We start from the raw sequence: 51906 nt of genomic DNA, 5'->3' as shown, positions 1-51906 counted from the left end.
ACATTAAAGGGTACTGCAAGAACATATTTTTTAAAGTCACTTTTTTTTTTTTAATTGGGAAACATTGCAAGCCCAGTCGCAGTTTTCAATCTTAGTTGCAGGGCCCGCAGCCCACTATCCCATGCGGGAATCGAACCGGCAACCTTGCTGAGAGCTCACGCTCTAACCGACTGAGCCATCCAGCCACGCCTAAAGTCACTTTTTTCATTAAATATTTTTTATTTGGGAAAATATTGTTATTTTCACAAAAAAGATTATTTATACTAACATCTAATGGGTTTGTTATAGTATTTTTAATGAATGCATCTTTTTAATTGTCTGAATTTTAACTTCTCATATCTTAAATATCAAAAATATTGCAGTAGTGTGCTGGAGTCAGCTTGCACTGGCTTGGGAGAGTTCACTGCACACATCTCTTGGCACTTCACATTCTCTTACGTCTGGTTAGCATCTTGAAATTGGCCATGATGGAAGTATTTATACCACAGGAATTGGCAAATGCTACAAATCAGTATTTCCCCCCCGCAGAAAACCAGTTATTAGACATCACACCATCAGGTATAATCCACAGAAACAAAAGTTCTCTGGGATCCTCAAAAATCTTTAAAAGTAAGCCAAAAAGTTTGAGAACCACTGAGTTCATACTTATAAAATGCTTAAATCAGCGTCTGATACATGGTGGGTCCTCAGTGATTAACTATCCGCAGTTAATCTCCACCAGATTTCAAAGTTTAAAGATTTTAACTGCTAATCGACGGCCTTACTTTTTGTTGTTTTCTCATTTTCCAAGCTCCCAGGTGATCCTTTGGTGCCTACAGCTCTGTTTGCCTCCACCCCCAACCAACATCACCCCTCCATTGGCCCCTGTCCCCTCTGATGTCCCACCAGGAAGGTTCTCTTCCCCAGAGCCCTGAAGCAACACACACCCTCCGATCACAGCTGACAAGCACAGCTTCAGACTTCCTACTATCTACTTGGCATAAAAAACACATATATGAAAAGCACTCGTTTCCATTTGCAACCACCAAGCTAATTGTTTGTGTCTTTAGCTAACAAGCTGTGGGCCCACTGGTGATTGTGGGGATTGGTCAGAAGGTTCTGGCTTTGAAATCTCCTTGAAGGCCTACTGGGGTTTGGTTGTGTCATCATGTTATATTTTAAGAGCTTTATTGAGCAAGCCTCAGCCAGATTGTGAAAATTTGACTAAGGGTGCTATGTGAACGCCCCTGGCAGAGGTGTCTCAGAATATCTCCAGAACCATCAATGACAAAGAGGCCGGGGCATCTGGGGAATTCAAGAGAAAGAGATTTTCTGAAAGAATGTTCTCTAATTGATAACAGCTCATTAAAACAACAACAACCAAAAAAAAAAACTTTCATGACTGAACTCAGTGAAGTCTATGCATCAGAATTACCAAGTGAATAACAAACAAATAAGCTGCCTAGGAAGAAATATGGAGGCAAGACCATTTCATCACCAAAGATGAGTGAGGATACAAAATTAAACGTCAACTACAGTTTATATCAGTGACTTCCTAACCTCAATCATTTAAATATCACCTTCATGAGTTTTTTTCCACCTCTGAATTTTACCTGTTATTATTTGCTTAACATTCTTTAAATTGACTCACCTTTTTTTAACTTAAATTATTTTGAAAGGTATCTTCATGCTTTGAAAGGAACCTTCATATTTTGACTCTAGATGAAAAATCAATATCATTTGCTATATAAAAATAAATCCAATAAACACCAAACATTATTCAACTCTAGCTAGGCTTTCTGGCCCACCAAAGGCTCTGATCCTGAGACCGCTCTCTATCTTAAAGAGTTGGAGAGGAATTAAAGACCTTTGGCACTAAAGTGAGACTTTCTCACCAAAGTGATATATTCTTCACTTCATTAGAAGGATTAAAGGAAAGGTGGCTGCTTCTAGGGATTTATCCTATGGCGGCGTGGTGACGCAAAGTCTGTTGTGTTCACTGACCTACCCCTGTGCCTAGAGCTGGCCTGGTACAGACCGTGTTTCCCTGAAAATAAGACCTAGCCGGACAATCAGCTCTAACGCGTCTTTTGGAGCTAAAATTACTATAAGACCCAGTCTTATTTTACTATAATATAGGACCAGGTCTTATATAATTATAATATGATATGATATGATATGATATGATATATGATACAATAATATAATATAACATAATATAGTACCGGTCTTATAGTAATTTTTGCTCCAAAAGATGCTGATTGTCCAGCTAGGTCTTATTTTCAATTCAACATGGTGGTAGGTGCTCAGTAAATATTTGTTGAATGCATGGATTAATTAATATGCAAAATGGAACAGGTACAAAGACATTTACGACAACAATTCTTATAATAGGAAATGGTTGGAATCAGGTAGGTCCATCAATAGGGAACCAGGTAAATTATGTACCAGCCACACAATGGAGTCGGATGAGGCAGCTCTAAATGTACTATATGACGTCACTGATACATAAAGTGAAATAAACAATGTACACAGCAGTTGTGTGTAGTATTTAAAAAGAGGGTCTGTGAATTTATGTGTTTGTAAATGCATAAAACATATCTGCAAAAATACACAAGAGACTGGTAAGAATGGTTGCCTCAAAAGAGGGGAAACTGGGGCCAGAGGTGGGAGAAGCACACTTTTTTGAAATGCATACAAAGCACACACATGAACTATTCCAGGAAGAGACACTGTAAAAAGAAAAGAATTGAAAAGAGAGCAACTTTCTCAGAGGAGATCCAATGTTACTTGGAGCTGTGGACCACCACACGTCATCTAGTGTACTACTGGGGAACCATGTGCCCCACTCGGGGAAGCCGTGTTTTATAGGAAAGCTCTGTCAGGACGCCCCACTCGGGGAAGCCGTGTTTTATAGGAAAGCTCTGTCAGGACGGCAGACTCTGAACGCACACACTGACATCTGTTCTAATCTCTGAATCTTAACGCCTGGGTTTTCCCTCCACCTAATTTGAGCATCTTTTATCTTTACTGGGTAAAATACATCTTGGTCATGATCACCTATCAGCACAGCAGTCACGTAATCCTGACTGACATTCCTGGCATCTTTCTCCAGCCCATTAAGTCATTCATCTCCTTCCACAGCTTTTTCCAGGTGAGGTTCCCTTTCTCGGAAAACAGGAGTGGCACTCTCAGCTGACCTGGGCTACAGACCTATCTTTCGTTACTGTTTCCACGTGTTACACAATCCCTCATAAGCATACACTTATTACATATTAAGGCTTGATACAGTGTGATTTCATTCTGGGGCCATGTTTCATTGTTGGGAATTCTCAAGTGGGTACATTTTACAAATCTCACCATACTGGTCAGTACTGCATGTAACAGAAACCCAACTGCAGTGGCTTCATCATGTGGCCAGAAGCTGGAGGTCGGCAGTCCCTGGGGGATGATAGGCAGTCCCTGGTTGTATGACAGTTTCAAAAGACCATCGGGGACTCAGAGCCCATCTAGCTTTCTGCTCTGCCATCAGAGAATGAGATTATCATTCTTACGCTCAAATACTGGCTGTTACACCTCCTGGCAGTGGGTCCGCATTTCACACTGAAAAAGGATGGCAAGACAAAGGACAAAAGACAAAAGGGCATGTGCCAGCTGGGTTGGCCCTCTTTAGCAAGTGTTCCCTGAAGCCCTACCCAGGGACTTCCATGTACATCCTACTGGCCAGAATTTTGTCACATGGCCATCCTAGCTGCAAGGGAGCCTGGGGAAGCATTTAAAACTGGGCAGTTCACCACTATGAACAAAATTAAAATTCTGATCTTAAAGGATAGGCAGGATAATCCATGAGCAAAAGATATTGCAGTATTTTAAACTAGCATTATCTTAGCTACTGGTATGCATAGTTTATCCACCCTGGTAGTGAGAGAAGGGAAGATGTATTTTATTCCTTTTTATATCTTTCACACTTCTAGCATAGAGTTGAAATTGAACGTGGGACATATTTGGGAAAACAGCGGGGCAGTAAGGTCACCTAAGATGAAATCTGGGAAGCCACAGTGCAGTGGTTGACAATAAGGAGCCACAACAGGTTTTTGATCTGAGGAAGGGACTTTTAAGACAACTCAGCTCAACACACATTTACTGAATACCAACTCACCACATGGTGATTATAAGCTGCCCTCAAGGTCCTTACTATCCATTGAGAGAAAGGAGGCAGGCAGTTAACTGGGAAATGTGATGCTTGGAGAGGAAACATTTCATCCCAGCCCTGAGGGATAGGTGTATTTGACAGGCAGAGGTGGAGGGGTGAATTTCAGTCTGCAGGACAGCCTCACAACATGCAGGGTGGTTTGGGGCAACGGTAAGAAGTACAGAAGGGCGTCTGCAGGGAAGTTGTGAAAACAGCAAAAAAGGTAAGTTGGGGCTGGACTGTGAGGACCTTGAGAGCCAGATAACAAGCTTGTACTTATCAGGAGGCAATGGGGAGCCACGGAAAGTTTTGACCCACGGGGTGACATAACAGACAATAGGAAGGATTGGAATGGAAATAGGAATGGAAATGGCAGGAAGCAAGAGGAGATGATGAGATCTCATGAGGGCAATGGCAGAAAGGTGAGGCTCAGGAGACCACAGACACACAGGGCATTACAGAGATAGAAATCAACATGGCTTAGGGTAAGTCGCAAGACGTGATGGAGACCCCTGGGCTTGGTGGTGACGTCATTAACAGAGAGGTGGGCGAGTACCAGCTTTGGAGCACCATAGAGAGCTGGAAATGCCTGGTGGCTAGAAGTAGAAATGCTTTATGGGCCCCTGGAAATTCCAGTTCAGAGCTCAGGATCAAGGTCAGAGCTAAAGGTGTTAATTTGGAAGTCAACAGCCAAAAAAGATACATTATGTCCAAAGCTGACCTTCTTCTTCCCAGACCTCATGGTCCTGACCTTAGCAGCAGCGTCCTGGACTCACCCCTCCCATCTTCCATCCATGCCCTTCTCAATTCTGCATCTCTCTGTATTTTGCTAATATATTCTGGTTCCCCACCCCCTTTCACTGCCCTAGTGCAGCCCCCATCACTTCTCACCTCGTTTACTGCAAAGCCCCCCAACTGGCCTCCTAGTCTGCAGCCTGCACCCCCTCAACACACAACCCTTTCACATTAAACAGAGAAATGTCTAAAATTCCATTCAAAAAAAAAATTTTTTTTTTCCTGCTGCAGCTTAAGTATGGTCTACAAGGCCTTCCGCAATCCAGATCACAGCCCGCAGGACCAGCCTGAGGATCTCTCTTTCCTCATCCTTTACATCCCATACTCAATTCCCCAAATGTGCCTTGATATGTCCCTTGTCTCCATGCATTTGCTCTTCCTGCCTCATTCACCTGGCTTACTGCTAGTGGACCTGGCAGTAATCAGCTCCAGCATCACCTCCTCCAGGAAGTCTTCTTTGATCTCCTCTATGTGTTCATACCTCATCCAGAGCTTCCTTCTACCCTTAACATTGTATTGCAACCTTGTCTGTCTCCCCCTTGAAAGCAGGCCTATGATTCGTTCATCTTTCTCTATCACAGGGCTGAATTAAGTCCCCTGGCACATAACAGGTTCTCAATTCATGTTTGTTGAATGAGAAAATGAAGTCAGGAGTAATGAGAACTCCCAAGGAGAAAATGTAGAGAAGTGGGAGGCTCAGGACTGAAACTTGGGGAGTCCCTCAATCTTTCAGGAGAAGAAAACACACAGAAAGTACAGTATCTCCGAAGCCTCAGGAAGAGGATGGGCCCAAAATACCAGTGATTGTTTTACTGTCTCCACAGTTTTGCCTTTTCCAGAATGTCATATAGTTGGAATCAGAGTACACAGCCTTTTCAGATTGGCTTCTTCACTTAGAAATATGTATTTAAGTTTCCTCCATGTCTTTTCATGGCTTAATTGTTCTTTTCTTTTTAGCACTGAATAATATGTCATTGTCTGGATGGATCAAAATTTATTTATTTATTAATATGAAGACAAAAGTAAAAAGATCAGTGGTTGCCAGGGGTTGAGAGGGGAGAAAGGAATGGATAGGAAGGAAGGAAAGAAGGAAGGAAGGAAGGAAGGAAGGAAGGAAGGAAGGAAGGAAGGAAGGAAGGAAGGAAGGAAGGAAGGAATACTTTGTATGATGCTATAATGGTGGGTATGTGTCATTATACATTTGTCCAAACCCATAGAATGTACAACACCAAGAGTGAACCTTTGTGTAAACTATGGACTTTGGGTGATAATGATGTGTCAATGCAGGTTCATCAGTTGTAACAAAGGTACCACTCTGGTGGGGGATGTTGACAGTGGGAAGGCTGGGCACGTGAGGGGGGAGGGGGTACATGAGAAATCTCTGCACCTTCTGCTCAATTTTGTTGTGAGCTATTACTGCTCTAAAAAAAAAAAAAAAAAAAAAAAAGCCTTTAAAAAATGCCAGTGACTGCTGGGAATATTTTCCCCTCTAACACCCCTTCACCTTTCAGGCCTTCTCTGAGCCCCCTCCACTAAGTTAGTCCCCCATTATCCTCTCCCACCCCATATTTGTGTTAGTCCTGGACTGTGTGCCCTCCCATCGGTCCTCACCTTCTCTGTTCTGCACCGTAGGCGACTGACCCCTGCAGCCCCACCTACCTCTCGACCCCCCACCTCTCCCCAATGAGAAGCTCTGGCAGGAGACCAGACAGTGGAAGGAAATAAGAATCTTCACCCTCTCAGTCTTGAGTGGTGTCCATGGATCTGATTGTGTCTCCTCCGTGGTTTCCAATTCTTCCAGTGATCCTGGCCCCCAGCCACTGATTACACTGCTCCTCTGTGAAGTCCCGCCAACCCAGGCATTGGAGAGGATTCCTGGTTACCTCGCCATCTCCTGCTGGGCTCCTCAGCCCTTCCATCCTCTCTGTGACCAATCCTTGCACTCAACTCCATGTCTAAAAACTCAGAGTGACGCCCTGCCTGATACAGTACATTCTATCCATCCTGTCATCATCCTCATCACCTGGAATGACTCCGTCCTCATCGGCAGCCACCTGTTCAAGGTCTATCCACCCACTGGATGGGAAGCTCCCGAAGGGCAGGGACTGGTCTGGAAGTTCCGCACTCCCTCCCAGGACCTGACACAGTAGGGTCACATTTGTGACTGGAGCGTCACCTCTATGGTTGGCTGCAGATGAGAGCTGCGATAAGGTCATCTGACTAGGTGGCAATCAGTGAGTGTCCATGGAGAGAAGAGGTGGTGGGCAGAAACCCGATTGCAAGGGGTACATGCAAGTGGGAGATGAAGCGGACACCAGGAGTTACCAAGAAGTGTGGGAGTTGAGAGAGTAAAACACGGTTGGGCCAACAGTGTAAGGGAAAGCCAGCCCAGGGGAAGGATTTTTTTCTGTCTGTTTTCAGGCTGCAGAGACTTGATTACATTTGGAGTTGAAAGGAAGAAGCTAAAGGGCGGGGGGGAGTTGAAGTGCAGCAGATGTGGGGACCTTGGGGATAGAACACATGACGTAAGTGGTCTCTTAGGAGGATTAAATCCACCAGAAGGGTTAAGGATGGTATGGACAGAGGACTGGAGGCAGGGAGGTGATTTAAAAGGGGATAACCAATCAGGAAGTGAGAAGAATTTGAGTCAAACTTTAACCCAGGGCGCCCTAAGAAGGCTTCAAAGTTGGGACGGGTCTCAGAAAGGTTATGTCCAGAACCTGCTCTTGGTAAGGTCAATTTTGCCCAGTGCCCCACAGAGACCCCCACCTTGTCATCACCGTGCTTTGCAGAGATTGGCACCTCTTCTCATTATCCACGACACATGGCTCCTCCTCTTCTCTAATAGCTTTGTGGTTCACCGTGCCCCCTTCCATCTCCCCATGGTGGGCAGAATTGGTGCGGGGTAGTCAGGGTCCAGAATCTGCATGCAGTGGTGTGCTGATAAATGTTTAACAACCAGCTGGGGCGTGAGTAGCCCTGGTTTATACTGTTTGCCAATTTCTATGATGTCAATACCCCCATCATGTCTAATTTCAAGCTACGAACATGAAATCGTCACTGACCACGGGGTAGGGAGAGAACTCCAGCACACCACTGCCTGAATCCATTCCCTCTCCTGCCTTCCTCGCCCCTCCATATAACTCTAGACTGTGTGACAGCAATGGGCCAGAGAGGGTAGTGACAGTACCACAGGGGCAGCCTTGGAGAGGCCCCTAATGGAGAAAATAAAACTACCTCTCTTTCAGGAACATCTACTCCCAGCCCCCAGTGATCTTTGATCTCAGCCTCACCTCTGCATTCTTCTCAAGTGTAACTTCAGGATCTCACAGGTATTTGGGGCCTGAGATCGACAGACACTCAGATGATTCACTAGCCACTTTCTCATTAAACCTCACTAAACACCATGAGCTGTCTGGCTAAGCCAATAAAAACCAGAATATAATTTTCTTCTTCCCAAAGCAAACAGAAAAGGAAAAATGATCCAAGGATAACATTCTTTTACTAATGTACAAAATTCACTCATTCTTCATCATTCTTCTACAGAACTGATGAGCAATTGGCTCCTTGAAGCCCAAAGTCCCTTTGTAGAGTCCTATATGCAGGAGAGCAGGGGCCCTAGGGTCATATCTGGTTTGGATTCCAGGTCTTCTATGATAGCAAAGTGACCTTTGGCAAGTTATTTCTCTCTGAGCCTCAGTTTGCTCATCTGTGAAATGGGGATGATAATGGTACATACTCTATGGGGTTAGACTGCAAGAGTTCTCAACTAGGGGCAATTTTTCTCCCTTGGGGATAGTTGGCAATGTCTGGAGACATATTTTGTTATCACAGCTGGGTTTGGGGGCTGATGTTCCCGGCATCTAGCAAGCATAGGTCAGGAATGCTCTGAAATATCCTACAATGTATAGGACAGCCTCCAAAATGTCAATAGTGCCAGGAAACCCTGGGCTAGAGTGAATATTCAAAGAGGTTATGCACACAAAACACTTAGAAATAGCTGGCTTATTTTTTGTAAGCTCTCAAAAAACAGAAGCTGCAATTCTTTTTGGAAGAGCACAGTCTTACCCTTCTATTTCCAGACTTGAACCGTTGAGGTGGGATGTGGAATCCTTGAGTGTTGAGAACCTGGCTCACGGTTCCAGATGTGAGTCACCCTGTGAATGTCGACTTATTTTTATTTAAAGCAGAGCTGAGGCTGCAGAAGTGACTCAGGGCTAGAAGCATTCCCAGGTTGTTGAGACTTAACTAGCTGGGCTGGGAAGAAGTAATTTTGCCCTGAAGCTCTCCTTCCAGAAAGTGCAAGCATTCCACGACTCACAGACTCCACACTCGGTGCTCACTTGGAATGGGTGTTGCACTGTTTCTCACCTCACTCCACACATGGTAGGGCTTGGCAAGGCCCGAGAGAAGTAGCTGAAACCACAAGACCCTGCTTATCCCATATATTTTCCTCACTAGTGTGTAGTGGTTTCTTCCTCCCTGGCAGCCTGATGTGAAATTCCTTCTTGGGAGTTGCAGCTTTGGGTCAACACGTTCACTCTCTCCCACTAACACACATTAATGTTAATGGATAGATTTAAAGGCAGACAATCTCGAACGGGTAGGTGGGGGCAGGCAGGGACTCAGAGAAGTGTTAAAGGAAGCTGGGTAAAGTATATGGGCACTGGGTGTCCTAAAGAAGGTTAGAGAGAGAGAGGGCAAAGACAAGCCAGGGAGCAAGCATCTGCAGACTCTGGGCCTGTGCCCACGTCTTTCCTGAGAAGTCGTGTGCCCAGAGGCAAACAGGTGGTGGGAGAGGCAAGCCCTGCATCCAGGCTTGCTGATACCAACCTGTAACCCATCATCCCGCCAAACTCCGCCTCTCCCTGAGTCACGGAAATGAAAAACTTTGGGGTTGGAAGGAGCTTTAGGGGCTACCAGCTTCTTTCTTGCCCACCATCTTGCAAGCCGGTCAGTGGCAGAGCCAGTTTATGTACCGGAGACTGTCTAGCTCCAAAGCATGGACTCTATCAGGGTCACAACCTCGAATGCTTCAGGGGCCAGTTGATATTTAAGGTTAAATGGTAGAGTGTAAGACAATAGGGGCAGGGGCTGTGAGGAACTGCAGGATCTGTCCTAAGGCATTCAAATTCAAATTTAAAAAACATTGGACTAGCCAAATAAAACACATCTTTGGCCTGAGTAAGTGGGTGAGGCCCTTAGGTTGTGAGTTTTTGACCATTGCCTAAATGAATGGTCTTCCCTACCCCCCAACAACGGAGATGTCTGTTGGTTACAGATCTCTAGAAACAGGCTTTGAACTACCAAGAACTGTCGGAAAAGTGATCCTGAGCAGGCTTTTGCTCCAACACTTCCAGCGATGAGGCGATCCTTACTTCCCAAGACAGCCTTGGATAGGACCTACCTACCCCCACTACTAGAGCCAGTTACCACACCTGGCTGCTGCGGACCATTGATGGGGGTTGGGGTGCCCAGGTAGGGGTATGTCTTTCATTTTGCAAACTTACACAGTTTGGGATTGTTTTTTTCTTTATTACAAATAAAATACAAGCTTGCGGCAGAAACACTGGGAGATACAGATAAGCAAAAATTAGAAAAAATATCCATACCTCCCCTAACCACCTTTCCCCATTCAGGAAGAAGCACTGTTGACACCTTGGTGCATATTTAGACTTCAGATCCTGTTTTGCATAGGGAAAGCACTATTTTCTGGATCTGACCTGTAAACCCACTGCTTCTCCATCTGTGGTTTCAACACACAGGTCTGACCTGTGTAGGCCCTTGGCTGCCCAAGCTTCTCGAAGGCAGACACTAAAACCTGTCTTACTCGTCCTCAGGGACTCTACAGCGCTGGGCACACAGTAAGTGCTCAATAAAAGGATTTCCAATCGTCCCTGGCCCCACTTGCCTCAGCCGCCAAGGCCTCCAATGAAGAGGAAACAGAACTTGGCCTGGGGGACGAGCGCCCCGCTGTCTCCAAGGTAACCGAAGGCCAAGGCTGGAAGTGCTCACGCATGCGCACACTCACTCTTCCTTCCTGTAACCTCCAGAAGAACGCAACCCGTAAAAAAAAAAAAAAAAAAAAAAAAAACTGCCAGAAGCCGAGCGCGCATGTGTGGTTAGACCTAACCCCAGCCGCCTCCGCCTTCTGTCAATCCGTCTGCCCAGCAGTGTCTTCACTATAAACATTGTCCGGAAATAGTGCCCATTTCTGGAAAGGAGGTCTCGCTAACCAATCGTTGCTAGGGGCGGGATACGCCGGCTCATTGGTTAGATTGGAAGAGTGGGCGGGGCCAAGGGTCGAGGGGCGGCCAAAGCTAGGAGGCGCGAAGCGAGGCAAATTTGCAGCCACCGGGGTAGGCGTGGCTCCAGGGCAGCCGGGAAGAGGATAAGGGGGCGGGGTCCGAGGCCGGGGCGTGGCGACCATGGGGCGGGGCGACCGTGGGCCCCAGAACTCAGCGGTCGGCGACCAGCGGCGGGAGATCGTGGGCAAGGGGAGCGCGACAGTCGCTGGTTGAGGAGATCGGCGCTTGGCCGGTAGGTGACTGAGCGGGATCCCGGGGCTCGGAGCAGGGAGCACCAGGGATGGGTCGCCCCTCCGACCCGGGATGGTCTGCGGCCTGGCCCGCAGCCCCGGAATAGTGGTGGTCGGCGGCGCGGCTGGTCCGACCCACTCGCGCGCGGGCCCTCGGCCCTGGCGGCCGGCCGCCGGCGCTCCCTCACTCACGCTGCCAGGGCCACGGTCGCACGCCGTGCTCGCCCCGCACCCCCACAGGTGACACGCTTGCCCGAAGCGCGCGCGGGGGCGCCCTGCTTCCCTTTCCCCAACACCCCGACTCCCCTGCGCTCAGCTGCCCCCACCGCCAGGCCTGCCCCTCCAGTTGCGTTCCCTGGGTTTCCTTAGGATGGGGGCTCGCCTCGGCCCCGGGCAGAAGGTGTCTAATGCATAAATGCGCCCTGTCCGTGCGTCCTCCCACCTGTCCTGGCAGTGAAACCCTCAGGCCTTCCCTGGGAAGTTCTTGGGTCACACACCCGGAGGCGGGGAGAAGGAGCAGAGCCTGCCGGTGGTATTCAGAGGAGCAGTGCTGGCCACTCGCACCATCCTCCTGCTTCCCCTGACTCCTCTGTAATTTTTTTAAAACTTATTTTAAGTGTGTTTTTCTAGGACCCATCAGCTCCAAGTCAAGTAGTTGTTTCAGTCTAGTTGTGGAGGGCACAGCTCACAGTGGCCCATGTGGGGATCCAACCGCAAACCTTGTTGTTAAGAGCATCGTGCTCCAACCAACTGAGCCAAGCGGCCACCCTCCTCTGTAATTCTTGTCTGCTCCACTCCAGGCTTTATCTGTTGGCTCGGATGTAATATTCTCATCTTGGAAGCCGGCAATGGCCCCTGGCAACCTGCAGCCACCGGGCACCAGGCAGAAAGAAGCCACTTGTACAGTGCAGAGTCCCACCTGCCCAGGAACCTCCTTGGGGCTGGATAACTTCAGTAGAAGCTTTTCCTTCCTTATTAAAGTTAAAGTGTTGCTGTCAGTCCTAAAGAATGAACTGGGAAATGAGTATGAGAGAAAGGGGAGAATGAATGGAGAAAAGGTACAGCAATCAGTGGTGTAAATGGCAAAATCACTTTTGCTAACTGGAGACAGTGAATCCCAGTGACTTGATTAAGAACTCTAAAAGCAGGTGAAATGAAAAACGATGAAAGGTGGGGCTTGATACAAAACAGCAGTCTGAAGTTTATTCCAGGAAAAATGTTGAAAACCCCTTGACTAGAAACATGGTCGTTCTGAAACATTAGAGGGAGATAGTATCTTAACATTAGTGAAGTGTGTTTTACTGAGTATCTTAGTATCTTCGTACCTATAACCTCCTTTTTCCTTTAGACCTCTGTGTGATAAGATAGCATTGTCCTGTTTTATAGATTAGGCATCTGAGGCTGGGAGGGAGGAGGGGTATAGATCTTGCCTAAGGCCTCATAGCTAGGACTCAGGATGAACTTGAGCCTGGGCCGCTGGAAGCTTCCTCGGGCTTCTTCCCTTGGACCAGGACCACATTCTGGGCCTTTGATAGAGGAAGGAAGGAGTAGTGTTTGTTGCAGTATTTATGCTCTTAACGTGAGAGGACAGGTGCTTGTCTTACTTACAATGTGTTTGGATTTACTCTTGGTGTTTTTACATTTTAAGTGATGTCAAAGTCAGTTCCTTTGGCGCAGCGATGCCAGACCTCGGAGTTTCTCAGAGACACCTTTAGGACATCCTCATTTATTTTGAAGGGTGTGGTGAATTCAGAAAGTCTCAAATAAAAGTAATAGTCTCTGATTTTCATTTGAGAAATCTGTACCTAGGTATATGTCCCAGTACTTTTGTGAAATCCGACAGCAATAAGTGGCCAACCTTTAAGTCATCTTCTGACTGTTTTCAGATTATAAGGAGCAGTTCTGAAGGGTTTTTTTTGCCCCTGGTATTGTCTGTTAGAGTTTGTGGGAGCAGCACCACAGACAAGCGACCTTGCCAAGTGAGCCTTCATCTATTAAACAAAAACGTCTGGTTGGCCGTTTCGCCTCAACAGATGGAGGTTTGCTTCCTCATTTTGGTTCTCCTGTTGAACACTGACTTCTTTGTGATCTGCTTGGAGTGTTTGTATATCATTTAATGTTGAGAAGCAGGCTGGCCCTGATTGGTTGTCCAACTCCAGGGAACTGTTGTGATTTTTTTGGTGCATGATAACAGTTCATCCTGGCCAGGGTCTGGTGAGAGATCTATAGAGATGTGAATGAGGTAAAGCTTCCTCCAGGGTTGTTTTCTTCGTTGTTGGCACCCTCTTAAGAGTGTCTTATCACTGTGGCCTGTGAAGTCACTCTGAATTTCCTATTTTTTTTCCTGTCTCAATGGACAGCACATGAGCTTTCCTAGCATGTGCTGACATGATGAAGAGCTGGCAGATTCATGTGGGTTGACCTGACAGATGTTCTTTCTGGGAGGATAGTTAGGAAATCTTAAAATCAAATTCAGTCCTAAATTAAAAGTAGAGGTCAGCTTGATATACTTACAGGCAGCATATTTGTACCAATGACTTCCATCATCTCAAAGCTGGTGTGTGTGTGTGTTTTTTTTTTCCTGGCAAAAGGTTAAAATGCAACTAAAATTCTGCTTTCATGATTAATAAGTCACTACCGCAGTTGTGTCTGATGCTTCCTGTTTGCCCCATTTTAGTATTTCAGTTAAACTGGAAACATCTGAGCATTATAGGCACTTTTGACGGCACCGATGTGAAATTGGCGGGAAGGGTGACAATTCCATGTCAGTGGATTTGGGGAACTCTGAGGATCAGTCAGCCCCTCTGGCTCCACACATCGAGATCCCTGGGAAGGGAAAGGAATGGGGGTGAGCATCTTCAGGGGGGAGGAGGGGGAGCACTCATAGTAATGCACGTGTGAAGGCTTTGCATGTCCTTGGTGATGCTGACTGAAATGTCGAAAGCAGTAGAGTAGAAATGGAAGGCCAAACGTAGGGCAAATTATGTAGCAGGACATCATTGCACTTGAGCTCAGCGAGACGTTGAAGTGTGTTGGATATGGGATTCTTCATTGTGGGCTTGTCTTACTATCTGAGTGACAATGCAGAGAAAAGTCATTTTTCCTCAGTGGCCTGTGCACCCTTTTTTGTATTCTGATTTAAAGGATTCTCTTCCTTTCTTGCTGTTTTGTACCCTCTAAATCCCTTGTTCTCCTGATGTAAATCCCTTGAAATTATATGGCATTAAGAGTAATGGTCCTTTGTAGCTATTCTTTTGTATTTTCTCACAATATGCATATAGAGACCGAGACAAAGATCAGGAAATTAAAGCCTTGTAGGAGAAGTAAAATGGATGAGATTACTCAGGAAATCAGTGTCATGCCCAGAACCTAAACCCATAATTCTTGACGTCTAGTTCACTGCTTTTTCTACTAAGTTACTCATGAAAGAATAACTTGTTTATTCCCCCAAAAAAAGTCAGTTTTGAAACCAGTGTAGCTGCTTTATCTATGTTTCTATCTATCTATGTACCTATGTACCTATCTGTCTATCCATCTATCCATCTATCTTCATAAGTATTAATATTAATAAGTGTCGTTAATGATTATTGATATCCATTATTCATAATAATCAGTAATAAAAGGCTGAAACATGAATAGCACATTCTCTATATGGGTCCGCTCATCCCCATTTTACAGATGGTGAAGTGATTTACCCAGAGTAGTAGAGCAAGTCCATGGTGTCTCCATGTCAAACGTGGGGATTCAGGGTGTCAGGTCCCAGGGTGCCATTGTCTGCCGGTGTGACCTCCAGCAAATCACTTCACTTTTCTAAGCATCGGTGCCTCATCTGTAAATGGGATCAAAAATTCATGGGGTTGTTTTGCGTAGAAAATGAGAGGATATCTGTAAAGGGCTTAGCTCAGTGCCTGGCACATAATAAGCCACGGAACACGACAGCTGTAAATGTTGTTGTTTGGCTGTAAATGTTGTTGGTAGTAATAATAGTAGTAAGAACAGTGTAGTAGCTGCCAATTACCACATTGACTCGACCTGTTTTCTGTAAGATGATGTCAGGAGCTCAGACTGCCTGACAGGGCAGAGTCATTTTCTCAGTAGGACCTCCAGGGGGACGTTTCTTCTGTCAAGACATTTTAGCTGTCAAGTTCGCCCTGTCTTACACTAAATACTGGCCTCACCACCCTCCAAATGAGCCTTAAAAGGCCCAGACTCTGCCCAGTGAGAGTTGGTAATCCTAAACCGAGCGCCCCCTTGTCCCTGCCAGGACTCGGCGTCAGAAGCAGAGCTAAGCCTTTCTTGCGTCCTCAGTGTGGTGACGTGGGTCCCAAGTTTCACTCTGGAGGTGAGAACAAGGAAAATACTGTATAGAAGATGAGTCCACAAGGATTTGTTCCTCTTTGTTTAGGGACTAGGAGGGACATTTTGGTTCTATGGGGTAGGGTTCCCACCACCACGTGGCACCCCCAGCTCACCATCCTTTCCTCTGATAAATATGCCTTTGTCAGCTTATCACCAGTACCATGTCTGGGGCCCCTGGATCTGTAGTCAGAGATTTGCAGAGTTCCCTTTAAATCACTGAGGGGGGCTAAGGGGAGAAACGGTTTCACATTACATTCTAAATTCTTTTTTCCCCTTTTTAATACAAAACAAAAATATAGGCTCCCACCAGGCTGATGTTCCCTTTAAATAACATTTTGTTTTCTCTTGGGGAAGCTGTCTCAATAGCCAAAGAGTCATTTCTAAAGTGAACCTAGTTTTTAGAAAAAATAGATCACCGGATGTCAAGCATCATGTTCAGATGAAAATGAAACCACCAGGCCTGGAGTGGCAGCTCCACACTTAATTTCAGGCTGGAGGTGAGAGGTACAGTGTGTCTGGACCCAGCTCAGTAGCTGGTTGGCCCCCACAGTCTTCATTTGATAGGTACCTTCGTCATTTTCCAGGCAGCTTTGCTTAGGTGAGCAGAGCACTTTCTCTGGAAGGTGAGTCACCCATGCAGGGGTGTAGGTGACAGGCAATTTATTCCCCCAACACAATTGCGGCGGAAGTCTTGAGCAGACTTTGTGGAGAAGCCCTCTGCCAAAGCTCGTGTTCATTTCGGCCCAAGAGCTTTGGAGGCAGGGATACGGAAACAAACGGAAGCTCCCAAGGCTTCCTGACTGACAGAGGGATGGATGCCCTGGTGGGGAGGGGTCATGTGGACAGGGCACAGGGCCCAGATCAGCAGTGCCACTACACTCCTGAGTGCAGGCACCGTGAGGGTGGAAAATGGCCTGCTTCCCGTGACAGTCGGCAAAGAAGCAGGAGGGGAGCTTTGGCTCCGGGGAGCTGGGAAACCCCTTGGCAAAGAGCAGAGAGATACAATCCATACCTTGGTGTGAAATACCTTTCAGGGAACGCTTTTCTACCTGCTTCCTTTTTGCCACCTGAGTTGGAGGCTCTGATGAGCTCCAGTGATTGGAAAGGACTACATTAAACCCTGGATTTCCGGAAACTTCGGAATTCAAAACCTGCCACTTGTCTCTGCTTCTAGAGCCACTGTTTGGACTGAGAAAGAAACAGCAGAGGGAACTCCTGAGCCATCCCTTCCACCCAGTTTCTGGTTGCTATGGCTTCTGCTGGCCCTCTTACCACTAAAGCCATGACCGGGTGTTCATCAAGGTAAAGAGTTTGTTCAAACTCTGCAGTTGGTGTTGAGCTTGACTGCTGATGGTCAAGGACATGTGTAATCAATGTCCAGTCACCCACAAGGTGGGCTTGACTTTATGGAAGCCTCAGGGAGAGAACTAGTATCACCTGCAAGGGGTTGCAGTCTACTCCCTAGGTGTCCCCCGCCCCCTCCACACACACCGTCTGTCTGGACTTACCAGGAGTCACTCTGGGCAGGCATGGCTAAGTGACCTGAGGCTTCACCACTCTGTCAAGAAAGAGCTATTAGATTACAGACTACAAATGATCCTTACTGTTTGTGTACTCCTTTGTTTTACAAAGGAAAATAGTGACCGAAGGAAACTGAGTGAGTTGCCCAAAGCCACATGGCTAGTTAGTGACAGAAACTGACTAAAGTCCAGGCTCTTTTCAGGGTGCTGTACTGCCACTGAACAAAGGAACTACTCCTGGAGCAGGAACTGTATTTTTTAACCAGCTCCTCCTTTGTTCTCACCGCCCCCCCCCGCCCCCCCACCGCGACCCCATCACCCTCAGCCTTTCTACAAGCTCTGGCAGACCTGGGAAGGGTGGAGCCAGAGCAGCAGCTGCTCTGAGTCTAAGAAAAGGTAAACAGAAAGCTATTTATTTGGCACTCTCTAGTAGCATGAAGTTCACGTAACAAAAAGAAGGTCATGGTTGATAAAATACAATTCTGGGCAGGGTTAGCCGGAAGTCTCAAAGGTTGCCTACACCTATAGGGCACTTTCCTCCCTGGTAAGCAGTATCTTACCTAAAGTGGGCGTTCAGTTACTATGAATGATTGATTGTAAGGGTACAAACCCACTAGGCACCAAGAAGCTCTTCTGTATCTTTGTCCTGTAAAGAAGAGACTTGTTGCCGGTGGCATGCCAGTGGCCAGAAGAGCCAGAGTGGTCAACGTCATCCCAGCTGGATCCATCCAGCTCCTTTCAGGGAAGAGGTTCTTCCTTGTGGGCAAAGCATGATGTCATATCTGGATGGCGTCCCCTGCAAGTGCAAAAAGCTACTGTATCCAAGATCCACTGCCCACATGCTAACATTGACATTTCCTTTTTACTGGGCCAGAACCAGTCTACTGGTCAATACCAGGGACAGCTGAGGGGCTTGGGAGGAAAGGGCAGCTTAGCCAGACCCAAATGAGGATGTTATTGCCAATTAAGTTTAGAAAGGGACTCCTTTAGCCCAGGAAGTTGGTTGGATGAACCAGACTCCTGGAGACCATGCTCGGCAGTCCAAACTGGCAGATGCTGAACTTTGAGAGGCAGAAATAGATTTACAGAGATAAATATCAAAGGCAGAAATTTGTGTACTATCTCCCTCCTAGCAAGTCTATGAAAATCTGAGCCTAGATGGATATCATCCAGTTCAGAAGGGTCATTTCTCAAGGAATTGGAAATAACTGGCTGTCTAGGTCAGCATTTAGGAACGGGGATGACAAGCGTGGCTCAAGCCAGCTTGCGTGACACCTTGCTGGGTTTCAGTCCGTGCACCATGCTGTGACGCCTTGTGCAGGGAGCTGGTTCATGCCCTCTTCCACAGTCCGGACACTCACATGCCAGGCCAGCCAGGCTCTCAGAGCCCGCGGCACTCATTTATTCCTCAGGAATGTGTCAGTAATTCTTTCATTCAGTGAATACTCATCAAGCGTATCAGTGTGGCAGGCTCTGCTAGGTACTAGAATATAAAAATTAGGAAAATGAGGTGTTATCCTCAAGAAGCTCACCATGGCAGGGGAAAGATAGACACGGAAGCAGACACATTTCAGGTGCTGACTTGTGAACCATGATTGTGGGAGCTGGAGAGGGTTGAGGAAGGCACCACGGCCCAACTTGACCCAGCACTAACTATTACACACAGAGCTCCTCGGAGAGGAAGAGCCACTCCCCCCGCCCCCCATTCTGCAGGTGTCTGGGCAGGAACCCCCTCAGCCTTTCTTTCGTCTTGGGGCCTTGTACTGCTTGTCAGCTTGGAATAGGAGCTTGAGAACAATCTGGAAACTTCAGCACCCCGGGGGAAAGGAGTCATTTGCAGAGGTGTAGGCACTGTGAGTAGAAATGTGCTTCAGCATAGTTCAGCACAGAAGCAGACAGTGAGTAGCCAATTAATAGAGACATGGCTATCTTATCCTAGCCTTCCGGGCTGGAAGAGAGAGGGCAGTCAGCACACTGGCAAATCCCAGGGCTTCGGTGCCGCTCTGAGACAGACTGTAGGTGGCTGATCCAGTGGCCTGACCCCTGATAATGCTTCTTAACTGAGTTCAGCATTCTAGGAAGGCCTTTCCAGGGCTACGATGGTGAAAGCTCTTGAGGGCAAGGACCTTTTCTGTCTTAGTCACCACTGCGTCTGTGCTGATCAGCAAGGCATCTGGAACGTGGTAGCCACTGGCTGAGTATTGGCCGTTGAGTAGCCACTGGCTGAGTATCGGCCATTGAGTGAAAGTACGACACTAGAATCCACACTCCTTTTTCTGGGCCCTGCTAGCCTGAGAGAGGATGAGAGAACCACAGGCTGTTTCATGGTTCCGCCTCCTTTACCAAGGAATTGACGTGAGATCCTCTGCGAATATTCCGTCATACCACAGGTCTCAAGTCCTTTCTCCCTGTCTGGGGGAGGACACGAATGTGACCCTGTATTGTAAAGGGACATGTCAAATGCACGCCTGCTGCTCGTGTCCTCGGGCTGGTCACTCAGGGCAGTCTGTCAAAGGGTGTGTAATATCTGAAACGAAGCCCCAGTCAGGGTTTCACTGCCAAAGGGCCAGAGCTGGACCATGTGCTTCCTTCCATTTGCCCCACACATTGGAAGTCTTCTGTGGAAAGGCGAGGTGTTTGCATTTCTTGTTTATTCTGAAGTTCCTCAAACTAGTTCCTCAATTTCAGAACCAGTCACCAGAGACTATTTACAGCCTCCTCCCTTATAGGAAGGCTGAGCCTGTCTTTCTCCATCTCCTCTGAATACAGGTAGACCCTGCTTGAAGCCAGTCCCACACCTGGGAAAACCAGTTACAAACCGAGAGAGGAAGGGAGTGGTTGTAGTTCAGTGTGTTGACCATAGCCCGAGGCAATGCTGCTTGCTCAGAATTCAATCCAAAAGTTGAAATAAGGAGAGCAAATGTTGCTTGTAATGATGACCTCAGGCTGGCAAGATCCAGAAGTGCATTTGGACTCATCAAAGAAAGCTGGTTGTGTTTCGCCTGCTTTTATGCCCTGTTTAGGGCAGTTTATGGCACTGTAATCTTTGGAAATTGGTCATTATTGACCAAGATACACTGCAGCCCCCACTTAACCAGAATATTCAGTTACACAGAATACCCCAACCTACAGATTTCAGTGACACTTGAACTTTTTTTTACATAACATACATTAAAATTCCTTGCTGCTCTATTGTATAAAATGGAATACGCATGTGGTTGGGGTTTTTCCCTCAATACTACTTTGCCCACCCCATTCTCCTGCATACCAATTCCATAATTGTCTCTGGATTAACGATACCCTGGAGATAGCTATTGGCTGTCTGAGTGCAAAGGATTTGAAAGTTGAATTGAGAATGCCATTGTAACACTTTTCTTGTAAAGCTTATACGATGCCCAAATCAGAGACTGGGAAACAAAATACTGATCGTGTTTATGAAGATGCTCAAGGCTTTGCTATTTAAAACAAAACAAAACAAGACAAAAAACAAAAAAACACACAGTAAAATAGGCTGAAGAGGCCTGGAACCAGCCTTTATAAAATGAATGGCAAATTTGAAGTTTGTCCTAGAATTGGTCCGGGGAGGGGGGGGTCAGCTCTGCTGGGCATGGGTGGGACTAAGGAACACAGTCCTGCCACATGTCCAGCTTGGAATCTTTGCTCTCCGTTGCCATTTTAAAGTTGCTTTTTCCACTACAGGGGCTGGCTGTGTTTATTCTTCCCAATGGAGATGCACCCCCCCGCGTCAGTCCCTGAGTTTCTCAGTAATAAACCTTTGGCTCGTGGCAGTTTCTGCATATGGGTCCTAATGTTTAAAACAGATCATTTGAAAGTGGATACAGTGTCATGGCTAAGAGCATGGGCTTTGACGTAAAAGAGACCCGTGTATAAATCCTGCTTCTGCTACTTCCTGGCCTTGGACAGATTACTTGACCTACTGAGACGCAGTTTTTTCCTCTGTCTAAAGGGAATCATATTAGTGCATTGCCCACAGAGTTATTGTGAGGATTTGAGAAATAATGCATGTATTACCTAATTCACAGCAACCACTAATAGCTGTCAGTATCGTGTTTATTATTACTGACAACCAGCATGTGTATACACACACCAGCAGATTGTTGCAAACACCCAAAGATGTCCACAGGACAAGTAATTTCAGCTCTGGCTGCCAAAGAATTCTGGGTCCTGGTTTATCATGCACTAGTGTGTCTTTCCCCAGTTCAGTCAGAGCTGAGACACTGCCCCCAGAGAGAAGCTGGATAGCATGTGCAAGTGCTGGTCAAAGAACATTCTCCTTCATGGGTTGTCCTTTTCTTCCTGACCGCTTCTGCCTCTCTGCTCTTGGGTTTCTCTCCTCCTTCTTTGATAGTGTTTGTTCCAGACGTTCCTTCTGACACTGAGGCTACTGGCTAGAAGCTGTGGGAAGTGGGTTTCAGCTCTGCATAAGCAAGGACTTTCAAAGGACTGGCGCTTCCAGTTATGGAAAGCACTTCTCCTCTTAAAACAGCTTCCATCTCTCTGGAGATTCTGCTAATGTTTATAGAGCACCTACTGTGTGCCAGGCACCGTATTGCGCATATATACATTGTTTCTTGCATTTATTTATCCTGTAAAGTCCTTTTATGTAGGTTTTAGGATGCCTGTTGAACAGATGAGACATCTGAGAATCAGATTAAGTGACCTGCACATGGTCATACACCAGTGTTGGGAGACTAAGATTCGAACTAGATCTTTTGAATCCAAGCCCATTCTGCTATGTAGCTGATGGCCATCCCTCAAGATTATTAAGTGATATGTTGGAGTAAGTGGCGTCTAGGGCCCTTCTGAGCCCAGGATCATTTTGTGATTCCTTTCTCATTTATTTATCCATCCACCCATTTTTCCCATCTGGATTATATGCACCTTGAGGGTAAGGATAGCATCTTTCTAGCAAATAACCAAGATAATGTTTGAGAACCACCTGTCCTTGACTGATGGATGCTGTCTACTTCCCTGACACAGAAATAGGAGAGAAGAGAGAACTCACTGAGAAAAGGGTCACCCAGAAATTCCAATTCCAGGAGTTTACCACCTAGAATTACTAGTCAAGTGCACATAAAAAAAGTGAATAAAGGGTTTTGTTTTTTGGTTGTTTTCTTTTTGTGTTTTTGGTGTTTTGTGGTTTTGGTTTTTTTTTTTTTTTTTTTTTTTTTACAATATTACTTATAAGAGTGAAAGATTGGAAACAATTTGAAAGTCCAATCGTGGAAGAGTAGGTGGAGAGATGATGGTGAATCTGTACCATCATTAAAAACAATGCGATAGGTCTACATACACTGCAGTGAAGCAGTGTTCATATATATTATTAAGTGAAAGAAGCAGCTTATAGAAAGTTATGTGTGTGTAATCCTGTGTTTATTTTAAAAATAATCCCAAACTGTATGTATATGTGTAGCATCGGATCTAGAAGGATTTGTACCAAACTTAATTGTGTCTTTTGTTTCAGGGAGGAGGGAGTGGTACAGGGATGTTTTCTTCTACCCTGTTTCCCCGAAAATAAGGCCTAGCTGGACAATCAGCTCTAATGCGTCTTTTGGAGCAAAAAATAATATAAGACCCGGTATTATATTATATTATATTATATTATATTATATTATAGCTGGTCTTATAGTAAAATAAGACTGGTCTTTTATTAATTTTTGCTCCAAAAGACACATTAGAGCTGATTGTCCAGCTAGGCTTTATTTTCGGGGAGACACGGTAGATACACTTTTGTATTGTTTAGATTTTTACAATGAACAAGTATTACCTTTGCATTTGAAAACAAAATAAAGATTTTTTTTTTTTTAAGTAGCGTCAGATATTACATAAGGGAGGTAGTAGAGACTAGCCAGAAAAACTTGCCTCTCTCAGGTTTCCTGGGTTGGAACCAGGCCTCAGATCCCACTCTTTGACATAAGCAGCAAAGGAGGAGCTCGTGGTTTTCTTTCAGATCCAGTTCTGTTGTTTCCCACTCTTTGTGGTGCCACGAGTTTTTCTTACACCGAGCGCTAGCCCAGACCTGTAATCACTATATACACTTGTCATTGGATGATTACAAATAACAGCACGGAAGCCATGGTCGTCAGAGTTGAGGGCATCTGACAGAGCCATCTTTGAGCACCTTCCTACTTGAATCATAACTGATAAAACCCACAGTCCCCAGGGGGAACAAGAAAGGGAGTGAAATGAAAACCAAAACCAGGAAGGACGGCTTGCCTATCTCCAGCTTTCTGTTTTAGTGGCCCTGCTGCCCAAACTCACTGACCAGCCACAGAGATTCTGGTGAAGCTTCCCGTGTGAGTGGTGTGTGTACGGGGTGGGGAAGCCCCACTCACAAAGGTGGACCAGATGCCTCCTAAATTCTCGTCCCATACCAAGAGACCCCTTTTGTAGTTATAGCTTGTTTTCACTGTAAAATTAATACTCCACAGAGAGCATCTCTGGAGCGACATAGAAGAAAGCGGTAACGGGGATCCCCTCAGAGGAATGGGGGAAGGGTGGAAGGACTTACACTTTCCATTGTGTATCCTTTCTGTATTTCCTTTTACCACTTGGAAACATTATCTGTTAAAAAATGAACACTGAAAAGAGTAATCATGCTAACTGAAAAAAATGTGGAAACATTACAAAAGTATAAAGAATATTAAACACCACCCAAAGAGCATTGCTGCATGTCTGTGCTAGGTGTCTGCATTTTTATAAATGTTGATATAATATACAGACACATGATAGGTGGGATCACACTTTAGATATAATTCTGTATCCTTTTTCTGTTAACAATGTATCCCATAAACATTGGTCCAAATAGTTAAAAATTATTTGTAAACATTTTTAATGGAGGTACCAGGATTTATTTAATAATTCTCCTCCCCCTATAATTAGATATTTTTTCCAGTCTTCTATTACAAAAATACACTGAACATCTTTGAGCATCTTTTTCCATTTTTCTATTTGCTCCATGCCTAGATTGCAGATCTGAGTTGTGCCCACAGAAATGGCTGCTTTCTCTGGGTTCTTTCATGTCTGGCTTCTCCAGAGGTCTTTCATCTACATTATTTCATCTGATGAGGGTAGGGAGTGAGGGTGTGATTAAGGGCCAGGGTGAGCGTGAGGAGAGGGAGGAGACCTGGTCCAGTAGGTGGTCAGAAAAGCAGGCCGTGCTTTTTTTTCATTTCATTTCGTGCCGTGGAGCTTTTGGGAGGACTTCCTGGAGGAGGAAGGTCTGAACTTCGCCTGTGAGGGACAAGCAGGATGTGCAGAGCAGCCCACACAGGAACATGGCACACACAGAGGCGTGCAGCCAGCAGGGTGCGTGTGAAGAGATCAGACTGGTCAGAGCCAAGCCCTGGGCTTAAGGAAACAGTGGTCAGACAGATTATGGACCACAGAGTTGGGACTGGGCCCATAAGCAGTGCAGAGCCGACAGATGTCTTTGACCTTGAGATGATCTTAAGGATGTGACGTTTTAAGATTAGCTCACCATCAGTGTGGGAGGGGAGGGGGTCAAGGAGAAGCTAGAAGTGGGTAAGACCTATGCTAACAGAATAGATGGGAGGTGATTGCCTCAAACATTTAAAGGGGCCCGTTGACAGCAGTGTTCCTGCGTGTGTGGGGCTATAGCCAAGATTGACAGGCATGTGGTAGGAATTGGAGGACAGTCGTAAGTTTTATTGCATACATTTCATTTACCCAGCAGTTTCACCTATGGATTTGGCAGTGAGACTGAGTTTTTGTGGGCATGACAAGTTTCTTTTTTGTAATTGATCTGTAAGATTTTAATGATTAATGTACATTCACATTTCACATCCTCCTTAATGGGAAATGCTTATGCAGAAATTGCTCTCCTGGGAAGGAGGCCTGAAGCAGGTGAGTGAGGCAGGTTTTGAGATTCCTCCAGCTGAGTTTCATCAGAGTGCACCTTCCTCCTTCCTTGGATGTCTGTTTCTGGGTCCCAGTGCCCACTCGGTCTCTCTGCCTAAGGAAAGAATTAAGTCTCCCAGAGGCCTGTAACTTGTGATATTGTCAGCCCAGGCCGGGGAGGTGGATGGAGGCTCTGTTCCAATGGCAGGGTTTTCCTTTAATGCCCAGCACCCACCATCTGTCCATACCTCATAGGTTCTTCCATCTGGAACTCTGTCCCTGAATTATACCCCTCTCGCTCTTCTGAGAATTTAACCCCTGGGAGTGTATCAGAACCAATCCTATTTCCACAATCTGGTATCTGAACTCCACCTGCAGCCTCTTCTCCGTGACTTCCTGACTTGCGTGTTACCCACCAGCAACTACGAGCTGTTTGTGATTCCTACATAGACTCACTTCTGTGCCTTAACTTCGGCCATCCCCTCTACCTGGAATACCCTCTTCTTTTTCTTGGGAAATTTTTGCTCACCCCTCGAGACTCAGCCCAGGTATCACCTGCTTTAGGAAGCCTTTCCTGACACCCACCAGACTGGGCTAGAGGTCCCTCGTGTGTTCCCATTGCCTCTGCTGTGTATCTGTATCTGTTGTTGTGTTATTGTGTTGTATTCTAATTTTCTATTTGTCTCTTTCCTCCAGTAGACTGTAAGCTCCTCAAGGGACCATATCTTCTTCCTCAGGGTACCCCCAGTGCTCAGCAAAGGGCCCAGCATCCAGCAGGCCCATTGCATGCTCAGTCTGCAGTTCTCTGCAGTGTGATAGGACACTCTGAAGCCAAGACCTTACTCATCCATAAAGCCTCAACCTGCCACCAGTCTCTGGATTTTGAAGCTCTTTATTGGATGTGCATATAAGGGATTGTTATATCTTTTTTGTCTTAAGTATTTTGTCTGATATTAATGTTACTTTTTTTTCATTGCTCTGGCATATCTCTTTTCCATCCTTTATGTTCAACCTTTCTGTGTAATTCTGTTTAGTCTCCTTTAGTCAACATCTAGCTGGATCTTTTAAAATCCTGTCTGGTTGTTTATGTTTTAATAGGTGTGTTTAATCAATTCATGTATGTTGTGATGAATGATATATTACTATTTCAACTTATCCCTGCCACCTTGTGTTTCATTTTATACTTATTATCCTTCTTAGCTTCTTTTTTTTTTCATTTCCTTACCTTTTGTTAGAGTGATCAAATTTTCTATTTTTCCTTCTTTACCCTTCCGGTTTGGAAACTTTGAATTGTATTTCTATTCTTATAGTTAGTTATGCTTAACTATTAACATATATACTTAAAACTATAATTTCTTCTGAAGACGTATAAACATTTTCATATGTAAATTCCACGAAAAGACACAGCTCTTATCCCTCTTTACCCATTGAACAACCCACTCCTTCCTTATTATATTGTCTAGAACTTAATGTTTTAAAATGGTTTCAATGAATATTTTACGTTCCATTGTTAATTAAATTAAGCAACATATCATATTGATTCCTGTGATTACCGTTGTTTCTTGCATCCCATTTCTTCTCTGGTTTACTTTTCTGCTTGCCAGCGCACATCCTTCAGTGGTTCTTTCAGTGAGGATAGCGCCATCTTTCCTGAAACTCTTGTTTATATGTGTGTGTATTGTATGTGAGTTTCTTTTTAATTGTTTTAAGACAATGAAATAACTTATTAAAGCTAATCAAGTTAAAAATTGTTAACACCCCAGGAACATGAACTAGTGAAAGTCAACTAGAAATCTGACCAATTTTTTTTTCTGATTCAGCCCTTACTGATGAGACACCCCCAACCCCTCATTTTTACTTCTTGTGCCGCCACAAGCTAGGAAATTATCACCAACAGTGGGCAGATTCTGTGGGTAAAATAATGACAGTAATATCCGCTGGGTAGTAATACTGCTCAGTTCCTGGTTGTTCCAGGTACCTCTGCCAACAAACTTTTATTCTATAAAGAAAATGAGGATCCTTGGGTCCCGACGAATGGGTGAGGAGTGTCCTAGCTTTAGCTCTAACCTATGATAGATGCTCTAGTTGTATAAAGTGGGTCTCATTTGTTTCTGCAGATAACTTACTTCTTGGAGCCTTAGTTTCATCATCGATAAAATGGGAATAATAATACCAACCTTACAGGGTTGCTGTGAGGTTCATCAGTAATGTAGATAACGCACCTAGCACATGCCCAGCACACAGAAGAGGTTTGATGACAGGTTATTACAGTGCCTGGCCCTTAGGAGACTCACTGAACACTTGTCGAATGGATGCAGGAGCCTATCATAAAAGGCTTCATTGAGGAGATAGGTTGTAAAGGTGAGATCTGGACAGATACTAACAAAGGAAGAAGGCATTCTCTATGGGAGCAACAGGACAAGCAAAGGAAAAGCATTGGAGGCCCGCCCATTGCTGCCCTGCTCAGGCCAGCGAAACGAGCGGTCTGGCTAGAACAGACGCTGGGTGGGGGTTTGGGTAGGGTGGCCAGGGCTGAGTGTACACAAGGATCTCTAGGTCCGCCTGGCCAGATGGCTGTTCTGCAGGCCTGGCTCTGGCCCTTGGTCCCCCTTCCTGCACAGCCCCTCGTTCTTGATAGGCAGAGGCTAGCCCAGTGTGTCCTAGTAGCCAAGCAAGCTGGGGCTTAAAAGAGGAAGCATCAGAATAAGATTGGTTTTCAACTAATATTTTATTACGGAAGTTGAGTCATTCTACTTCTGCTATTTGTCCCCTCTGGGCATTCAGAGAAGGACAGATTTTTACTTCCAGATGAAATAGTCATGAGAGGGATTTGCCCTGGTCTGCCCTGGCCCCTCAGAGGACATTTTCAAAATGACCCTGTAAAATGGAGATTTTTTTATCTCCTTTATTTACAGACAACCAAGGCTCAGTGTGCTGAATGGCTTAGATAAGGCTCGACATCTTGACTATATGGTGCTGAAACAGAGAAGTCCCATTGTCTCGATGATAGCATTTGTGAGCCTGGTGAAGGGTAAGGAAGTGAACTTCCATTTAGCATCTTCTGTTGGCCAGGCAAACCGATTGGCATTTCATGTACTGTTCCTCATTCAGTCCTCAGAACGACTCCAAAGATGCTAAGAGAAGAAACTAAGCAGCCTGCTCAAGGTTTATTTTAGCATGCAGGCTCAGGAGGCAGCAGCGTGGGGTCAGCCCCACCTCTGCAACGTGTAACTGTGTGACTGTGTTGGCAGGCTTCTTCTGAGCTTCTCTCAGCCTCAGTCTTCACATCTGAAAATGAGATTAATAATGGTAGGTGCTCAGTAAATATTGACAATGATTGACAATGTTCTGAATTGGAGTCATCCGGTCCTCAAATAGTCCTGACAAATCGGTGGAATTTCGAGAACTAAAAAGAACCTCAAAAGATTTCCTAGGCCACTGGTTTGCAGACTCTTTGTAGGATTCTGCAGAGGTCCTTGGTGGGTGGAGGGAAGCTGTGGCCCTTGCCCTTATGCTTCTTTAGCATAGCAGCTGTTTCTAATGTGAGTTGCATATCTGTTGCATGCTTCTTTTATATATTGGGGGTTGAGGTATGATTACATTTGACAAAAATGGTCCCGTTTCTTTTTTTAAAAAAAGTTGCCAAGGCTCAAACCCCTATCTCCTGGTTCCTACTCTGTTGTTTTTACTGTGCTTTCTAAAATAGGGAAGTGAAATATGACACATTTTAGAAAGGTTATCATCACATTAGATCAAAGTTTAAACCATTAGTTTTGTACCCTTCAGTGGATAAAAAATTCATTTAACCTAAACTCCATTCCTGTCCCAGAATCCTAGGAACAGAAATTTTGCTGTCGAGAAAACATTGTTGTCACAGCCTTCGACCAGAACTGTACAATAGAACTTTCTGCAGTGATGAAAATGTTTTCTAGCTGCACTATCCAACATAGTAGCTACTGTAACTGAGGAACCGATGGTTAAATTGTATTTAATCTAATTGATTTAAATGTAAATAGATACATGTGGCTAGTGGCCGCCATATTGGCAGCACAGCCTTACAGGATAGAGAGGGGGTCAAAGAGGGGGTCGAATGGCAGTCCCTGGCCCCTTGCCATCAGAATTGTACAGAAAGCTTGTCAAAAGTACATATTTTGGGCCTAATGCCCAGTGACTGAGTCCATAGGTCTAGGGTGAGTGCATTTTAAGAACTCATCTGGTTATTCTAACTTGCAGTCAGGTTAGAAAGCTTTGTATTAGCAAGCTCTTCCGTGGGTGGGAGAGTGGAGCCAGAATCAGGCGTTTAGCCCTGGCCTTGATCTGGGGGATTACAGCAACCTTCTGGGGAATGTTAGACTCTTGGAGAATGTGATGGAAGCTATGGACCTCTTCCCTGGAAAGATTCAAACTGCATATAGTTTCTGCATCTCATAGACCATCCTGAAGCCACCCTTGAACCCACATTAAGAACTCGTCCTCACCTTGCACAGGAGAGCCGTACTACGTGGGGAGGAAGCCGAGTTTAAGTCTCAGGGCCTTGTCTACAGGGGCCTTGTCCACAGCAAGCATGTGATCCATATCTGCCAAGAGTTGGTCTGGTACCAGCCCAGTCAGTCATTCCTACCCCCAGACTTCCCCAGGGGCTCGTCGAGGTACCCCAGAAGAGAGAAGAGGCAGTGTACAGGCTTTAGACCCTACAAGAATACTGAATGAATTCCACCCTTTTCCCTTTTGCTTTTGTTTTCATGGCCTTGTGAATGAGCTGAGCAGATTTGGCTATTGCCCCTGCTCACGTCCTCAGCCCTGATGGAGAGCAGAGGACTGAGTGCATTTGAGGCCTGAGTGGAGCTGGGGAGAGAGTCCAGACTGAGTAATGGATCAGGATTTTGACCTGCCTTCAAAGGCAGAGACATAACTGGCTCCCATTTAGTCCTCCCTCCCCACAAGTTGCAGGAGAGAGAAGAAGCAGAGCTGCCGAGCTGTGATCTGGGGCAGTGAGCCAGGGACCAACGCCCAGGGCTGGGAAGGCCACCTGGCCGACAGTCCCAGGCTTAATGCAGAACCCCATTTTTGTGGACCAGAACCTGTATACAAGGGGAGAAGGAGGGAAGGAGGGAGTGTGTGTGTGTGTGTGTGTGTGTGTGTGTGTGTGTGTGTGTGTGTAAAAGAGCTGCTGTGGAGCCAAAGTGCCCTGAGAATAGCCGCTTGAACTTGGAGGCCTGAGTCACGGTCATGTGGCACAGGAAAGCCAGCCCCAGGAGAAGCTGTACAGTTCTCGGGCCGTGATTTCATGCCACTGGGAGGTGAGGGGCAGCCTGTTTCCCCGTGCCCTTCACAGGTTCAGCTGCCAGCTGCTGGATTAGCTTCTCAACAGCCTCCTTGTTCCTCTCTCTGCCTGCCAGGCTGTTGGATGAGTCACCCGGGAACTGCAGAGGCCCTCAGCGCGGCTGCCTCCCCCTCAGGTTCTCCGGGGCGAGGGATTCTGGCATGCTCACCAAGGGAGGACCAGGGCCCCTGGCCAGCAGTTCACCTAACCACCAAGGTGAAAGGATGGCTCTGGGGGTGATGGGGTGCCCCACAGCCTCTCTAGTGGAGCTCTAGCTCAAGATGAGTCATGTCAGGCCGAGACAAGCAATGGGAGCCGCAGCACAGCTAGGTCTCGAGCAGCTGGGTGTCCTTGGAACAACCACGTACCACTTGGCCTCGGTTCTCTCACTCGTCAGATGGAACTGTCTCTTCATTCCCTGTGCTCAGGATCATCTTGTCTCTGAAGGTCATCCTCTGATCCCCTCATTCAGCCAGCATCAGTTGTCCCATCTGTGCCCTGCTGTGCGATCTCCTGAGGGCACCACCTCTGCCCTCAGGAGCACTCTCACAGGAGAGGACCACGCGTCCCCACTTGTATTGGCCTGTCACCCAGGACACGCGGGCATCCCAGAGCCTGGGGTTCTAGGTCTGGGCCCTGTACTGCCATGTGCAGTCTAGGTGACCTTGGGCAAGTCACTGCCAAATTAGGCTTCCATTTCTTCAAGTGAAAATGAGAAGGTTACAATAACGTGGAGGTCCCTGTAAGCACACCTCCAAGACTGTTAGGTTCAGAGGTTTCAGTTTCTAAGATGTCAGTCCCCATGGCAAAGAGGCAGAGAAAAGTAGGAGCTACTGTAGGCCCTAGATCAATTCCTTTTTGCAGGTTGCAGGGGTTAAGGTGTGAGGTGGAACGAAAGTGTGGTTACTAGAAAACAAAAAAAGCCTGCCTTGGAAGACTTTCACCTAATTGCAATCAGAATCCCTCTTAGACTTCTTAAGGTCATCGAGTAACAGTGAGGCCGCGCATTCAGCCTCCGCAGTGTCCAGCCTTCAGGCATCCATGCTGAAAGCTGGAGCCTCTCTGAGCTGAAAGCTAGGAGGCCCTTGAAGGCAGACTGTAAGGATTTAATTAGTGACCAACACGCCCACGCCCCTCACACCACCCTACTCAGGCTGGCTCAGTCTTTTGCAGCCATTGTAATGAGGCAGATTCAGTAGGAAGAAGGTTTCAGCCTAGTGTTTCCCAGCTTCCCCTTGTCTCTTTTAAGCTTCCAGACTGATAGGGCAAAAGGCCAGAGGAGTTAGATGTTTGGCTTCCCGTGGTCTCCTTTCTGCCCCAACAGTAAACAGAGACTGTGACCCAGGATGAGCAGAGTTACATCTGTTAGTAACAGCTTGAAGATCCAGCTGCTGTCGGAGGACACTTATTAAAGACCTGTCTGCCTCCAGCATCTTCTCAGGCTTTGTCTACAGCAAGTCACGACCCTGCCTTTCGGGAGTTCACAGTCCCAGTGTTTAAAAAGTTTCCAAATGGTCAACATCTCAAGTTGGTGCAATTCTACTTCAATTCTAGTGTACACGCTGTTTGCACAGATCGTTGCCACGCTGGGCTCACCCTCCCTGCGGCTTCCTGGTAACGCACAGGGCTGCTGGAGATGGAACCCAGAGAGGTGGATTCCTGTGCTTTGTCCTCCTATTTCTAGGGCTGTAGGTTGGCGTCGAGAGCTCTAATTTAAATTATGCTACCAATGTTGCCTGAAAGAAAAATGATCCTGAGGAGAGGTTTTCAGCAAATGAGTCTGGACATTACAGAAGGAAGCTGTCAGTTCCTTCTGGAGGGCCACAAACAGATGCATCTTGGGAAAGGAGCCAAGTGCTGGTGCTGCCATTTGCATGCTGATTTTTGGACTTGTAAGATTTCATATATTTATGTATATGTATATATGAAATCTTACGAAATCTAAATATATGTATATGAAATACACATATATACATACATATATCTACCTCCTGCTAGGGAACAAAACTTTGATTCTCTCCACTTGGAGAAAAGCTACTGTGGACGGCGTAGACATGTAGAAGGCAAGGCTTGAGCAGTCAATGAGGTGACTAATGTTTTGGGAATATAGGATTCACCACCCCGTTCTGGGGAAATAAAGTTTACTGTGAAACCAACAATAGAAAAAGATTCAGCCATTCTTTATGACAGCAAGACAGAACGCATCTATGGCTATGTGGAGGAAGTGGGCTGGAAGCCTCCTTGTTGAGCAGAGTGCAGGAATCTGTTTATGGCGGTGTGGTGGTAAGGCTGGGGGCTCACAGCGCATGGAATTGCCGTAGATGCTGAAAGGTTGACTTCTTTGCCATGTGGGATGTTTGGAGGATAAAGACATGCGGCATAAAGAGGCAGAGCCCCTATTCTCCCTGCTCTTCTCCTCCAGCCCAAGCCTGACCCGGGCCCCTCAGGGTCTGCCAATGACCTGCTCTGTGTTTGGTCTCTTCCTCAGGGTGAGTGTGAGCCTGGGAGATGGCAGTGATGGAAATGGCCTGCCCAGGTGCCCCTGGCTCGGCAGTCGGGCAGCAAAAGGAGCTCGCCAAAGCCAAAGAGAAGACACAGGCAATGGAGAAGAAGCAAAGCTCCATCAACAAGCTTGAGGCTGTGGAGAAGAGCCCCGTGTTCTGTGGGAAGTGGGAGATCCTGAACGACGTGATTACCAAAGGCACAGCCAAGGAAGGCTCCGAGGGAGGGCAGGCCGCCATCTCCATCATTGCCCAGGCCGAATGTAAGGGGCCGCAGGTTGGGAGGTATTGGCAGAGAGGGCAGATGGGCGGGCCTGCAGATGGGTGCAGCCCTTGTGCAAGGGTGGCTGGCACAAGTGAGGCTCGGGGTCCCCCTGTGGAAGAGGGAGGTCAGGGTGCCCAGTCTATGAGATTCTCACAAGACACAACTGGGGGAGTTAAGCCAAGAAAGAGTGGAAAGTGAGAGCTATCACAGTGCTGGGGAGTGAAACACTGGGGAGAAATGGCAAATGGAGGCTTTTACCCCTTCTAACCAGAGGTGGGAGGCCGGAATGCATGGGCTCCCCAGGTCCTGGGGATTCTGCAGGATTGTCCAGCAGGCGCTTAGCCTTCTGCTGTGACCTGGGCAGCCTGAGCATCTTTGGAGAGGCCCCAGACAGGAAAGGCCAGGTCTCCTGGAAAGCCCCTCTGGGGCTTGATTCCCTTCCACCTCAAGGTGGCCCCACCCCAAAGAATGAACACCTGCTCCTGGGCCTGCTGGGCAAGTCCACGGGCCGTAGGCTGCTGCAACGTGAAGCCTGCTCTGGTCCCTTCTGGTCCCTACAATACCTCAAATGACTTGAAATGCTGGCTGCCTCCAGAGCCTGAGAAACTCCCAGGAAGGTTGGGCAGGGCCAGGAGGCTCCTCTGTCCCCCACCCTCCCTCCAACCCAGGAGGTTTCTTCGGGCAGAACCTGGTGAGACGGACAGCTCGTGACGGCATTTTCCCACATATACACAAAGCCTTCTGGCTGGTTTTTGAGGAAAGATGAATCAAAAGTGAAGTGGAGTGAGTGACATAATAACACACACACACACACTCACACACTCACACACGCTTATATTTATTGAGCCATTAATATATGCCAAGCACTGTATTGAGGGTTTGTAGACCATCTCATGTAAGGTTCACAGTAAGTGGAGTGAGGTGGGACCCCTGTAACCCCACATTATAAGCATGTTCTCTGCTCTTGACCCGTAAGCTGGGAGAGGGGGATGAAACCGGCAGGGAGAGGAGCTGGCATGGGTAGGGAGGTGAGCCGCCAGATGGAGGGGGTCTGGGAAGGAGGAGAAGCAGCAGCCCCAGACGGTGTCTGTAAAATGCCGCCCTCCTTAGTGCTGAATTCCTGTTCCGTTTTCCCTCCCTTCTGCTTGTCCAACCCCTTTTTCTTTATTTAAAAGGTGAGAATAGCCAAGAGTTCAGCCCCACATTTTCAGAACGGATTTTCATCGCTGGGTCTAAGCAGTACAGGTAAGGAGGCCTTGAGTGGGACACGGGGAGCTGAAGCCGGCGTCCTCCCTCCCCCAGCTGCTCGCCCAGGCCGCTCCCAAGTGACCCTTGGCTCCCTCCTCCAGCACCTGTGGTGTAGTCTTGGAACCCGCCCAGGCTTTCCTGGCTGAGCTGCTCTCTCAGCCAAATAAGCTTTTCAAAAGCTTTTCATGGCGTGTGGATAACTGCCTCTGGGTCACATCAGCTTGACGTTTTATTTTTATTCAGAGTCCTTGCTGCTCCCCCTTGTTTCCCATCAATAGGGAAGGTGCTGGGAACAGGAGTCACTTTTTCGCTGGTGCGTGACCATAAGTGCAGGCCTAGAGGGCCACTCTAACTATGGGAGAAAACTGCTGTGTCTTTTCTCCTGTGGGACACACCCCAGGAGGAAACAGGCGGGACAGACAGACTCGCAGCTGTATCGTCCTGTGGAAAGGAGAGCCGACGCGGGCCCAGTCTGTTCCCAGGCTCCCGAGCCCCAAAGATGACTTCTGGCAACTGAAAGTTGAACCTGGAAACAATTTCCTCGTCTACCACCAGGCAGACTTTTTTATCATTGGAATTTGGAAACTGCTAGTGATAAAAAGTTTGTGAGGAGGGCTTTCACCCTGGGACCAGGAAATGCTTAGTGTTCGGTCCAGATGCTGTCCCAGATGCCTTTTGTCCAGGGCAGGGGGTGTCTGATGGACCCACTTCTTTCAGCTGCTTGAGAAAGCATGTAGGCCTCTAGCAGCCTCCCAGGACTGGGGTGAGTCTGCCTCCTTCGTGGGGAGCAGAAGAGGAGGCCATGGGAAGGTGACGGAGGCTGTGGCCTGCTCCACAGCTGTTTGGCAGTGGTCCTTGCAGAAACTCTTGCCAGTGCCTTAATACCCGGCAGGATCAGAGTCCAGCGAGATCCATGGTGGTAGTGAGCCTCAGGCCACCAGAGAAGGCCAGCTTCCCCTGGTCCTGGGACAGAGTCTCTGTGTTTCTGCGGCTCCTCACGTTCCTGTGGCCACTAGGGATCAGAGGTGACCAACCTAGACTGTCCCTCCTTCTGGAGGCAACAGAATCAAGCTCTCGTCAATTAGAGGCTGAGAATGCCTATCATGGGGTGTGGCCCTCCAAGGACAGCTTACCGTGGAGAGCAGGGAGAGAAGTGTGTGCCCAGAGGAGCAGCGTGCACCCCGTCACAACAGTAATGACTGCTGTTTGTCGGAAGCTTGCCTGTAGGGCCAGGCGCCGAGGCAGGCTTTTTAAATGAGCGGTTTCATTTAAGCCTCCTCTCCACCTACGTGGCAGAAAGTACTATACCCGTTTTATAAATCATAAAATGGAGGTTCTTGGGGTTTTAGGAATGTTCCCATGTTCACACAAGTAACAACTAACGTACTGGGATTTGTCTATGACTCAGTTACCTAAGCAGTTACCTAAGCAGTTACGTCTTTCTTCCTCCTCACGCTCAAAATGCGTATCTGTCCCCTTTTTGACAGCCAGTCTGAGAGCCTCGATCAAATCCCTAACAATGTGGCCCACGCAACAGAGGGCAAAATGGCCCGGGTGTGTTGGAAGGGGAAGCATCGTAGCAAAGCCCGGAAGAAACGCAAGAAGAAGAGCTCGAAGTCCCTGGCTCAGGTGGGAGTGGCCTTGGCCAGACCCCTCCCCAGAACTCCCGAGCAGGAAAGCTGCACAGTCCCCGTTCAGGTGAGACCCACTACCACCCCAGAACAGGCTCACGGGGCCTTCAGGACGGCACCTATGCCTTGGCCCTGGCCTGTGTTCTAACACCTGTGTTTTCCCCATAGGAGGATGAGTCCCCACTCGGTGCCCCGTATGTTAGAAATGCACCCCAGTTCACCAAGCCTCTGAAGGAGCCAGGCCTTGGCCCACTCTGTTTTAAGAAACTCGGGGAGGGCCTCCGGCCTGCACTGCCTCGATCGGAACTCCACAAACTGATCAGCCCCTTGCAATGTCTAAACCATGTGTGGAAACTCCACCACCCCCAGGATGTCGGCCCCCTGCCCCAGCCCGCTCACCCCTTCCCCTACAGCAGGCTGCCCCATCCCTTCCCATTTCACCCTCTCCAGCCCTGGAAACCTCACCCCCTAGAGTCCTTCTTCCTGGGCAAACTGGCCTGTGTAGACAGCCAGCAGCCCCTGCCCGGCCCACCCCTGGGCAAATTGGCCTGTATAGACAGTCAGAAGCCCCTGCCTGGTCCACCTCTGGAGCCCAGCTGCCCACCTCGCGGCACGTGTGAGAAGTTTTCTGTGGAAGAGTACCTGGTACACGCTCTGCAAGGCAGCGTGAGCCCCGGCCAGCCCCACAGCCTGACTAGCCTGGCCAAGACCTGGTCGGTGGGGGGCTCCAGGCCCCAGGAGCCCAGCCCCAAAACTGAGGACAGCGAGGGGGTCCTGCTTACTGAGGCAAGTAATCCCCAGATATATGTACACATACCACCACCACCACCACCGAGTCCTGGGCCGAGAACAGCCAGAAGTCAGGGAGGGCCAGTGGGGTGTACCTGCAATGGGAGAAGGGGCATCACTGGAAATCTGTCAGACCTGCTCTCAATTTCCCACCCTTTGGGGGGATGGTTTTCTCTCTTTATCAAAGTCACTCATGCATGTGATAACAAATGAAATCGTAAACAAATTGCTTATAATAGATGAACAGTAGTCTCCATTCCACCTCCAGGCTCACTTCTCAGTCTTTTTAGCTGTTTCTACTTTTAGTTCTGGTTGCTCACCTCCTTATTGCTGGACTGAGTGTGTATGTATGTGTATTATATGAATAATACATATGCTGAGAAACAGGAATAAGAAAATATCAACTTCAGAAGTTACCTCGTGACACCTGATATGAAAGATGAGGATTTTGCCTATCTTCACTACTCCCCTACTTTCCCCTTTTCTTCTAGTTCTCTTACTGGATAATTTTGTAACTTGAAATGATTTTCACACACTTAAATTTCTGGGTTTTTTTCCATCCCTCTCTGACATTATCCCTTGGCCCCCTTCTGCCCCCCTTCACTGTCCCTCCCCTTTCTTCTGCCTTTTAGCTCCTGAGATACATTTTTTCATTGTTAAGGTTGTTGACAGTTCAGTTTCTGTCCCACAAACACGAGTCCAGGAGGTTTTCATCACAAGAACCGGCTTCCATCCAGCAGCATGCAAGACCCTCCTTTGCCTTCACATTATTCCCATAACCCCCTCTCTGGGTGCTGCCTTCCATACCCCGCAGAGTTCTGCCCCTGACCTTGTGGTGTCTTTGGTTGTGAGGGCTCAGCCCCAGCAACCTAGCAAGGACCTCCAGCTGGAGAGCCTTGTTCACTGTAACTCTCTGCGGCCTTGGCAACTGAAACTTGCCTCTTTTCTCCTGCCAACCCCAGAAACTGAAGCCAGTGGATTATGAGTATCGAGAGGAGGTCCACTGGGCCACGCACCAGCCCTGCCTGGGCAGAGGCTCCTTCGGAGAGGTCCACAGGATGGAGGACAAGCAGACTGGCTTCCAGTGTGCAGTCAAAAAGGTATGCCAAGGAAAAAAAGGTGGTCGTGAGAGATGGACATTATGAGGAAATGAGACATAGCAAGAGACCCAGGCCTGTCTGACTAGAGTTCACCTTTGAACCACTTTTCAGGGAGGATGGGGAAGGAGGACTCATGTTCCTAGGATTTCGATTAGAGACAGAGGCATGAACCACCTCTCCTGCTCCCTCATTTCACCAGTGTTAGAACTGGAGACCAGAGAAGGTCGTGTGTCTTGCCCAAAGCCACACAGCTGGGCCTGGAACTGAGGCTCCCCTCTGACAAATCACACAGGGCCACCGGCAGCACATCATAGAACTCAAGGACTCAAGGGTGTCGGCACTGTGCCCCACCCCTTCTGTCACCTTTTCTCCTCCCTCTGATTCTCAGCTCACCTTGACTGGAAGCCACCTTGTCCCTAGCCCGAAGCTCTCATCCAGGACCTCTAAGCCAGAAATCAGAAACATTTTCACGGGCCATTTCCTTGGCCCGTTGGCAAGGTGAAATAAACTAGCTCAGAGATGGACCTTGTTTTCAAGTGGCTTTTGTCAAGGACATTCTGATCCCCAAATGGAAAGGGACCAAATAGCCCGACCAAGCAGGCCCTGTGCAGAGTGGACATGAATTCTACCGCTGTCATGGGTGCCTATGACTTTAAGGGGAGAAGACACAAATTATGATGTGAATCACCCTGGCTCCCCTGGCTTGTGCGTGAGCCAGGGTGTTAGAGTTCTAGAGTTTGGGCCTCAGGGCAACAGGAGGAAAAAGGGGACTATCCATAGGTATTACCCCAAACTTCAGACATACTGTGTCAAATAAGCAAGCTCCACCCCTCTACCCCAACTGACCAAAACGCGTGCGTGGTTCTTGCCAGCGTGGGTCATCTTCCACCGGGATGCCAAGGCCATGTGCCTGACCTCTCAGCTGCAGCTCCCTCCCCAGGCCACTGGAGAAGGCTCAGCTGTCCCTCCTGAGAGGCGGGTGGGAGGACAGCAAGAGGGTGTGAAGTGTCCTGGAGCTGTGCTGGGCAGCTTAGTCACTGGGCTTCTCAGCTGTTCCCCTGCTGAGGTCCTCGGAGCCCTGGGCAACAAGGTAAACAACCCTAATATAGTAGAAGAGGAGAAATCCTCCATTTCTCACCTCCCGAAGGTTCCAGTCCCAGTGCTCTGACTACCCACGTCATTCAGAGCTGCTGCAGGAGCGGCTAGAGCATCCACGCAGAACTCTGCCTCCTCCCATCCAAGGTGTCAGTGCGGGTGGCTCCTGGGCAGGCGACACTGCAGCCCTGGGCTGGACAGACAGCCCCTCCTTTCTCTCCTTTCCTCGAGGGGAGGGGTAGGGTAGGCAGAGGGGTCCTTTAGGATGTTCAGCTGGAAGATCTGAGAAACAGTTCCCTGCAGAAAGTGGAGGATGGTGGCATGGACAGGGTCAGAGGCCAGGCTGCACATAGGGTCCGGGTGAGTCTGTGCACCCTCCAGTGCTCCCTGGGGAGGATCCAGCACTTCCTGGGTCCTCCTTCCAGCACAGCCTTGGCCCCAGGTCAGATGTTGATTGGCCACAGGTCCAGGGTTTCATGTAGGGTTTTTGTCATTTAAGATTCTGTTTGACCTTACTTTGACTTGCAAATAAATACAGGCTCATTATAAAAGAATTCAAATGATACCCAAAAAGCAAAAGTCTCCCTGTTCCCCAGTCCCATTCTCAGAGGTAAGTTCCCTTTGACATAAATCTTTTTAGACTTGTTATGCACATATAAACATGTGGTTGTTTTCTTCCTTAAAATGAGGTTGTACTGTAGAGGTGGTTCTGTGCATGTTTTTTAATGTAATAGTGAGTGTATCACGGACCGAATTCCTTACTGGTACATATGCATTGCTCTAGTGCTTTTTAACAGTCGATGTAGAAGTTCTCATCCTAGCCAGTGAGTGAATTCACAGGATCCAGGAATTCCTGGAACTTCATTCTAAAGTGTGTGTGTGTGTGTGTGTGTGTGTGTGTGTGTGGTGTATGGACGCACACATATTTTTTTATGGGAAAGGGTCCGTATCATTTAGCAGATTTTTCAAAAGAGTTTGTGGCCCAAAGAACCATTTATTTGAGAATATCTGGCTCAAGCATGGGGTTCTGGGTGCCTCCTTTTAACTCTGCCCCTGATCTGGGGTCATGTGGCCTTGGCCAAGTCAAGCCAGCTGTTAACCGTGTTGCCCCGAAAATAAGACCTACCCGGAAAATAAGCCTTAGCATGATTGTTCCGGATGATATCCCCTGAACATCAACCCTAATGCGTCTTTTGGAGCAAACCTTAATCTAAGACCCGGTCTTATTTTGGGGAAACACAGTACCAAGCACCTGCTCTGTGGAGACAATGAGAATACCACTTCATAGGCTACTGTAAGATGTAAATAACCAATGATTAGAAATGCTTGGAACACTGGCCTGTGTTAGATGGGCATTAAGTATTTGTTCTCATTAACATCCTCTCCACTGTGCAGCCCTCTCTCCCTTACCGAATGAGGACACTGAAGTCCAGAGGGGAGGTGGGCCGGACGGGCAGATGGCCTGGGCTAGTGGCCTGTGGTCTCTCCCCAGCCCGGCTCTCCTGGGAATGCCCTTTGCTCTCCTTGAGCTGACACAGATTTCTAAAGCACCTTGTGTTTTGAAGGGTCCCCTCGGACCCTCTTTCATTGCGTGAGTGGAACTTATGGATCTCTTAAAAGTTAAAGCCGAGGTTCTCAAACTTTCTTGGTTCACAGCCCTTAATGTCTCAGTAATTTTTTCATGGTACCTACCCCAGGCCAAAACACATACCTAACAGTTCCATTTATTCAGTAATTAGGTCAAATAACTGTCTTTATCCTAGCAACTTAGTATCCATTTGAATAGCAATACACATAAGTTGAAAGAAAATGTTTTCTTCTGTTCTTCAACAACCATAATTATAAGGGGATATACTGGTTGGGCACTGCACAACTTGTCAAACTTTGAAATCACCTTTATTTCCTGCTCCACATTTTCTCGCTGAAGTACTCTGTATCACAGCAACCTCTAAAAACCTAGTTTCATAAAGATAGATCATCAAAAGGAATGCAGCGTGACCTAAGTTGAAAGTGAACTATCTCGAGCTACGGAGCTTACCCGGTGTCCCGCAGATGTCCATCACTGCTGTTTCCCTCAAAAGTAAAACTATCCTGATGTACCCCTCTGAGTTCTCTGTGGTGACCCAAGGTGCTTCAGCTCACAGTTCAGGAGCAGTAAGATTAAAGGCATTTGCTAATACAAGTCCTGTTTGGTGAATTAGTTCCAACTCAGGTTCAGAGCTGGAAACACTGACAAAGAGTCAAAGTTCATGCAAGTTGATTTAAAAAAAAAACAACTAGATATTCTTTACGTAACCAGAAGAGAGACATTTTCCACTGATAGGCAAAAGTCCAAAACCCCCTACATCATCCGATCTCCTCTTTGCCAAGTCAGCAGGTTTCCAAAGAAAACCAACCCTGCCAGGTCCTGACTGATTTCTTCCAGGCGGGTTTTGCTACCACTGGCACCCCCTGGTGGTACCTCTCAAGGCAAACAGGAGAACGAGCTGCAGCCAGAGAGAACAAGTCTATTAGGAAGTCTTAAGTGCTCAATAAACTGCTTCTGTTTGAGCTGGAGGGAGAAGGTGGGAAGCTAGCATTTCCTGAGCACCAACTGATTGCCAGGCCTGGTGCTGGTTACCATCCCTCCAAATCCTCACTTTACCAGGAGCAGATGCCACTGTCCCCACCTTTCACGCATGAAAACACATAGCTTTAGAACAGTGATCTACCTTTGGAAGTGGCCGAGGCAGGGTCTCAGCCCAGGATATTTATATCTAAGACCTATTTCTTCTGCAATGCCATGCTGGTCCCTGCAGGAAGGAGTGGATGGTCCCAGGTCTGCCACTCCACGGCTGGTTGGGCCTTGGCCCAACCCCTTCCCAGAAGCTTCTCCTGTGCTAGGAAAACAGCTGCAAACAGAATAAACAAACACTGTGCTATCTACATGGACATTTTCGTCCTTGGAGGAAAAAGACATATAATGCTAAGAGTTGAGAAGGGTGCTGAGGATCCAGAGGCATTGATAGTCAGAATCTTGGTGACATCACTCTGGCTGCAGAAAAGTCAGAAACCCAGTATCTGAAGAGTAGACATTGATAGACGAAAGGGCCTGTGTCCTAGAAATCGCCCAGACAGTTGTGCTGGGGTCAAAAAAGTTCTGTGTTTGGCAGATTTGAGGGTGGGCAGCATGCCAGGAGCCTGGATAAGGGTTGCGGGTTTTGTGTGATTATAGTGTTTTCGCACATGTCAGCATTGCAGAACTTGAATCAAGTCCTGGGAGTTGCCCCTGACCGCCAGGGTACACAGTCTCTGAGGGTCCAATCGACCTACCAGGGCCCTGCTGGGCCTCAGCATCATCACTGGGGACATCAGCAGTCACTGCTAGGAGCACCTAGGGTCCTGACAGGATGATAGGGAGCCGGCCCTGGTCCCTCACGCCGACTTACAGCCACCTCTGGCCCCTTCCAGGTGCGAGTCGATGTGTTCCGGGCAGAGGAGTTGATAGCATGTGCAGGATTGACCTCACCCAGAATCGTCCCCTTGTACGGAGCAGTGAAGGAAGGTCCTTGGGTCAACATCTTCATGGAACTGCTGGAAGGTGAGAAACCAAGCCAAGTCCCACTCTTTCTCCCTCAAAATTCAGAGCCAAGGGTTTCCCCAAGTCTTGCCCAGGTTGACCTTGATCCCCAGTCGGTCAATCTATTTTTAACCTCGTGACCCTGTGACATCAGCAGGAAAGGCCTGCTTTTCCACCAGCTGCCCTTCAAAGACCTTTGCCCTTGGTTTGGAGGCCTGGAAAAGCCCTCTGTAAAGACTGACCATTCGTCTCCTAGGTGGCTCGCTGGGCCAGCTCATAAAGCAGAAGGGCTGTCTGCCAGAGGACCGAGCCCTTTACTACCTGCACCAGGCCCTGGAAGGGCTGGAATACCTCCACACCCGCAGGATTCTACACGGCGATGTCAAAGGTGAGGCTCGGGCTCCCACGGCCCTAGTCGCCAGCGGGCTCCTTCCTGGCCCCATCCTGCCTCCTGTCCTCCCCAGTTTTCTGGGCCTTCCAGGCCACCTCAGAGGCAGGGCTTCAGTGAGGCAGACCGGGCTGTGCCAGTGGGAAGGGAAGTGTGTTTCCCCAAGCCCTGTAGTTCCAGTAGGCGGTGCCCACAGAGAACTGCAGATAAAGCTCCTACGCGCTGGTGACCACTAGGGAAGGGTAGGGGCAGCGGAGCTGAGGGGCAGCGGAGCTGAGGGGCAGCGTCTCCACGAGTGAACTCTTGGAGATCCTGCCTGCTGCCTGCCTCGAGCCTGAACTGATACCCTCCTTCCTTCCTCCATGACTAATGAAACTAATCAGAAGCAGCAGTTGCCACGTAGGGTCAGCCAGAACATTGCCTCACTGGAGGCCCAGATTGGGCCAGGGCCGGACATTACTCACCTGTTGCTCTTCTTCCTTGGGGCGGCATGACAGCTGACAATGTGCTTCTGTCCAATGACGGGAGCCGTGCGGCCCTCTGCGACTTTGGCCATGCTGTGTGCCTTCGACCTGATGGCCTAGGGAAGTCCTTGCTCACAGGTAAGACCCCCCACTGCCCCAACCCACGATGATAATAGCCAGTAGCCTTTCCTAAGCATTAGCCATGTGCCTTCTCCTATGCCTTCCATAATACCAATCAGAGGCGTGAGCACTTTATGTCCATCATTACTTCAGCTCAACAACCCTGGATTAAGCAAGGCTTTTGGTATGCCTAAATGTACTAACGCATATCAGGTGCTCATTTCTAGTGTTCCCTTTACACAGAGAAGGGAACCGAAAAGCTGTGCTTCGCCCTACGCCCCAGATCTTCTGCCTCAGCATTCCCATGGGACCATCCCACATGTCCAGCCTTTTTGGGGGAGCTGTGCTCCCAGCCTGTGGCCTCAGCCTTCCCACACCTCTGAGAGCGCAGTTTCTGGAAGGATAAAGGCCTGGGCTCTGCAGCTGGAGACTATCTGGCTTTAACTTATATTTTTCCGTTTATTAAAATAATCCACACCCATTGTAAAATACTTGGCAACTACACAGGTAAGTGGTATAGAAAGGGAGGAAAAAAAGAATTCTTACCATTCCTCTTGCCCAGAGAGACAATCTTGAGTATTTTAGATAATTTGTTTCAGGTCTTTTTTTTTTCCTGTACATAGTCAAGGCCATTATAACAGGGTATAATTTTGTACCCTGCTTTTTTCACTTACAGCATTAAGTATAAAATGATTTTATTTTGACCCAAGGAAAAACAATCTTTTAGAAGTGATTACTTATTATTAAAGAATTGTTGGTAATTCTGAAAATGTAAATTGAATATAGACACCTGTCTTCCGCTTTTTTAAAAATTTGTTTTTTATTACAAAAATAATTTCTTTTCTAATATCTTTTGCAGAAAGTAGAGCTAAGCAAATATGAAAACTATAAATCACCAGAAAAAAATAGTTTACATCTAGTATCAATCCTTTTAGTCTTTTATGCATTAAGTTTCCTATTACTTTTTCTTCACTTACTAAAATTTTGGGAACGTGATACCATTAATTAGTCTTCTACAACCTAATTTTCAATGTCCAGGCCGTTCCTCATTTTGAAAAGCACTTTAAGGGCTTGGTCCAAAGGACATAGTCCATATTGGGGTGATGTATTCTTTGTGCCCGGCCCCAGCGAAACCCCTGACTTCGCTCATCGCCAGCAGGTTTGGAATGGAGGCTTTCTCTCTGTTGGAAGTACTTTCATGAGACCAATGCAAGACATCTCAGGAATGGACTGAGGTAGTCATTGCAAAGTCACAGGTGACTTCTCTGTCTCCCTCGCCTCCTCAGGGGACTACATCCCTGGCACGGAAACGCACATGGCTCCCGAGGTGGTGATGGGTAAGCCCTGTGACGCCAAGGTGGACGTGTGGAGCAGCTGTTGCATGATGTTACACATGCTCAATGGCTGCCACCCCTGGACCCAGTACTTCCGGGGGCCGCTCTGCCTCAAGGTCAGTAACAGCAGCTGAGACGGAGAAGGGAAAGCCAGCGGGGCTACGGGCCCGGGCTGCAGGCTTAGGTGACCTGCCATTTGGGCTGCACTTAGTGGCAGATGGCAGCAGGGAAGAGAAATAAGCCTCACCATACATGTGGGATCCTCCAAACCTGAAGGTCCAAGGGGAGCCCCTAGGTGAGGGATCGCCTTGAGTTCCTGGAAGGTCAGGGTTCTCCTCCGTCTACACCCTGAGCCACCGCTGCCTGCAGCCCCTGACAGGCGAGGCCTGAAGGTCACGGGCGTCTTGTGGCCTGGCTCTGGCCTGTCCTGCCTGGCCCCTTTTTTCCTTTTTCTTGGAAAAGTCTCAGCCCTCATTCTGGCCGAGGCCACTCCAATCCTTGTGACCAACCCCAGCACAGCAAGGTAGGGAGAGTGGAGAGAAGCAAGAACAGAAAGCTGGGTGCTGGGAAGGGAGGAGGAGACAGGCCTCACATGTTGTCTTTTGACCCCCAGATTGCTAGCGAGCCTCCGCCTGTGAGGGAGATCCCCCCATCCTGCACCCCCCTCACAGCCCAGGCCTTAGAGGAGGGGCTGAGGAAAGAGCCTGTCCACCGAGCATCCGCAGTGGAGCTGGAGGGGAAGGTCAGCCTGGCACTGCAGCACGGTGAGAGCCCTGCACTGACTGGGCAGGGGCAGGAGGGGCGGTGGGTCGTGTTGTGGTCAAGAGCAAGGTACTCCTGCCGGAGCCTTAGTTTCCCCATGTAGGGCACGGGGATGGCACCACCTTCAGGCTTGCTGGGAAGACTGAGGCGATGTGAGTACAAGTACTCAGTACTGTGCCTCGGTGCAGAGGCAGTGCCCAAGAGATGGGGGAACAGGGTTACATAGAAAGGGGGGACTGAACTCATTAGGGATCAGAGAACGTGACATAAAGCCGTGCATCCCTCTTCAGCCATTTGAGTGGGAAAAATCCGACAGTTGGTAGTGCCAAGTATTGGTGTGGATGTGGCTCCAGCAGGAGGGTACCTGACAGCACTCAGGCAGACGTCTGCAGACCTGTGACCCACACTCCACTCGGGGGAGCCCTCCCACAGGAATTCCCACAGGTCCATAGTGGGATACAGATAGCAGAGTAGCGCAGCGGAAGCGTGCTGGGCCCGTAGTGGGACACACTGCAGCCTCATTTGTGGGAGGGGAGTTGAGTGCAGTTGGGTGTCCCACTCTGGGAGAGTGGAGAGGTCAGGGTGAGGGTTGCCCCAAGGAGCACCATGTAGTAGTTAAAGCAACTCGATGTTTACAGAACAACTTGGCTGGATCTTAAAACCATAGTGCTGGGTGAAAAGAGGACCAGAGTGAGGCCTACAACACAATGCCTTTTCTGTGAATTAAAAAATTGATAAAAACAACACACTTGACAAGAATGAGATCAAACCCAAAGTGACACATGGAACATAACAGAATGTCACCTGGGGATAGGCAGGGGAAAGGTGGTGGTTATGGGAATGAAAAGGGAATAAATAAAACAGGACAGAGACTTTGCGTAGCCCCCTACCCCATAGACAGGAGTTATAAAGATGGCCCTGGGGCTGAACTACCCCCAACTTTAGAGAAATGGTGCCCTCAGGAAGCCCTGACTGGGAAGGTAGGGGTAAGAGAAGCAGAGGGTCAGGGAGGCCAGTTTAGCTGAGAACTCTGAGTTGCTTTTATCCCAGAGCAGTTTTTAAATCTTCTCTTTACTGTATTATTAGTATTAAAGTCCTTCTCTGGAGCTGATTATATCATTTTTTAACTTGCTGCTGTTACCTAGGAGGGAAATGGAATGAAAAGCACAACTGTCCTGTTCCCGTTATAGGAGGCCGTCTGATGGAAGAGGCCTGCTCTCCGAAAGTGTGTCCCTTAGTGGGGCAAGAGTCCTCCCTCACTGCTCAGGAAAGGCCACCTGGCCTGGTCTGGTCTGTACAGGCCCATGTCCACCTCACCACGTGTGCTGTCTGTTTTGTAGTGGGCGGTCTGAAGAGCCCTTGGAGGGGAGAGTATAAAGAGCCAAGACATCCGCCGCCACGCCCAGCCCACTCTCATCAGACTCTGAGTGTCCAGCCAAGCGAGCTCTCAGCAGGGGCCCTGGGGCCCCAACCAGCTGAGGACACAGCAGGCGGGGCCCCCAAGCTCCAGCCTCCTCTACCCCCAGATCCCCCAGAGCGGAACAAGTATCCAAGCCTGAACTGGGGCAAGGAGGAGTCTGGGACATGGGAACCCTTGCCTCTGTCCTCCCTGGACCCGGCCCCCACCAAAAACCCCAGCTCACCAGAGCGGAAGGCAACCTTTCCGGAGCAGGAACTGCAGCAACTGGAAATAGGTACGAGCGCTGCGGCCTCTGGGTCCCTGAGCTCGGGCCTGGGCCCCACCACAGCCTGGGTTTCCTCCTCTTTCCAGCCAGCATGGGTTCCCTTCCAGCCTCTTCCCCAGAGGTCAGTTCCTGCAGCCTGTGCAGAAAGAACACCACAGCTGGACCCCTCCCAGTCTTTCACAGCTGTCTTCTGCTTTTCTCCGCAGAATTATTTCTCAACAGCCTATCCCAGCCATTTTCTCTGGAGGAGCAGGAGCAAATTCTCTCGTGCCTCAGTGTCGACAGCCTCTCCCTGTCAGATGACAGTGAAAAGGTAAGTCAGCCATGGACCAGGGGCCAGGGCACAGAGCAGGTAGCTTTGTGTCCAGCTGGAAATGGGCTGTGTACAAGTAGTGGGTAAAGAAAGGGAGCGTGACAGAGGTCACTCGTTCTTTCTGGAAGTGGTCCTCACTGGGGCAGAGGGTGCTGGGGAATGAGGCTTGGGCTTTGGTCCCCATGGAAATACTCGTCCTGGAAATGTAATGACTCTGTGCGATGTCAGAAGGATAGTAGATGGGGCGAGGGGGATTCACACAGAGTGAGGGATATAAATGATAAACGTCTAAGTATTACATTGTCTTGTGCACCTGAAACTAATAAAAAAAGAAAAAAAGAAAGAAAAGAGCTGCCTGACAAATCCTAGGCAGATATAGAACATATATCAGGATATGTACAGCAAAAAATTAAAATGAACTTTATATTTGCAAAAAAAAAAAAAAAAAAGAAAAAGAAAAAGAGAAATACTCACCCTCCTGCATAAGCTCAGCCCCCTGCTTAGCCCCAAAAGTGCCCAGTAGAGCCATGTACCAGCCTAGGACACGAGCAGTTCCTCACCCCAAGGGAGGCTCAGGGCCCCTTTGCCCCAACACAGACCAAGGCCAGAGACGGCTCCCTGAGCCCAGGGCCCTGAGTCTCTGCCCACCGTTGTTGTTTCAGAACCCGTCCAAGGCCTCTCAGAGCTCGCGGGACACCCTGAGCTCCGGCGTGCACTCGTGGAGCAGCCAGGCGGAGGCTCGCAGCTCCAGCTGGAACATGGTGCTGGCCCGGGGACGGCCCACTGACACTCCGAGCTATTTCAATGGTACAGTCCAACACCCCTGATTCCCAGCACCTGATCCACCTGGGACTAGGGGACCTGAGAGGTTGATGTCCCCCTTTTCCCGGCTCGTGGGGCAAGGAGATGAAGGCACCTGGCACCAAGAACTTGAAGTACCTGGCTATTAAGTCATGTAGAGCCAAGGCCCTGATCGCCTAGGAGCCTCTCCTAGCGAGGCCGAGAGGCCATTGCGCCTCGTAGGCTGCTGATGGAGTCTCAGAAGTCAAGAGTCAAGAGTCTTGGCCTAGAGTCAAGAAACTGAGCAATGAAAGTCTTCTGAAGGGAAAAGAAAGAACAATCCCATGAGCATTTAAATCAAGAATTCAGCAACAAGTGTTCTGGGATCCTTCTCTGGAATTTGAGGTCAGAATTGAAGAAAGAAAATATATAGAGAACTTAGTTTTCGTACTTGGTTGCATAGGTTATGTTGTGATTTCGATAGAACAAGGGTTTCATCAGCTTGCAGTTCCCTGCCCCCCACCCTCCTCTCCCAGGGTCAGTATGACTCATGGTATCAAGCCCCCACAGCCTGGCCAGATGCTGCTCCGGCTCAGGAAACATTATAATCTAAGTTGTCCACAGTCTAATTTAAGAATCTTTGTTTCCAGTTCCTTTCTGCTTTGTGTGCACTCTGGGGTACTACTTCCCCATAGGAGCCAACCTTAGTTCTTTGCTTTGTGCAGGCCAAATTCTGGTGTTGACAGAAAATGGCCAGGAGGAGGTAGCAGGTGTATAACCTTCGTGCCACTCCAGACTAATATCATCTCTGCAGCTTCCTCCCAGCCCACCTGCTTCCCTCTCCTTAGGACTTCTCAGGGAGCCGGCAGCTGCTCTCCTGACAGGTCACCTTGTTTGCTTGCCTTCTAGGCGTGAAAGTCCAAATCCAGTCTCTCAATGGCGAACACCTGCACATCCGGGAATTCCACCGGGTTAAGGTGGGGGACATCGCCACTGGCATCAGCAGTCAGGTAAGGGGGCAGGTACATGCATCGAGGCCGAGTCCCAGAAGCCAGTGCACCTGGTCCAGCCCTCCAGGAGGAAGGCTTCTGAATAAGTAGAAATGACACCATAGAGAATAGTTGGCCTAAGATGTCCCCCAGGTTTCAGGGCAAGACTGGCAGTGGTGATTGAAGGGTCCCCAGGATCCTCACTTGGACCAGGTGACATTCTCCGAGTCCTCCAGAATGAAAGGCAGATAGCGCCCTGAGAGCTGACTGCTTGGCTGGAGGGAGGGAGGAGACCCAGTGGCGTAGGAGACGGGTAGCTTTCCACTTCCAGGCAGCTTCTGAGCCCCAGGCCACTGTCTCAGGCCCCCTGGTTTGCTCTGCCCCAGATCCCAGCCACAGCCTTCAGCTTGGTGACTAAGGACGGGCAGCCTGTGCGTTACGACATGGAGGTGCCAGACTCGGGCATCGACCTGCAGTGCACCCTGGCCCCCGATGGCAGCTTCGCCTGGAGCTGGAGGGTCAAGCATGGGCAGCTGGAGAACAGGCCCTAACCCAGCCTTCCGCCACCGGCTCCACTCAGCCAGAAGCAGACTTCCTTCTGGTTACTCAGTGCTGCCGCAGAGACACAGGCTCAGCCTGCTCTCAGGGAGCTCAGCGGTGGGACCAGGGGCTAAGTGGTGGCCAGCAAAATGCCACCCAGAATTTCCCACCGGTGTCCTGCCTGACCTGCCAAGAGAACACTCTGTACCCACATGAGGGGGAGGAAGAAGGCAGGAGGCTCTTCCCATGGGGCACAGAGAGGGTCTTCTCTGCCCTGGTCCAAACAAGCCGGCCTGACTCCCTTTGTGACGACTTGCTGTCAGTCAGCGGAGAGCAACTTCCGGCCGGGGTCAGGGAGGGCTAGACAAGACCCCCGCCCCCAGGTCCAGTACAGGACCAGGCAGCAGGTGTGCCTACCCTTGAGTTAACAGGGGCCTTCTAACCCCCTTGCCTGGCCTTGCCTCGCCATTGAACCCCCTTTTAGATCTGAGAATTCTTCAGACAGTCAGTGGGGGAGGAGTGCCTGACACTGGGACACCTCCCTGGGAAAATGCATCACATTTTTCAGGGTATTGCAACACAGGTCCTGCGCTGAACTCAGCTGCAGCCTAGGACCAAAGAAGGAGTTTATGTGATATGGGTCTCAGTCCCCAAGCATGTGTCCCTTTGCTGCTGGCCACCAGTCTTCTCCAGAGCAGCAGGCCCAGCACTGCCCCGACTAGCTGGCACTCAGTTCCCTCACCTGTAAAAGTGAAGGGTGACATGAGACCTACCTTACAGGAACCATCTGAGTATGGGGCAGGATAGACGCAAAAGAAAGAAGCAGACGCAGGCGCTATTGTTACCCAAGCCACAGCTTTCAACCTGCACACCAGCTTCCTGAGACACAGCTCAGACCTCACACCCACATTGACGTGGCCCGGCCCTGGCCATAGGGCCACTGCCAGCTGCACTTTGCACTCTGATGACCTCAAAGCACTTTCATGGCTGCCCTCCAGAAGGGCAGGTCAGTGGTTCTGCTTAAACATAAGCAACTAGGAGATGAAGGGACAAAAGTCTTGACCTGTCTCCATATATGTGACCCTTTAAACCTCCTCCAGATTTGTTTAAGATGAGCCCTTCCCGTTGCCCAGCCCAACCTCTTTGAGGGGGAGCTAATCAGAACTCATGTAGCATTAATCAACTGTGAATCACTGGGGGATGAGGGCCTGCTAGCCACAGCTCCTAGGGGTGAGGGGATGTCCCCTGAGATCCCTCCTTGGGAGAAGCTTGTCTCCGTGGCTTGCCAAGGTGCCCTCTATCTAGCTATCTGCATGGAGCCGTACCACTCCCCAAGGAGAGACCCCTGCCCCCAGCACATGAAGAACTGCAGCCTGGGTACTGCAGAGTTCAGGTTGTAAAGAATTCGTGGTAAGCAATAAAGTTTGCAGTAATGACAAATGTGTTTAAACCATGGTTATCTCTACTCTTTCCCGTCTGCTTGCTGAACCTCAGATCCTAACAGCCGCCTCCCTTTGCCTTCATGGCGGGATCTTGTCAAATCTGCCCCTTGTTTGGGGCAAGGACCATTTTTAACACGTAAATGGAGCTGCTTTTCCCACCACGCTTCCCAGTGGGTGCTTGCAGTCCCATCTCTATCTATTCAGAACAGTTAGGCAAGGTGCCCCACCTGCTGGCAGGAGGGAATTCCCTGCCAGGCCAAGGGGAGGAAGAGGACGCCAAGGCCTGGGCCCTGAGCAGCCGTGGATAGGTGAGG

At 48.4% G+C, this 51906-nt stretch overlaps 1 protein-coding gene across 1 annotated transcript; it reads left to right on the top strand.

The window, feature by feature from the left end:
* Nucleotides 1–11370: 11370 nt before the first annotated feature.
* On the top strand, nt 11371–51597 carry MAP3K14 (mitogen-activated protein kinase kinase kinase 14). Its single transcript, XM_081028190.1, has 16 exons — nt 11371–11506; nt 33076–33351; nt 34529–34598; nt 36089–36299; nt 36401–37018; nt 37984–38121; nt 42667–42796; nt 43032–43163; nt 43661–43765; nt 45034–45197; nt 45695–45845; nt 47184–47537; nt 47735–47841; nt 48504–48648; nt 49531–49631; nt 49997–51597. The coding sequence occupies exons 2-16, from the start codon at nt 33096–33098 to the stop codon at nt 50159–50161; spliced, it is 2847 nt and encodes a 948-aa protein (XP_080884316.1). The 5' UTR covers nt 11371–11506; nt 33076–33095; the 3' UTR covers nt 50162–51597.
* Nucleotides 51598–51906: the final 309 nt, after the last annotated feature.

This window comes from Rhinolophus hipposideros (genome assembly GCF_964194185.1).
Source record: "Rhinolophus hipposideros genome assembly, chromosome: 20".
Taxonomy (NCBI): Eukaryota; Metazoa; Chordata; class Mammalia; order Chiroptera; family Rhinolophidae; genus Rhinolophus; species Rhinolophus hipposideros.
The sequence above is the reverse complement of the archived record's forward strand: the minus strand, read 5'-3'. Positions and strand labels throughout refer to the sequence as shown.

Coding starts and splice junctions, on each gene's coding strand:
- MAP3K14 (XM_081028190.1), top strand. CDS start 33,096: ATGGCAGTGATGGAAATGGCCTGCCCAGGTGCCCCTGGCTCGGCAGTC. Junction 36,300..36,400: donor GCTGCACAGTCCCCGTTCAG/GTGAGACCCACT, acceptor TTTTCCCCATAG/GAGGATGAGTCCCCACTCGG. Junction 43,164..43,660: donor TCTACACGGCGATGTCAAAG/GTGAGGCTCGGG, acceptor GCGGCATGACAG/CTGACAATGTGCTTCTGTCC.